This window comes from Mesoplodon bidens, assembly GCF_964165515.1.
Source record: "Mesoplodon bidens genome assembly, chromosome: 4".
NCBI classification, from domain to species: Eukaryota; Metazoa; Chordata; class Mammalia; order Artiodactyla; family Ziphiidae; genus Mesoplodon; species Mesoplodon bidens.
In genome coordinates, this window is record NC_138160.1 from 157,722,914 (window position 1) to 157,795,002 (window position 72,089).

Below are 72,089 nucleotides of genomic sequence, written 5' to 3' on the forward strand. Positions count from 1 at the left end.
GACTTAACTTCACTGTGCATAATATTCACTAGGTCCATCCGTGTTGCTGCACGTGGCAGTATTTCATTCTTTTTGTGGCTGAGTAATAGTCCATTGTGTATATATACCACATCTTATTAAACCAGTCATCTGTTGATGGGCACTTGAGTTGTTTCCATATCTTAGCTATTGTAAATAGTGCTGTTGTGAACATTGGGATGCATGTATCTTTTAGAATTAGAGTTTTCATTTTTCCAGATATATACCCAGGAGTGGGATTGCTGGATCCTATGATAACTCTTTTTTTAGTTTTTTAAGGAACCTCCATACTGTTCTCCATAATGGCTGCACCAATTTACATTCCCACCAACAGTGTAGAAAGGTTCCCTTTTCTCCACACCCTCTCCCGCATTTATTATTTGTAGACCCTTTGATGATGGCCTTTCTGACCAGTGTGAGATGATACCTCATTGTGACAACCGGGCTGTCTTGATAGGACAGAAATAAAGTCTCATGACTGCACATCACACAGCTTCTTGTGGAAAAAAAAATCTTAAATGAGTGTCCTACAGATTGAAGGGTAGGGTGGCCTTGTGTTTTGTTTCCACGTAAAGAGGACAAAGTGAATCCCATGTTGACATCCTAAACTGTCATTGGTTGAATAGATGTGCGGGTGCCATGGCCCCAGCAAACACTGCCATTCAGCTCGTGGGACCGGTCGCTTTCCACGTGCATGGGACTCCCAGGCTGGTTCCAATGTACAAAGAGGCCCCCACTGGGGCCAGGACGCCATGATCCCAAGAGCCCGTGGACCCTCCTTTCACTCTCCTGCTGAGAACAACCCTGCTCCCTCCTCACCCCAGCCTGGTCATCCCCACGTTCCCCTTGGTTGCCTCTTTACATCAGGGAAGAAAGAGGGTGACTATGTCAGGATCCTGTCCTTTAGGCTTTAGACCTTACATACAAATCCAAGGGATGAAATGAAACAAAACAACACAGGAGAAAGCACGCCAGGCAGTGTCTGGCTTACGGTCGCTGCCTGATCAATGGTGGCTGTGATCTACTGAAGGCTTAGATGTAACACACCCTGCCACAGAGACTCCATACCTGTTTTGACGGTGACGTTCTACAGAGTTAGAAATGGAGGAGGAAGATGGGAAGGGTCATTTGCCAAACTGGAAAGTTCTGGGAAGATATTTGCGACTGGATGGCCTTGTCCCTATGCTCAAGTTTAGGCCAGCCTCCAGATGCTACAGGATTGTTTGAGTCCTGGTGGTCACACCCCTCTTTGTAATACTTCTCTATAGCTCAGGGATAGCATTCAACACCCTGGGACTTTGGAACTGCAGCCCAAAGTGACATGGAAAGCAGCGTCTGGGGCATTTCCCCTGAGTCCTGGGATATACTCACTCAATAGCCACTTAATTCCAGGACTCACTGGCCTACCCACTCAGGCCTGATAGGAACACAGTTTGCTGGCCCCAGGCATCCCTGAGCTCCTGCGGCTGCAGGGCTACCCTGACAGGCTCAGGACATGTGGGAGGCATTCAGTAACTATTCATTGACTAGACCAATAAAGGCTCTCAAAGAGCTTGTAGATAAGTGGATGATGGGGAAGCATCAAAGTGTAGGCTCCCATCATTGGTCACATACTATATAGAAAATTTCTAAATCTAAAATTGCGGCACGTCTCTTATGCCAGGGGCTGAGCTACACACGGTGTATATATTACACTGAGGGAGAGGGTTTTCTCCAACCACCGCTATGGGCTTAAAGCACCTTCATCCATGAGCACTGCTCTTTAATAGCAGCCCAAACCCCTCCCCCACCCTCCTCCTTCTCACCACCTCCTCCCTCAATGCAGATTCAAAGTTGGCAAAGGACAGCAAGGTTGTAAACAGAGGCCTCAGGGCACCTTAGCAGCACACACAAGAGCCTGGGGAGCCTGGGAAACCGTGGCCCAGCCTGGGAATCGTCAAAGAAGAGGCAGACTGGAAAAGGAAGAGGAGCCAATGCGAATCCCGAGGTCGGAGGCAGCTTGAAAGTGATTTGCAAGGCTGGCTGGGCTGGGGCTGAAGAAGGCTTGTGTGTGTGTGTGTGTGTGTGTGTGTGTGTAAGAGTCCTGCCTATACTAACTTGGTGGCCAGCCAGTCTGGTGTGCGCTGCCAGGCAGGAGGGGAAAGAGCGCGGGAATTAGTGGCTGCCATGCCTCGGTTTCCATCCCAGCTCTGCCCCTTGTCAGTTGTGGGGCCTTTGGTGATCTGCTGTCTCTCTCAGACCTCGGTTTTCGCATCTGAATAGCAGGGTTCAAGTCTCTACCTTGACGTCATGGAGATAACCTGTCTATTTTAGACACTGGTTCCTGCGCAGCCTTCCTGAGTCTGAAGATGCAACTACCTTTATTGTTATTTATTTATATATTTTTTTCGGTACGCGGGCCTCTCACTGCTGTGGCCTCACCCATTGTGGAGCACAGGCTCCGGACGCGCAGGCTCAGTGGCCATGGCTCACGGGCCCAGCCACTCCGCGGCGTGTGGGACCCTCCCGGACCGGGGTACGAACCCGTGTCCCCTGCATTGGCAGGCAGACTCTCAACCACTGCGCCACCAGGGAAGCCCTACCTTTATTATTATTATTATATTTTTTGTGGTATGCGGGCCTCTCACTGTTCTGGCCTCTCCCGTTGTGGAGCACAGGCTCCAGACGTGCAGGCTCAGCGGCCATGGCTCACGGGCCCAGCCACTCCGCGGCATGTGGGATCTTCCCGGACCGGGGCACGAACCCGTGTCCCCTGCATTGGCAGGCGGACTCTCAACCACTGCGCCACCAGGGAAGCCCTACCTTTATTTATTTTATTTTTTTTTTGCGGTACGCGGGCTTCTCACTGTTGTGGCCTCTCCCGTTGCGGAGCACAGGCTCCAGACGCGCAGGCCCAGATGCCATGGCTCACGGGCACAGCCGCTCCGCGGCATGTGGGATCTTCCCGGACCGGAGCACGAACCCATGTCCCCTGCATCAGCAGGCGGACTCTCAACCACTGCGCCACCAGGGAAGCCCTACCTTTATTATTTTAAAAAACTTTTTTAACAAAAGAAATGTTTTGGAATAGATTTAGATTAACAGAATAGTTGTAAAGACAATACAGAGAGTTCTCTTATACTCTATACCCAGTTTCTCTTATTGTTAGCATCTTACATTTGTCTTAGCCTGTCTTAGCATGGTACAATTGTCACTAGTTTTTTGTCTCAGGGGGTGGTGGTTTCATACCCTTTATTTCCCCACCTTGATTAATTTTCACAGTTAAGTTCAGAAATACTAATGTATTGCTCTGAGTCTTCATTAGCCTGGGCATTAGTCATTGCTAATGAACCAATGTTGACACATAATTATTATTTTATTATTTTATTATTTTATTTATTTTTTTTTTGCGGTACGCAGGCCTCTCACTGTTGTGGCCTCTCCCGTTGTGGAGCACTGGCTCCAGACGCGCAGGCTCAGCGGCCACAACTCACGGGCCCCGCCGCTCCGCAGCATGTGTGATCTTCCCGGACCAGGGCACAGACCCGTATCCCCTGCATCGGCAGGCGGACTCTCAACCACTGCACCACCGGGGAAGCCCGACACATAATTATTAACCCAAACCCACACTTTATTCAGATTTATTCAGATTTCCTTTGTTTTTACTTAATGTCCTTTTTCTGTGTCAGGATCCCATCCAGGACACCACATTACATTTGGTCATCATGTCACCTTAGGCTCCTCTTCATGGTGACAGTTTCTCAGACTTTCCTTATTTATGTGACCTTGACAGTTTTGAGGAGCACTGGGCAGATATTTTGTAGAATGTCCTTCAATTGAGATTTATCGGACATTTTTCTCATGATTACAATGGAATTATAGGCTTTAGGGAGTAAGACCACAGAGGTAAAGTGCCATTCTTATCACATCCTATCAAGGGTACATGCTATCAACATGACTTAGCACTGTCGATGTTGACCTTGATCACGTGGCTAAGGTAGTGATTGTCAGGTTCCTCCACTATGAGGTCTCTTCCCCTCCCCCATTTCTGTACCATCCTAGTTGGAAGGCAGATGTTATGCACAGCTCACACGTGAGGGGGGGAGGGGTCACATCCCACCTCCCTGAGGATGGAGTAGCTATGTAAATATTTTGGAATCCTTTTGTATGTTGTCTCTTCTCCCCATGTATTTATTTATTCAATACTTTATTTGTGTCAGTATTAATTCATAGATATTTATTTTATACTTTAGATGATAAGATAATACTGCTTTATTTTGTTCCTCAAATTATTCCAGCTTTAGCCATTGGGAGTTCTTTCTTTTAACAGATTATCAATATTTTTTAGCAATTCCTTAATTTTTGGCACTATAAAATGTTCCAGGCTTATCTTGTATATGTCTTGTATATGTTCTGTTCCAGGTCCAGATCAGTCGTTTCTCCAAAAAGCCCTCATTCTCTTTAGTAGAGAATGGTGTTAGAAACCAAGATCTGGGTGTTAGATGTGCTCATTGCTGCTGAGGACTCATTGCTTCCAGGCCCTCTCAGCTGACAGAAAAAGGAAATATATGTGTATATACTAACCCATGTATATTTACATCTATAAATATGTCTACATATATACATCTGTATCTATCTTAAACTAAACATAAGCTCTTATTGATGTTTCCAGCTCCAATCCATTATTCCATGGCTTATACTAGCCTTTTCCCTCTGCTTGTCTGTCATCTTCCACTCCAACAGTGAGAAACTTGGCTAACACCACCATCCATTTACTTAATTGGTCAATTTAAGTTTACACATACAGTGGTTTCACCATTGTTAACCTGTACTCACATAGGAGAACTTTATTAACTAGTGGACTGTGCTTACATATAGTTCCTTTTGCCTTTAGTCTTACAGACTCCAGGCATTTCCAGTTACTTAGGTGAGGACCTTGTCCCCCATCCCCTTCTGTGAGGTTATTTCATACAATTATAATACAGTTGGATTATTTAGTCACAGTCTGCATTTCAGCCTAGGATCCCCAAATTCCTAATTTTTTTTTAATTTGCATGCATTAAGTTTCACTATTTCTGTTATAAAGTTCTATAGATTTTGACAAGCAAATTATGTCATGTATTAATCCTTAAAGTATAATACAGAATAGTTTCACCACCCTAAAAATATTCCCTCAAACTCCAGGACCCCTGGGAACCACCGATCTGTTTATTGTTTATATAGCTTGCATTTTCTAGAGTGCCATATAAATGGAATCATACAGTACCTAGAATTTTTAGACTAGTTTCTTTCACTAAGCAATATACTTTTAGGATTCATCCTTGTCTTTGCATGACTTAACAGCTAATTACCTTTTATCACTGAATAATATTCCATTGTATGTATGGATGTACCACAGTTTGCTTATCCATTTATCTACTGAAGGATATTTTAGCTGCTTCCAACTTTTGGAACCAGATGCCCCTGCCTAGGACTTTGAGTGACCCAAAGATGCCAGATCAATTTAGATGAACTCTGACAGCATCAGCAGCACCATCCAGTGACCACCAGCAGTGGTGTCTTTACAATTTCTACAAAAACCTTGGACTCCTGCCACCACTAGTTTCCTTGGCTCACCCATTTTCCATGCCATGGTTCCCCAGTTTTGCCATTAATGGTGTGGGGTTCCAAGAGTTCTTCATTTCCTTGTCTGTTTGAGTTCACAAGTATAGTTTATACCCATCCTTTCCCCACTGATAACCACTAGTTTGTTTTCTATATCTGTGAGTCTACTTTTTTTTTTTTTTAATGTGGTACGCGGGCCTCTCGCGGTTGTGGCCTCTCCTGTTGTGGAGCCCAGGCTCTGGACATGCAGGCTCAGCGGCCATGGCTCATGGGCCTAGCCACTCTGCGGCATGTGGGATCTTCTCGGTCCGGGGCACAAACCCATGTCCCCTACATCGTCAGGCGGACGCATAACCACTGTGCCACCAGGGAAGCCCGAGTCTACTTCTTTTTTGTTATATTCACTTGTTTATTGTATTTTTTAGATTCCACATATAAATGGTATATTACTGTATTTGTCTTTCTCTTTCTGACTTATTTCACTTAGCATAATGCCTTCCAAGTCCATCCATGTTGCTGCAAATGGCAAAATTTCATTCTTTTTATGGCTAAGTAGCATTCCATTGTGTATATATACCACATCTTCTTTATCCATTTATGTGTTGGTGGACACTTAGGTTGCTTCCACATCTTGGCAATTGTAAACAATGCTGCTGTGAACACTGGCGTGCATGTATCTTTTTGAATTAGTGTTTTTGCATTCTTCCGATATATACCCAGGGGTGGAATTGCTGAGTCATATGGTAGTTCTTTTTTAGTTCTTTGAGAAACCTCCACACTGTTTTCCACAGTGGCTGCACCAATTTACATTCCCGCCAACAGTGTACAAGGGTTCCCCTTTCTCTACATCCTTGCCAACATTTGTTATTTGTGTTCTTTTTGATGATAGCCATTCTGACAGGTGTGAGGTGATATCTCATTGTGGTTTTGATTTGCATTTCCCTGGTGATGAGTGATGTTGAGGATCTTTTCATGTGCCTGTTGGCCATCTGCATTTCCTCTTTGGAAAAATGTCTATTCAGTTCTTCTGCCCATTTTTGAATTGGGTCATTTGATTTTTTGATGTTGAGTTGTATGAGTGTTTATATATGTTGAATATTAATCCCTTATTAGTCATATCATTTGCAAATATTTTCTCCCATTCAGTAGGTTTTCTTTTTTGTTTTGTACATGGTTTCCTTTGATGTATGATGTATAATTAGTTGCTTGGGCTTTTTGAGCCTCAGTTTCCCCCTCTGTAAAATGGGCCTGCTGATCCCCACCTCAAAGAGCATATTTGGGGATTCAGTGAGATAACAAAGGCAGGGAACCCATGAGACTGTGGCTGGCACAAAACCTGCACTGGGAAAATGTCAGCTGCCCAGGCCCCTTCAATTGCAGTGCCACGGGGGGGGGGCCTCACGAGAGGCCAGGCCATGGTCCATCCAGCCTAAATCCCGGGACTGGCAATTGTGGGGAAGCTCAGCCTGCTCTTTGACACAACTCAACCCCCTTTCTCCTCTGGAGGAACCACACCCAGAGTGGGGTAGCAGTGGGGTCACCATGACCCAGGACAGAGCACATTGTAAAGTCAACATGAGCTGTGTGTCCCTCGTCACCAGGGCAAGGAATTACAAAGACAAAGCCAGCAGTCTTTTAACCAGGACCTAACCAAGGACAAGGAGTGGTGACCCCAAGAGTTCTGGAGGTGATCAACCTTCTGATGTGTTCTGTCTGAACCCTCTGGGAGCTCTTCTCGCATTTGGGGGAGGCAGATTGTATCAGAGGAAAAAGCAGGAGACAGACCTGTGTCCGAATCCTGACCTTTCTAACTACTGGTTGTGTTGTCTTGGATGAGCTTCTTAACTTCTCTGAGCCTCAGTTTCCTCATCTGTAAAATGGGTATATGAATCTCTACCTCCCAATATTCCATGAGGATCAAAAGGGTTAATGCAGGAGTAGATGCTTGTAAATATCAATTCCCTTCATCGCGCATAACTCTTCCCCCAAGTCCAGGTCTGAGCCTGCCTGCAGAGTTCACTGCCTCCCACCCCCCACTCCCCACCCCACACTGCCAAGACTGCAGCCAGTTCCAGGAGCAAGTGCAATGCTCATTGGGAAGGGTGATATCATCCTGGGCAGGCAGAGTGCTGTCCCAGGAGATAGCACTTGGGTCAGACAAGTCTGGGTCCCCAGAGCTTCACACCCAGCTCCCTCTGTGGACCCAGGAGGGGAAGGGAGTCAGGACGGAGGCTGGTAAACCTGGTCTCCAGCGGAGAAAATGTAAACTGCATCTTCTAAGGAAAAATTGCCATCATTAGTCAAAATATCCCTTTCTATTTTGGTGTCAACAAGTTAGGAACAGCAGGCTCTCGGCCTAAGAAAAATATGCTTGTGCTTCTTCTTTATCACGATTCATCTTTCAGCAAATAATTACTCTCCCTCCAGGCACCTTCATCTCAACCTTCTAATTATACTATTGTTGGGTTTGATGTCAACTGAACAATAAATCAAACTTGGGGCAGAATGTCTGTTGGAAAATGTACTGAGGAGTAAGTTGTGGGGAGCACAGGGCATTAGGGACAGGCACGGAGTGGGGACTTATTCTTTTTCTAAGTTTTGCCTCAGAACATTGAAAAAGCTTTCCTTTTTTCTGTTAATTCTGTTAACTTTGGGATCATGATCTGGGCCATGTAGGGAACTGCATTTGTAATCATTTCCCTCCAAGGTGGCTTGAGAGAATTTAATTAATCAATGAGCTTAAAATACTAGCAAATTTATGACTAACCAGCAATTTCTCATAAACATTTTCCTTAGTGGTAATTGGCTGCCTTCTCTGCAAGAATTTTTGTAGCATTCAAAAGCCAAGGTTTCAGGCTTCCCCGGTGGCGCAGTGGTTGAGAGTCTGCCTGCTGATGCAGGGGACATGGATTCGTGCCCCGGTCCGGGAAGATCCCACGTGCCGCGGAGTGGCTGGGCCCGTGAGCCATGGCCTCTGAGCCTGCGCGTCCGGAGCCTGTGCTCCGCAACGGGAGAGGCCACAACAGTGAGAGGCCCACGTACCGCAAGAAAAAAAAAAAAAATCAGCCAAGTTTTCCATTAGAGAAAGAAAGAGGGCAGTGTTTATTTTAATATTTTATTTTATTTCATTACATTCTGTTTTATTTTATTTTATGTTACAGAAAGAGGGGAGATGAGGGGTTGTGGAAGGAGAAGGGCAAGGCCTGGACTCTCAGGGCATAGAGAGAAAACTCTCATTTCAATGCCATCCAGTATGTTCACTTCCAGGCCCCGCCATCTTGGCCATGGCACTCACTTCTTAGCGGGAAAGACAGGAGCTTGCTCTGATCTGTCACAGTACAACAGTCCATGGCAGAAGGCTTGGGAGGTGAAGAGGGTATGCAGGGCAGAGAGTGACCAGCACTGCATACCCCACAGTGTGCTTTCTTTGACTAATTTTTTCTAAATTCAATCTATGTATGGACTGGACCAAAGTCTAGTATGAGTCAATTTAGTCAGTATTTTCAATTTAGTTTAAAAAATATGACCTGGCACCAACTGGGTACCATGCCCTGTGCTAGGTGAAGGGGGTGAAAATAGAAGGAAGATACAGCCCTGGCCTCAAGGAGCTTCCCTGGAATAGGAGAGACAGCTATGAAAATAGATAATCATGATGTTAGCTGGTGAGTGCTGTGATTTGGGTACGTAAAGGGTATTTAACAAGAGTAGTAACTGACTGGGAAGCAGCCATGGGCACCAAATTGAGCCTGTGTCCTTTAGCCCCAGAAAACAAGGTGACTCAGTGTACCAGTAATAGCACTTTCTTTTTTAAGCCTACAGTTTATTGAACAATTATTATGGAACAGACACCATGCTAATCACTTTCCTGTTAGCTTATTTAGTCCTTACAGAAACCCTATGGGGTAATAGAAAAAAAGAAGAAAATGACTCAACATCATGTCACTAGGGGTGGCAAATTAAAACAACAATAAGATATCACTATACACCCATTAGAATAGCCAAACTCCAGGACACAGACAACACCAAATGCTGATGAGGATGTGGAGCAACAGGAACTCTTATTCATTGCTGGTGGGAATGCAAAATGGCACAGCCACTTTGGAAGGAAAGTTGGTGGTTTTTTACAAGGGTGAACATACTCTTACCATATGATCCAGCAATTGCACTCCTCGGTATTTACTCAAATGAGTTGAAAAATTCTGTCCCCACAAAAATCTACACATGGTGGTTTATAGCAGCTTTATTCATAATTGTCCAAACATGGAAGTGACCAAGATGTCCCTCAGTAGGTAAATAAACTGTGGTACATTCAGACAATGAAAAATTATTCAGCACTGAAAAGAAATAAGCTTTCAAGCCATGAAAAGACATGAGGATCTTAAAATGTTTTTTATAAAGAGAAAGAAGCTAATCTGAAAAGGTTACAAACTGTAGGATTCCAACGATAAGACATTCTGGAAAAGGCAAAACTCTGAAGACGTAAAAAGATCAGTGGTTGTTGGCAGGGATTGTGGGAAGAGGAACAGGTAGAGCACAGAGGATTTTTAGGGCCGTGAAAATACTCCGTATGATACTGTAATGGTGGATACATTATTTGGCCAGACGCTTACAATGTACAACACCAAGAGTGAACCATAATGTAAACTATGGACTCTGGGTGATGATGATGTGTCAGTGCAGGTTCATGGATTGTAACAAATGTCCCACCCTGGTAGGGGATGTCCATAGTTGGGGGAGGCTGTGCATGTGGAGGGGCAGGAGGTGTAAGTATGGAAAATCTCTGTACTTTTTGTCCAGTTTTGCTGTGAACCTAAAACTGCTCTAAAAATAAAGTTTATTAAAAATAAGAAAATGACAAATGATTGCCTTTCATGTGTACTGAGGCTGACTATGTCCTGGGCAATGGGTTATGGGCTTTGGACTTCCTGGAGGTACTGTGGTCACCGTCTCCTTACACTACAGAGCAATCAAGGCTTTCAAGGATTAAGGAAGGAATTTGTCCAAGTTCTCTAGGAGGAGACAAATCCAATCTTCTGACTCAGAGCACAGGCCATTTAACCACTGTGCTAGACTCTTACTTTGAAGTCCAGACATGACCATAATCTCATATTTGGTACAGTCTGTGGCTGGTCCGTACAACACTGGCAGAACTACGTATTTCATTTGTTCGTTCATCCATTCATTTATTGCTTTGCTGGACAGGTGCCTGGCTCCCCTCCGCGGGGACCTGATGTTGTGCATTGTTATGTTCCTTTTCACTGTCTTGAGAAAAGAAGCTTGAAATACCTGTTCTACTCCCCCTGGCTCTGGCCTCAAGGATTAGATATGAAGCACTGGCATTCTAACCAGCCAGCACAAATGACTGACCCATTACACAGGCCATATTGGATCATTTGAAAGTGTGGCAAAGTCCCCTTAATGAAATGGACTGGTGCCAAAGAATACCAGGAAATTTATATATATCTACATATATCATATGAAGCAGCATCTGGCACAGTTGCCAACCCATGAGCCATCAATTCTAAATGAAGTTGCACATTTGCCCCAAAGGCCTGGTCCCAGGCTGAGCCAAAGCGAGGCTGGGGGGAGGAAGCAGAGTAGAGGAAATTCTTCCCCTCTGCCCCACGGTAGCCAATCTTTTGGTCAGAATTTGGCAGATGAAGGCTTTAATTCCCTCTTCATTTTGACTGCAACCAACTGACTGGCACTAGGCTTGTACTTGTAAAATCAGCGTCCCCTGTAAAGACGGTTTAACGCATAAACAAGGCCAAGAAGTCAACTTTGAAGCCCACATAGGGCTCTAGTATGCCTTGGATAGTTGTTTACAGTTACTTGGAGTGTTACCATCTCTCCTCCTTTCCATATCATGTAACTTTTGCTTCCCAGAGTCAATATACCCAGACTGCCCAAGTTCAAATCGGCTCCCTCACCTCCTAGCTGTGTGACCTGGGGAAAATTACTTAACCTCTCAGGACCTCCATTTCCTCATCTGTATAATTGAGAGAGTAATGATCCCCCTAGGGTCATGGTAAGGATTCAAAAATGTAATGAAGGGCCTAAATTATTACCATTACTATGATACTGGGAAGAAACAGATGAAGTGTCTACATGTTTGCTCCTGAGGGCCCCAGAAGAGAAGATGGAAGGCCAGACTTGAAGTAACAGTGTAGAAGCTATGAAATAGCCTGCTGTCCTGGTTGTACACCTGGGCTAACTGGGAGCTCAGCGGGAAGAATTCACAGGGTCTGGATGTAATGGTATTTTGCATGCAACTCTAATGAGTTCCAGAAGGAAGAACCATGGCTGTTCATCTTCCTTTCCCCAAATTCTAGTGAAGTTTCCTGTGCAGAGTAGATGCTCGATAGATACCTGCAATCAAATCGAATTCAATTCTAAGCTTTAGTTTTCTTGTGGCATGGACCACATCGGGTCCATCATTACAAACTTGCAGGACTTTGTACGCAGTAGAGATGAGACCAGCATGTGCTGGCTTGCTGAATGAATGAATGAATCAATGAATCAATCAGACAATCAGTCAATAAGGCAATACAGCTCACCTTCTGTGAGATGGATGTTATGACCTTCAGGAACACAACAGGTAAAGAATACAAGTTAATAGCACATTGCACCCTAGAGAGAAATCGTTTATGTTGGTATTTAACTCATTTACGTGAGCATGTATTTCCCATAATCTAGTGGCCTTCTATCCAACAGCAGGAAGAGGAGAGAGTGGAGTTGAGACATTGGACACGTGTGGGTCCAAATTCAGTCTCTCCCCTTCACAGGATCCCTAACTTTCAGGTGAGTCAGTTTCTTCTCCTGCAAAGCAGGATAATAATAGATATTTCACAGGATTTATCCAAGGATTAAATAAGACCTTTCTCAGCATTTTTACTAAGTGCAATTACTAAGAGGCCCTGGGCTGGCGTTGGGACACAAAGATGGCCAAACACGGGGCATTGCCAAGAAACTCAACCTGTGGGGAGGGAGATGGATGAAGGACTAATTCTCACACCAGCCAGGATGAATGGCTGTTTGTGTTCCATTCTCTGACCCATGAACTTAATAGGAACTTTTAATGAGAAATTTTATGGAAAATATATTACTATATTATATATTCATTTTCTGATACCAGAGAAGATAAAATAGAGAAAGTGTTTCTCTTAGCAATTAAAAAAAAGTAATATACCTTACAAAAGATCCGTACATGGCTGGGGAAATAGGAAATACTAGCGACCTTGAGATTGGGACATCTCAGGTAAACAGGACATCTACACTGGACCTCGCAAGGTGGAGAGTGGGGCAGTGGTGGGGGGGCAGTTTGAACCTAGTCTGGGAAGTGAAAACTGGCAAGAAATGCAGGGAGACGACAGTGGGTCATTGGTGAAGGATGTTCTGTGCACTTGTGGTCACACAGCTGCCAAGCCCTTTGGAAAGAACCAGAAATCTCTGGGTTCAAATCACGGCTCTGCCACTGACAGGCAAAGCTGGACTAGCCTTTTCACATTCTCTGAGCTTCTGGCTTTCTGTGTACAACAGGAGAGGAAGTACTTCCGGTTGTGACAGGGATTACATAAGAAAAACTTGTGGCTGCACCCAGGACAGGGTCTGAGACACAGGAAGTGGGCACTTGGTGTTAGATCCTGTTCCCACTTTTTGCCTCTGTCTGCTCCCATTCTGCAACAAACAGAAATCTTCAAAATTCCCGAGCAGGAGGCTGAGCTGTGGGAGGTGGAGATAGCCACCCCGGCTGGAAGTCAGGAGGGGACATTTTATCGTTCTCCATACACGGGGAATGAGAATCATGAGTCAGGAGCAATGTGGGTTCATCCTTTATGGGGTGCAGCCCTCATTTCCATGCCCCAGCACAAAGTGGGGTGGTGTCCCTCATGCGTGGAGTAAAGGGATGTCATTGGCATCAAGATATCTATGCCCCTTGTATGCTTCCTTTTCAGGATTCTCATGGTCCCCTCCCTTCCCCCATTCTTCATCTCCTAGATCCCAGGCACCTTTCCACCCCACCTCCCTTGCCAAAACCATCAGACATCACTGTCATGTGAACTAGGCAGGCCGCCAGCCGGTCAGCGCTTACACAATCCATGGCGCCTGCTTAAAGTGTCTGAGAGACTCACCACTCCGTCAGGACCTGAGGGCAGAGAGTCATTATCACTCCCTCTTTCTTCTCTTTCAGTTTTTTTTTTTTTTTCGGTCTTGTAAAGATACAGTATGAATTGATATTTTCCTCTGAGTTCCCTCTTCCTCATTCCTTAAAGGGATAAATGAATCTAAAAGTTTAGTATCATTCAGACCACAGTGGATCCCTGACACGACCAAAGGGCCCCATGGAAAGGATCCATCCAGGGGGGCTCCAAGGAGGCTATGTTTCGGGTTGGATTCCCTGAACTAGTGCTGGGTAATATATTTTGTGCAACTGACTGGTAATGCCATCAAAGACTCTTGACAACCATGTGTCCACCCAGGTTACAAACTGAGATTGTTTTCCAGGCCCAGATTTATTCCATCCCATATTGTCTTTGGCAAAGGTGAACAGGATACTATTTGCCCTTCAACTGTTTACATTCCAATAACTTCTAAGAATATAATTTCCTGAGTTTCACACACATTTATGGGTGTGCAGGGGGAGGTGGAGGGAGGTGAGTCAAGCTGGGGAGGGGGTGGGGTTATTAGGAAGCTCCCCCAACTCAGGTTTCTCGGGGTGATGAACATGGATTGATCTGAGAGAGTGAGAAAGACCCACTCACCATTCAGAATTTAGAAGGTTAGAACATATTTTCCATTTCTCCTTTTTTTTTTTAATGATGGCGACATGCAGTAAGGAAGGCAATGTAACATCATCAAAGATTACTCACTGTAGTTGACTCCTTGTGAAACCAGGACACATTGAGAGTGATAAGCAGGTAATATGAATAATTATGTCGGGACAATAGGTGTAAACCTGGGCTGTGCCAGGCAGACAAGGATATAAGATTACCCTGCTGATCTGGCATCTTTATACAGCTGGAGTAAGGAATAGAGTCTTGCATGCAGCTGGACCAGCTGTCACAAAGCTCATGCTCTAAAGTCCAAGCATCATCTTCAGAGATGAACCGTCATTTCCTCCTTATGTACAACTTTCTTGTTCTTCGTTTTCTCCAGCAGCAAATCAGAAAGATGATGAAAGGTGTCAAGCCCAAGCAGATAGCAGTGACAAATGGCAGCCTGAGGATACTTTACCCCAAAAAGCAAAGTCTAGAGAGAACTTTTAGTGCTAAGCTCTATTCAGCTCAGTAGCTCCTTATATTTAAAATGATGACTTTGCCTCATCAAGAAAACAAATTTGTTCAACAGCCAGTGTGATCATCTTCACTGGGCTAGAAACTGGGAAGTAAAGATGAATAAAGCACAGTATCGGACTTCAAGGAGCTTATAGCCTGGAGCAGGAAAGGGATGTGAGAAAAACAAATAACAGCAACGCAGTGAAATTGTTACTGAATGCAAACTTGTGTGCACAGTGAGGCCAAACAAACTGAAACTTCGGAGTTTGGAGCAGAAAAAAGTTTATTGCAGGGATGTGCAAGGATGGCTCATGCCCCCAAACCCCCAGACTCCCCAGAGGGTTTCAGCAAAGCCTTTTTAAAGGCCAGGTGAGGGAGGAGGACCGCAGGGTATGTGATCAGCTGGTGCACAATTCTCTAATTGGTTGATGTTGACGGTGGTGTCACAGGGGTTCACATTATCAGTCCTTAGGCTCCAGGAGGCCTGGGGGCTATGGGCTCATGGTCATCAAGTAGTTAACATCTTCCATTTGGTGGGGGTTTTTCACATCTGTAAAACAACTCAGGAAATGTGCATCAGATACTATTATCTAGGTACTTCAGAAAGGAGTTAAAGCAGAGGATATGGGGGAAGGGTCTGCCCTGGGAAGGCCCCATAGGGTCCTGAGGGGTTACAGAAAGCGTGTAGTCAGTGAGGGGTGGGTGTAACAATGCAGGGAATAGACAGGGGCACATTTATTCTGCCTAACGTGACTGAGGGCTTCCCAGAAGAGGTGACATTGGAGCTGGGCTTTGAGGTCTAGTTAGGCATTCACGAGGCAGAGAATGAACAGAAGGGTTTCCTGGGCAGTGTGAACAGCAAGAAAACCAAGGTGCTTGGGAAGCAGCAGGGCACACAGGGAGGACCCATCATCACCAGCAGGAGGTCCTGCTTTTGAGACAAATTGAGCACACCTTATCTTGTGTCTGAAGGTTTAAAAATAATTAATCAAGCTAAACGCCTATTAAGTAAGCATATTTCTTTTCAAAATATACAAAATGTGAATATATTTGATCTGAAATGTAAAGCAAATGGAAAAAATTAAGCAATAAAAATTATTTTTCTCTATATATATATTATCTGAAATAAATTTTCTTCTAAAAAGTCAAAGTTATCTATTCAAGTTAAAAGGAAAAATATAAATTATAATTGATAAATATCAAACAAAGAGAAATTATTTTTAAAGCAGATTAAAAATATGATTTATTTATTTGTAAGTTTATGCAAGTTTAAAATTGTTTTTTAATTTTATTGAAGTATAGTTGATTTACAATGTTGTGTATACAAGTTTTAAAAGTTGTGGTAGGGCTTCCCTGGTGGCGCAGTGGTTGAGAGTCCGCCTGCCGATGCAGGGGACATGGGTTCGTGCCCCGGTCCAGGAAGATCTCACATGCCACGGAGCGGCTGGGCCCGTGAGCCATGGCTGCTGAGCCTGCTCGTCCGGAGCCTGTGCTCTGCAACGGGAGAGGCCACAACAGTGAGAGGCCCGCATATCGCCAAAAAAAAAAAAAAAAAAAGTTGTGGTAATACACACGTAATATAAAATTTACACTGTTCAGTGGTATTAAGTACATTCATATTGTGTAACCATTACCACGATCAATCCCTATAATTTCCTTCATCTTGCAAAACAGAAACTCTGTCCCCATTAAACAACTCCCCATTGCCCCTTCCCCCCAGCCCCTGGCAACCACTACTATTCTACTTTCTGTCTCTGTGAATTTGACTATTCTAGGGAACTCATATAAGTGGAACCATACAGTATTTGTCCCTTTGTGACTGATGTTTCAGTTACTGTAATGTCAAGCTTCATCATGTGTCAGAATTTCCTTCCATGAAAGGCAGACATTTAAAATATTCTAAACATTTTCACATCTAAACATTTTTCAAAAACGTTTCAATGTCCATGCGACTGCTAAAATAAAGAGTCAGTAGCAGGTTTCATGCATGTTACACCTAGACCTCTATCTGCACAAATTAGAGTGTCAAACCCATTGCTTAATATTGCAAAGTTCTCAGGCTCCAAGTGCAGCTGATACAAAATCAATGTCAACTCATGAGTTTGTTTAGAACCCTGATTTGGAAAGTGAAGAGAGGTCATAAAATAGGAAACCTGGCATTTTGTAAAACCATCCATTCATACTATCTGAGGAGAAAGACTGAGCGAGTTAATGAACTTGTGTTTTCTCTTACCCAAGCCCTCCCATGGTTCACACACTCTGCTCTCTGAAGCAGCATCACTCCAATGCCGATCATGGTACAGCACGCAAATCTTCCCAGCATTTGAATGCGCCTGCATTCTGTTTCAAGGACAGAAAGCAGAAGATGTGGAAACATTTTCCAGGGGCCTGAACGGCGTTAACAGAGAAGTGGCTGTTTAGGGGCAGGGATTGTGCTGTGTGCCCAGTCCACAGATACTAAAACACTGGGTGATATTTAGTTAATGCATTTTTGCGTGTGATTTTGACATGTCGCATCCTCTGAAGTGCAGGGCCCAGAGCAGGGTACCTCTTGCCTGGGTCTGAGAGCATCACTGTCCAGAATAAGCAAGTTCTGTCTTGAGGCATTAGTAGGAGATTCCCTCCTATCTTCATCAGACCCCCATCAGGCACACCAGATAAGTTTACAATGTAAGGGAAATTCCTAGACTATGTGTGGATAACAAAATGTTTTGAGGACAGGCAACCTAGAAGCCAGCTAGGTCTTGCTCCCTAAAAGCCAGATCAATTTTATTCCAATTTCTCCTCTCCCTGGGCCTGTAGAAGTCCGGAGTTTTCTCTCCAGGGGCTCACATTATCACCCCCTTCACCTCCTGGGCATTCATTTCCTTGGGGTTTTCTCTTTGGGTACTGTCTCCATTTGGCACGTCTAAGCCAAAACTTTTGAGTTTCTCCAAAAAAACAAAACAAACAAACAAAAAGTACAGACATTTTTTGACTTTTCACTGACTTTTCCAAGAATCGTGAAACAGTAGAATTTATGAAAAATTCTGTTTGTTTATGGAGCAGGGAGAGAGTGCAGAGGAAATGTTTATATTATAAAAGTGCAAACAACTTTAAATGCAACCGTAGATTTCACAGTTCTTAAAATGTCCTTTGGCCACTTTATTCTGCGGGGGTCTTTCCGTGACCACTGACCAGGGACTCAGTGAGTCCCTGGTGTCCTCAGTGTGATTGACTTGGACTGTTCTTTCCCATTTCTTTCTTCTCTTATCCCTCCACCTCCCCCACTGGAGCAACAAATTCTTTCCTTGTCTTATGTATAACAACTTTCTTCCCTTCCCACACCAACACACACACACACACACACACACACACACACGCCTTTAGAACTTTGAACCAGCTAACATTCTGACTTCTTCCCACAAACAACTTATGATGGTGTTGCTCCCAAACAAAGGCAGTTCCCTCCCTTAGAAGAATTATCATGTCAATGATAGGAATATAATTTTTCAAATTGAAGTATAGTTGTCTTACAAAGTTTCAGATGTACAGCAACATGATTCTGTTATACATGTGTATATACATATATTCTTTTTCAGATTCTTTTCTATTATAGGTTATCACAAGACATTGAATGTAGTTCCCTGTGCTATACAGTAGGTCCTTGTTGCTTATCTATTTTATATGCAGTATTGTGTATCTGTTAATCCCAAATTCCAAATTTATCCCTCCCCCCATTTTCCCCTTTGGTAACCATAAGTTTGTTTTCTATTTCTGTGAGTCTATTTCTGTTTTGTAAATAAGTTCATTTGTATCATATTTTAGATTCCACGTATAAGTGATATCATATTATATTTGTCTTTGTCTGACCTACTTCACGTAGTATGATAATCTCTAGGTCCATCCATGTTGTTGCAAATGGCATTATTTCATTCTTTTTTTTATGGCTGAGTTATATTCCATTGTATATATGTACCACATCTCCTTTATCAATTCATTTGTCGATGGCCGTTAGGCTGCTTCCATGTCTTGGCTATCGTGAACAGTGCTGCTATGAACACAGGGGTGCATGTATCTTTTCAAATTAGAGTTTTCTCTGGATATAAACCCAGGAGTGGGATTGCAGGCTTGTATGGTAACTTTATTTTTAGTTTTTTAAAGAACCTCCATACTGTTCTCCATAGCGGCTGCACCAATTTACAAGGCATATAGCTTTTTTTTTTTTCTGTCGCATCACAGAAAAAGATGAACAGAGATTTTTTTATTGCCTGAACGCTAGTGCTAGAGAAGGCAATAATTATATGGCACTGGCTATGAACTGCAAGCTTTGCTGACTGTTAACTGCTGCTGCTGCCGCTGCCATGAGCCAAACAAGAATCTCTTTGGAGATGTCTCTACTCCAAGCACACAGATTCCAAGTGTAGACGCCCAAGAAGTGATTAAAAATCAAATGCACTTAGTTTTTGTCATTTATTTGGAATAATTTGAGAGTTGTAAATGAATATCACAAGGGAATACAAATAACAAATTGCCATGAACCTATCCTCGGGGATCCTCCACCTCTCCTAATGGGGCCAGGTGTTAATTTGCTGACTGTCAGAGCTGGAAGGGAGCGGAGGCATTATCTAGTCTGGTGATTGATTGTCAAACTTATTTGGTAGCACAGCTCTTTTCTCAACAAGACTCATTAGGATGCCTGATATGTTATACAGATAAAAATGGAAATTCTCTAGCTGAAGCAAGAGTTAGAGATGTGAGACCTTATGCTTATGAATATGACCCCATATTCAGCCCTCATCTTCCGCCCCTGCCCCTGCCATGACCCCAAGCCACCTCAACAGAGTCTAAGCTTATGCAAAAGAAAGGGATACTCTGTGTGCCAGGCTCTGGGGTAGAACCTAGAGCAACAAGTAGGCAACAACTAAAGGCAGATGCAGCACCAGCTTTCATGGAGCAATCAATCCAGTGTCAAAGACCATTTCCCACCTCTGTTACAAGATCTGCAAGGTCTTTTTTTCTGTGTGTGATATGCGGGCCTCTCACTGTTGTGGCCTCTCCCGTTGCGGAGCACAGGCTCCAGACGCACAGGCTCAGCGGCCATGGCTCACGGGTCTGGCCGCTCCGCGGCACGTGAGATCTTCCCGGACCGGGGCATGAACCCATGTTCCCCGCATCGGCTGGTGGATTCTCAACCACTGCGCCACCAGGGAAGCCCCAGGTCTTTTTTTCTAATTGAAGTATAGTTGATTAACAAAGTGGTGTTAATTTCTAGTGTAGAGCAAAGTGACATATATATATATATATATATATATATATATATATATATATATATATATATTCGTTTTTATATTCTTTTCCATTATGGTTTATCCCAGGACATTGAATATGGTTCCCTGTACTATACAGTAGGACCTTGTTGTTTATTCATTTTTTTTTTTTTGGTACGCGGGTCTCTCACCGCTGTGGCCTCTCCCGTTGCGGAGCACAGGCTCCGGACGCGCAGGCTCAGCGGCCATGGCTCACGGGCCCAGCTGCTCCGCGGCATGTGGGATCTTCCCGGACCGGGGCACAAATCTGCATCCCCTGCATTGGCAGGCGGACTCTCAACCACTGCGCCACCAGGGAAGCCCACCCCATGACTTAAAAAAGGTTTTTAGTTTAATAAAATCCTTGAGTTTATTATGGAATAATCAATCACCTCCAAATTTTATTAAGCACAGATTTGTATACCTGATGGGAAAAATAAAATAACTAGAGTAACCCCCCTGAATTATGTTCAGCCCATAATAAAGACTCTTGATGATTTCATGACTATGGGGACAAGTACAGCTTTCTTTGAAATATGCAACTGGGCTTTCAAAGACTCTTAGGGATGTGGGGTGGTCTCATTTAGAAAAGGCAAAGGTAACCCTAGCTCTCATGTTCCAGAGGAGAAAACTAAGGTCCAGAGAGTTAGCAGCAAAGCCAGGACTCGGGTACAAGTTTCAAGCCCAGACCAGGATCTTTGCTCTACAACTTACAGTCTTCTCTCCTCCCTCTCCTGTTTTTATACTAGAAAGGCAAGTTTCCTAAAGGAGGACCTGCTGAAAGGGAGCCAGAATCTACTGGGTTGTCTAATCAAATGCTATATTTTAAAGATGACAAATACTGTAGGGACTTGAACTTCTTCAACTCTGAATATTTCCACCAAATTATTTAATCAAACTGGGAAGGATGGTGATTGATAAAAGCAATACCTGTACCCTGCACCCCTAAACATTGCCAAATGCGAGGAGGTGGGTATCTACTGTTTGACCTGCCAGCCCTCACCTCTCTTTGGGGGTAAGCACAGCCTGATAATTCACAGCCTGACTATAGCCACTACGTCTAGTGAAGGCAACCAATGCAACTTCTACTTTGTTGCCTCCCGGTACAAGTGGGACCCTGACCCAAGCCTGACCAATCAAAATCTCTCTTGGAAGTTTTTTTAATGAATGTCAAGGGGAGGAGGGAAGTGCACTCTTATAAAAATGTGAGCCTGAAGCTGTAGGAAACTTTGAAGCCTCCCTTGGCTGAGAAAGTTAGTCTGCAGTGAGAAATAATGCCTTCTGCTCTCAGAGAGAGGCTGTGAGAGAGTTCTGAAGGTATTCGAGTTTCTGGTTTTATTTATTTCATTAAAAAAGCACATTTTTTAGAGCAGTTTTAAGCTCACAGCAAAATTGAGAGGAAGGTACAAAGGTTTCTTATATACTCCCTGCTGTTACACCTGTCTAGCCTCCTCCATCATGAACATCCCCCATCAATGTGGTACCTACGTGACAATTGATGAGCCTACATTGATAACGTCATAATCACCCAAAGTCCATAGTTTACATTATGGTTCACTCTTGGTGTTGTACGTTCTATGGGTTTGGACAAATGTGTAATGACCTGTATCGGTTGTTAGAAGTTACAGGGTATTTCACTGCCCTAAAATTTCCCTGTGCTCTGGCTATTCATCCCTTCTCCATACCCAACCTCTAGTAACCACTGATCTTTTTATTGTCTCCATAGTTTTGCCTTTTCCAGAATGACATGGTCGGAATCATACAATATGTATCCTATACAGATTGGCTTCTTTTCCTTAGTATTATGCATTTAAGTTTCTTCCATGCCTTTGATGGCTTGATAGCTCATTTCTTTTTAGTGCTGAATAATATTCCATCACCTGCATGTACCACAGTTTATTTATCCATCCACTTACTGAAGGCATCTTGGTTGCTTCCAAGTTTTGGCAATTATGAATAAAGCCACTGTAAACATCTGTATGCAGGTTTTTGTGTGGGTATAATTTTTCAACTCATTTGGGTAAATACCAAGAAGTGTGATTGCTAGATCATATGGTAAAAGGATGTTTAGGTTTTTTTGTTTGTTTGATCAATTTAAATTTTTTTTTATTTAAAAAGCTTTTTAAACATCTTTATCGGAGTATAATTGCTTTACAATGGTGTGCTAGTTTCTGCTTTATAACCAAGTGAATTAGCTATATATATACATAGATCCCCATATCTCCTCCCTCTTGCATCTCCCTCCCACCCTCCCTATCCCACTCCTCTAGGTGGTCACAAAGCACTGAGCTGATCTCCCTGTGCTATGCAGCTGCTTCCCACTAGCTATCTATTTTACCTTTGGTAGTGTGTACATGTCCATGCCACTCTCTCACTTCGTCACAGCTTAACCTTCCTCCTCCCCGTGTCCTTAAGTCCATTCTCTACATCTGCGTCTTTATTCCTGTTCTGTCCCTAGGTTCTTTAGAACCATTTTTTTTTTTTAGATTCCATATATAGGTGATAGCATATGGTATTTGTTTTTCTCTTTCTGACTTACTTCACTCTGTATGACAGACTCTAGGTCTGTCCACCTCACTACAAATAACTCAGTTCCGTTTCTTTTTATGGCGAGTAATATTTCATTGTATATATGTGCCACATCTTCTTTATCCATTCATCTGTCGATGGACACTTAGGTTGCTCCCATGTCCTGGCAATTGTAAATAGAGCTGCAATGAATATTGTGGTACATGACTCTTTTTGAATTCTGGTTTTCTCAGGGTATATGCCCAGTAGTGGGATTGCTGGGTTGTATGGTAGTTCTATTTTTAGTTTTTTAAGAAACTTCCAGACTGTTCTCCATAGTGGTTATATCAATTTACATTCCCATCAGCAGTGCAAGAAGGTTTCCTTTTCTCCACACCCTCTCCAGCATTTGTTGTTTGTAGATTTTTTGATGATGGCCATTCTGACTGGTGTGAGGTGATACCTCATTGCAGTTTTGACTTGCATTTATCTACTGATTGGTGATGTTGAGCATCATTTCATGTGTTTGTTGGCAATCTGTATATCTTCTTTAGAGAAATGTCTATTTAGGTCTTCTGCCCATTTTTGGATTGGGTTGTTTGTTTTTTTTTGATATTGAGCTGCATGAGCTCCTTGTAAATTTTGAAGATTAATCCTTTGTCAGTATGTTTAGTTTTGAACGAAAATGACAAACTATCTTCCAGAGTGGCTGTACCATTTTGCAATCTCACCAACAATGAATAAGAGTTCCCATTGCTCCACATCCTTGTCAACACTTGGTGTTGTCAGTGTTCTGGATTTTGGCTGTACTAATGGGTATGTAGTGGTTTCTCATTGTTGTCTTAATTTGCATTTCCCAGATGACATATGATGTGGAGCATCTTTTCACATGTGTATTTGCGATCTGTATGTCTTCTTTGATGAGGTGTCTGTGAAGATCCTTGGACCATTCTTAAACCAGGTCATTTGTTTTCTTATTGTTGAGTTTTAAGGGGGTTTTTTTGGTATATTTTGGAAAACAGTCCTTTTTCAGATGTGTATTTTGCAAGCATTTTCTCTCAGTCTGTGGTTTGTCTTCTCATTGACATTGTCTTTTGTAGAGCAAAAGTTTTTAATTTTAATGAAGTCCAGCTTATCAAGTATTTCTTTCATGGACTGTGCCTTTAGTATTATATCTAAAAGGTCATTGTCATATCCAAGGTATCTAGGCTTCCTCCTATGTTATCTTCAAGGAGTTTTATAGTTTTGCATTTTACGCTTGGGTCTATGATCCATTTTGAGTTAACTTTTGTGAAGGGTGTGAGACCTGTGTCTAGATTCCTTTTTTTTTCTTTTTGTATGTGGATGTCTAGTTGTTCCAGCATCATGTGTGGAAAAGACTATCATATTGCCTTTGCTCCTTTGTCAAAGATCTGTTGACTATAGTATGTGGGTCTATTTCTGGGCCTCTAATCTGTTCTATTGATCTATTTTTCTATTCTTTCACCAATACCATACTGTCTTGATTATAGTGGCTCTATAGTAAGTCTTTAAGTCAAGTAGTGTCAGTCCTCTGACTTTGTTCTTCTCCTTTAATATTGTGATGACTATTCTTGGTTTTTTGCCTCTCTACAGAACTTTAGAATCAGTTTGTCAACATCCACAAAACAATTGCTGGAATTTTGATTGGAATTGTGATGAATCTACAGAAAAGTTGGGAAGAACTGCCATCTTGACAATATTGATTCTTCCTACTCATGAATGTGAAATATCTTTCCATTTATTTAGTTCTTCCTTGACTTTATTCATCAGAGTTTTGTAGTTTTCCTCATATGGATCTTGTATATATTTTATTAGATTTATATCTAAGTATTTGTTTGGTGCTAATATAAATAGTATTGTGTTTTAAATTTCAAATTCCACTTGTTCCTGATGGTATATAGGAAAGTGATTGACTCTTGTATGTTAACCTTGTATTCTGCAACCTTGTTATAATTGCATTATTTGTTCCAAGAGTCTTTTTGTCAACTCTTTCAGATTTTCTACAAAGATGATTATGTCATCTGTGAAGAAAGACAGTTTTATTTCTTCCTTCCCAATCTGTATACCTTTTCTTTCCTTTTCTTGTCCTACTGCATTCACTAGAACTTCCAGTACAATGTTGAAGAGGAGTGGAGAGAAGGGACATTCTTGCTTTGTTCTTAATCTTAGCAGGTAAGTTTCTAGTTTCTCACCATTAGGTAAAATGTTAAATATAAGATTTTTTGTAGATGTTTTAAAATCAAGTTGAGGAAGTTTTCCTCTATTCCTAGTTTACTTGATTTTATTTTCTCTGGGGCTCTGTTGTAAGCCTGGTCTTCTATAGTTACAGGAAATTTCCCATAAATTCTCAACCAAACCTAAGCTAGTAACTCTGTGGCTCCATCCCATGCAAAAAAAGTATCCTGACTAGCACACATTCCAGTAAATGCTAATGCTACCTCTTTCTCCTTTCAACTACATGTGCTGAGCACCTACCGCGCACCAGGCACAGCACTGGACATTTTCTTATGTGGAATTTTCTCTTAGAAATAGCTTTGCAAGGTTGGAATTATTTATTTGTCCTCTACAGGGAGAAACAGAGGTTCCAAGTGGTTACATACTTCTCACACTCGCTGTATTAGCGTCCTGTGGCTGCTATAACAATTACCACAAGGTGGTGACTATAAAACATCAGACATTTGTTCTTTCACAGTTCTGGAGGGCAGATGTCTGAAGTCAAGACATTGGTGGGGCCATGCTCCCTCTGGAGGCTGTATGGGAGATTCTTTTTCTTGCCTCTACCAGCTTCTGGTGGTCGCCCACATTCCTTGGCTTGAGGCCACATCACTCCAGTATCTGCCTCCTCATCTTCTGTCTGTGTCAAATCTCTCTCTGCGTCTCTCTTATAAGAACACTCATAATTGGGTTTAGGATTCACCCAGATAATCCAAATGATCTCGTCACCTCAAAATTCTTAACTTAATTATATCTGTACACACCCTTTTCACAAATAAGATCACATCAACAGGTTCCAGGATTAGGATGTAGACACATCTTTTAGGGGGCCACTGTTCAACCAGTTACACTCAGAGTTAGCAGTCAACTGCTTTAGTAGTTAGCAGAACAGGCCCTAAACCCAGCCTGCTCAATTCCCTGACCACGGCCCTTTCCAGTTAATTACCACAGATTCCAACAGGAAAGAGGGACTTAGAATCACAGAATTGGGGGTTACCCGGACCTCTTTTTAGAATCTCTTCTCCCTTAATTTACAATTGGTGAAATTGAGACCCAGACACAGTGAGTAATTTGCACTAAATCTCATGGTCCATTCTTTGCCAGAACCATCTATAATCTCAGCATGCCATCTGAAAAAAATTAATACAACATCCAGAAGTTTCTGAAATCTCTTTCTTCAAGGGGCTAGCTTATTAGCTCCTTCTAGAGGCTCCCAGGATTTCATCATTATCATTTACTTTTGGTGGTGGGAGAAGAGTCCTTCTGCAGAGAACTGTAGTGAAGTATCCACCTCTGTGCTTGATGGATTCCCGGTTACACTTTATTAAAGGCCATGAAAATTTCCAGCATTTGTCACAAGAAAATATCTTCCAACAAACACCAGCTCATTAAAGACTGACTGTTAGGATTATGGATTGGTCTTGTTTTGCTCCTACCTCGTCATCTCCAACCCTAGCACCCAATCAAACTGTGGCAATCAAAACCCCATACAAGTTTCCTAATAGATTCAAAGCAGGTGAGGACAGCACGCTCCACTGCAGTAGCACCCAGAGTACGTGAAATATATCAAAACCCACTCCCACAGTGCAGACTTGCTTCCCCACTTAGAAAACTGGACAAGAAGCAGAGCTCAATGAACCATCTCTTTCTGTGCAAACCATTACCAGCTAAATGATATATTTTTTTTTATGTGTTGAGATCATACAATAATGAAAAGCAGTCTGGTTGAAGTGTTGGTGGTTATACAGGGCCTGGTGCAGAAATCTTGATCAAAGTCTCTTGGCATCTGAAGTCATCAGTAATTCGACAGTCTATTTGGGTAAAAAGAACTCCTTTCTGGCTGTCTGACTTCAGGCCCACCCCGGAGAGGGGCACAACTCAAGCCAACAAGGCTGCTGGCAAATCAAGACACCTCTTCTGAAGAGGTGATACAGAACATGCGTTGGTGGCGGCAGCTGGGTGGTGCGATCAGGTTTCACTGGGGGAGCTGTGTGTACATTGCACATGCTATTTGCATGTATGTCGTCTGTTCTGACCATGCTGGTGCATCCTTTACAGAACCCTGAGCAGTGCCCTTTTACTTGGATGAAACTGCAAAAAGTTCTCACAAGGAGCCATTACCCCTGCAGGAAAGGAGGGGTGAGAGCTTAAGCAATGGGAGAGTCGAAGCTAAGGGTCAGTCTGGTTAATTAAGATTTCATAAAATATTTCCTGATACCCACTTGTGCCAGGCCTAGGTTGGTTCCTGGGGCCAGAAAGGTGAATATTTACAACCTTGCCCTTTAAGGGTTCACGGTCTAGTTGAAAAGATAGAATATCAAAGTACAATTACATTCAGTATAGTCCGTATTGTGAAAGGGAAGACCCAGGGCTATGAGGACACCGTGAGGGCCCTGACTTGGTGTTGGGAAGACAGAGAAAACTGTCAGAAAACTGACAATATCCAAGCAGAAGCATAACTGGGAAGACAGGGAGAGGAAAATTAAACCATGTGCTCTTCCCAAGCATAGCCTCCAAAGTGGCCTCTTTTATAATGTTTAAAGGTAATATTTATGGACAGAATTATTATTAAGACTAAGATGAAAAGATATTAGCAAAAGAGTGTAACATGTGATTGACATACCAGTGGTCAAACTGTGATATACACATAAAAGGTAGTAGAAGGGTGAAACATGTTTTTTCTTTACTTTTTCACCAATCAATGGTACAGCTATACCCCCTCAGCTCTGTCCCCAGAAATGTACCCTCTGAATTCAGAATCTGGTCATGGGTTTGTTACCCAAATGAAAATGTCAGTAGGTGAAGAGGAGTGGAGGTAGGGAATAAAAGAGGAGAGAATAGATTGGGCTGAGGGACTAGCATGTGCAAAGGCATTGGGGTGGGAAGGCACAAGATAGGCTTGGTGAATTCTTAACACATCGGTTTGACTGAAATGAAGACGTTGTTTAAGGGAATCCTGAGAAAAAACTGTTTGAAAGAGAGATTGGAGTCAGTTGTAGTGGTCCTTCAGTATCAAGCCAAAGAATTTATTTAGGTTGCATTTTCTTTAGCAAGAAATGAGAAACCTGAGCAAGGGGGTGATGGACTCTAAGTTGCATTTTATGAACTTGATAGTGAATTCAACCCTGTTCTAGGTTCTGGGAGAGGCACAAAATTTAAACACATGATTATATTCCTGAAGGAGATAATAATTTGGCTTGGGAGTCATAAGGCATATATACAGCAACAACTAAAGAGTGATTATAAGTTTATATTAACAAGCATGTCCTGGTCCGTCTTGTAGTAGCAGTAGGTCCCAAGTCTTCAAGTCATTTTCCCTTCCTGAGCTTCAGTTTCCATATCTTTAAAATGGGCATTTCCCCCCCTACCTCACAGAGTCATTATAGGAAATACAAGGGATAATCCATGTAAAGGCATTTGATAGTGCCTGCCAAATTATAGATTCAGGAAGAATGGAGCTTCTCTACTAGAAGGAAATTTTATCATCTTTGATTGGTCAAGCAATTATTTTCCAGGCATAGGATAGATATCTTCTTACAAAGAGCTTTAAGTAAGGTTTTAGATAGCTTTTTTCCCCTCCAAGTTTGAGATATTAGGGTAAACAAAGAGAGGAAATACTATGTAAAACGGAAGAATTTTGGAGATGGAGATGGAAGACTGTGACCCTCTTTGATCCGGAAAAGTGAGCTCCAATTAAGCTTATAATTCTTGCCTTCTAGGCAGCCTTGGATTCTGTAGCTAGAAAACATCCCTTCAGCAGTTAGTCCAAATTGAATTCTGGTATATGCAGGAGATCCAGTGGGCCGAGAGATAGAAACTGGAGACCCCTCAACTCTTCAAGGACAAATCCCAATGTGAACCACCTGGAAAGAAATCCTTGCCTAAGCCATCTAAACCCACTAGCTTTCAGAGTCTGATCTCTGTTTATTTTCTCATTGCACCAGAAAGGAACCAACTCCTGAGATGGATAAAAACAAACCTTTGTCCAGCTCATTGTTGACACAGTCTGTGTAACTTTGTATGTATTAATGACAGTGTTGCTGTTTATGGGGATCCACCTGAGAAGTTTTGTGAACACTCTGAGGATCCAAGGGCATCCTAGTCAATTAAATGTGTAGGCATTTGTTGGAGGCTAACATTGTCTTAGGCATCATGCTGGGGCTAGGGCCTGGGGAGTTGGAGATGAAGGGTCTAAAATTGAGTAATTTTGTCTTTGCCTAAAATAAATGAACCAATGGAGGGTAAAGGTGGAAATATAAATATAAACAAGTGGGCTTCCCTGGTGGCGCGGTGGTTGAGAGTCCGCCTGCCGAAGCAGGGGACACGGGCTCGTGCCCCAGTCCAGGAGGATCCCACATGCCGCGGAGCGGCTGGGCCCGTGGGCCATGGCCACTGAGCCTGCGCATCCGGAGCCTGTGCTCCACAATGGGAGAGGCCGCAGCAGTGAGAGCCCCGTGTACTGCAAAAAAAATAAAAATAAAAATAAAAAAATAAACAAGTAGTTATAATGCAAGGCAGAATGTTGAGAAAGGAGCTAAAATTCTACAAATTTAATTTAATTTTACTTAATTTTATTATTTTATTTGTGTGAAGTGTGCTAAGTATAATTTTAGAACCCAAATCAGAGCACACAGTTGATAGCTATACTCACTTTGGTTCGGAGAAGCAGTGTGAATAACAAATTATTGTTGGAATTTCTAAGCACATACCTTAGGTAGATGGGCACAATTGAACAAAATATTTTAAATTGAGACAGTCCCATAGATGTATTATAAATAAAATGGAGATAGGTAAGGTAAGGCAGATATAGAGAAATTTATTCAACAAAAGTTTTCTTTTGGAGAGTACTGCATTCATTTGGAAGAAGTATCTTGATATCTTGTGGGAGTGAACATTATACCTTATCGGAATCTCACAGAAAACTCTGCAGGAGTGGAAGAAATGCATGATGGGCAATGCTTTTCTGTGGAAACTGGCCAAGATGTACCTGCAGTTGAGGGAAGACACACAGGAATCTAGAAAATTCAGAAAGACATGGTAATGGGGATTTGATCTATTTGGATCTCAAGAGCTGGAGCGAGCCTGGCTGGCATCTAACCTGCGGATGTAAGCATGCATGATGTGAACATTAGAAAAAGAGACTGAGTCCAACTGAGAAATAGCATTTCCTCTTCAGGAGGCAAAATAAACACAAATTATTCAAATTTATCCTCTAGAATGCAGTTGGCTCACCAGCCAACCCCACGTTACATGAGCTCTTCCTGAAAATGTTTGCATTTGAGTGTCCCGGAGCAGAGTTCTTATTTAAGCCCATGACTTTCTAATTCTCAGAATTAATTTTAAGGAAATAACTAAGGATGCTCAAAAACTCAGCCATATGGCTATTCGTCACAGCATTGTTTGTAAAAAGAGAAAGTTAGAAGCAATCTAGGTGACCAACATTGGGAGAATGGTTAAATTATGACGCATGCATAAAATGAAATATTGTGTGGTCATTGGCAATCATAATGTGGGCTATATTTATTGACATGGGGAAATGCCCACAATATAATATTACAGAAAAAAATAACCATTCAAAAATGTAACCATGCTTGCAGTTTTTTGAATGGTTATTTTTTCTGTAATATTATATTGTGGGCATTTTCCCATGTCAGTAAATTTGTACAAAAACAAATGTAGTGTACATACATTATCCTACATAGAGAAAGGCTGGGGAGGACCTACGTGGTGAAGTGAACAGTGATCACTTCAGGCTGGGGGTGTGGGAGTGCTTTTTTACCTCATCATTTCCTGCATCATCTACATGGTTTTGACAATGTATATTCTATAATCATATAAATTCATAAAGCTATATCCACTTTAGGACTAAAAATCAAAGCAAAAGCTTATGTATCATAATGCTATTTTTTTTTTTTTTTTTTTTTTTTTGCGGTATGTGGGCCTCTCACTGTTGTGGCCTCTCCCGCTGCGGAGCACAGGCTCCGGACGCACAGGCCCAGCGGCCATGGCTCACGGGCCCAGCCGCTCTGTGGCACATGGGATCCTCCCAGACCGGGGCACGAACCCGCTTCCCCTGCATCGGCAGGCGGACTCTCAACCACTGCGCCACCAGGGGAGCCCCCATAATGCTATTTTTTGTTAGATATTTAAAAGCACATATTTATATACATAGAAAGATGTCTGGAATAAAGCTCTAGGAGTTAAAAATCGTTATCTTGGAGTGGGTGGGATTATGGATGGTTTATAATTTATTATTTTGGCTTAACTCTATTTTGAAAATGTTCTACAAAGGAAAAGGGTTGTGGGGGAGAAAACTGACAGTGGAGAACATCCAAGGTTCTCCTGTGGGTAGGTCAGTCCTCTCTCAGCCCTCCTATGGCCAAAATTCTCCTAGGCAGAGAGACGATATTGAATAGTTACCAAATTCAGGTTAAGCGATGGGAAGAGAAGGGGAAGAAAATGAGTATTTTGAGCAGAGGGCCTGGGTTTTGAATCCTGATTCTGCCACTTTCTAGTTCTATGAGTTAGGGCAAATTACTTAACCTCTCTGTGCCTCAGTTTTCTCATCTGTAAAATGGGCACAACGATCATTTCCACAGAGCTCTGAGAGGCTCAGGGAAAGGTGAACCAGCCCCAGTCTGTATTCTTTCATTTCACAGAGGAGGCTGTGAGCACTCAGTGAGGCTAAGACACTTGTCCGAGGTCACACAGGAATGGATAGCAGAGCTGAAATTCCAAATGACTCTGAGTAGAGTGCTCCCTCACCCTCCTCAGAGATGAGGGGCCCACCAGTCATTCTTTTTTTTTAAAAAATTTATTTATTTATTTTTGGCTGCATTGGGTCTTCGTTGCTGCAAGCGGGCTTTCTCTAGTTGCGACGAGCAGGGGCTACTCTTCGTTGTGGTGCGCGGGTTTCTCATTGCGGTGGCTTCTCTTGTTGCAGGGCATGAGCTCTAGAGCACAGGCTCAGTAGTTGTGGCGCACGGGTCTAGTTCCTCCGCGGCATATGGGATCTTCCTGGACCAGGGCTCAAACCCGTGTCCCCTGCATTGGCAGGCGGATTCTTAACCACTGCGCCGCCAGGGAAGCCCCCACCAGTCATTCTTGACTATATTTTTATTATGAGAAACAGATTCCACCGAGGTAAGCAGAAAATAATGGGAAAACCTCTCTCCCAGGGGCATTTAGCACAGCGTACAGATTTGCTCTCCGATGGTTTTATGCTCCTTCTGCCTCCTGTCCTCGCTTTCTCTCTCTGCTTCGTTTCCTAGGGGAGAGGTGGAGAATGAGCTCTCTTAAGTTGGTGTGAATTTGGCTACAATAAAAGAAGGGAAAAAAGGGAGAAAATAAACAAACAAAAAACATGAGATGCTGTTTGGGAGGAGATGCATGCTATGAAGTGTCTGGTCCAGGCATGGAGCAGCGGGTGCAGTAAGAAATAGCAAAGCTGGCAGCTCCTGGAGGAGCTGGTCACTCTCAGCTCGCTGTAACGCAGAGGCAGAACAGAAACATCTGGTGTTATGTTTACCCAGCACCTTTCTCCCCAGCCCTCCCGGGACACGGAGCAATGCCTCACTCACCCCTGGGGCTGCACCTTTGTTGGGGGGAGAGAAGAAGCTTGAGGGAGGCCAAAGGGTGGTTTTTAGTTTCATTCTAATTTTCTAAATTGAAATCTAGAAATGGATGAGAACTGGCTCAAGTGGACCCAGAAACAGTGGATAAACCTGAACCCACACAGTGCTGGCGTTGGTGGTTGAATCTTAGCCCCAGGTGATGTTATTCCACATACAGAGGGCGAAAATCTCCACTCTAAGTGGGAGAAGATGGTAGCAGCCATAACAGTGGTGGGGAACGGAAGAACACAGCCCCTTAGAGACAAACCCGGCTGGTTGCAGCCCCGACTCCACCTCCCAGCCCTGGGCCCTTTGCCAGGCATGGTTAAGAGCTTGGATTCTGGAGTGATAACAGGGCTGACACGCTTGTTCCACCACTTAGCAGCTAAGATCTGTCTAAGCTTCAGAGTCTTCAGCTGTAAAATGAGGCTGTTAATAATAGTACCTCCTTTACCCTGGTGCAGCGACTGGGGAATGGGTTCATGCATGTAAAACTACTGCACTGTCCTAGATGCTCAAAACTCATCCTGGTTATCATTATTCACTTAAATTCTCTGTGGCTCATTTTTCTTATCTCTGAAAAGGCACTCTTACCAACTGCCCCTCAAGCCATACTAAGGCTTTTATGAGACAACAGCCGTGCAGCTGCTTCGTAAACACATTGCTCCTCTGTCCACCAGACTTATCTCCAGAAATCTCTCACAAACAACTGTGGGTGGTAGTCTGGGAAAGCCCCTGGCACACAGTAGGTATTTCATTAAAAAAGTAACAGTAAGTTCTTGGCTTGTGTCTGTTCAGGCCAAATGGCAGAGACTTGAATAGCTTTCTATAAACAGGCAAACTGGTGATTTCATGCAGAACAAGCAAGCAAATGTCTCTGATTGTTTCCTCAGCAATAGCATTTAGGGCCAAAATATTATCTAGATGATAAACCTGACTACCCACCACAGGGTACCCAGCACAGGAAGAAAAGGTGGTCCCAGGGCCAGGTCTCTGGGCAGCCATGATGGGGCCACATGGCATCCTATGGACCCCAGCACCAGCTGGCAGCTGCCTGAGAAACTGACAGCAGCTTCTGTGGGCTGTGAGGACACCACCTGGTGTGATCAGTCTTTCAAAGGGACTCAAATAGAGTTCCCCTAGGTGTTGACCTCTTGTGCTCTCCAGATCGCCACCTGGGGAAAGCCACTTCTGGCAGCAGGTAGATCTTTTCCAGAGGCCTTCCCATCTCTACCTGGGGGCCATCTGACCATGGCATGGCGGTCGGGGGTGGGGGTTGTTGAGGGAGGAGGAGGGGAGTATCTCTGTCTGGGACAGTCCAGCATAAATAACAAACCTTCATTCATCTCCTGTCATTCCCAGGCACTGAGCAGGGCTCTCAGAATAATAAAAACAATGATAACTAAATCATTTTTACTGTCTGCCAGGTAGTCCTTTTAATCGCTATAATCATCCCAAGTGATGGGATGGGCTGAGTGAGCTCTGTTTTCAAGATGGGGAAACAAGCCCAGACAGACCTCCCCTAGAGCAGAGGGACCCACCTCCAGGATCAAGGCGAAGTTTCTGAGCATGACATTCAAGGCCCCTGCCTACTCTTCCAGCCTCATTTGTCCTTTCAGGGATTCTGTGTCTGCCGAACAACTGGCTCTTTCTATGAACCCCTGGCTCTCTCCCTGTCTGCCTTTGTGCATTAGCTCTCCCAGTCTGTCTGGAATGGTCCCCATCCTCCCCCACCTCCCCTTGGGCTCCAACTTGTCTTTCAATAAGAATTAGCATGTGAGAGCATCTCTAGAGACCAGATATGCCATCTACAAAGCAAACCTGGGAGTTAGGCATTATCATGCCCACTTTAAGGAACAGGAAACTGAGGCATAGAATAGCCAAGCAACTAGCAACAAGGTCACGGAGCCAGGAAGAGGCAGACTTGAGATTCAAATCTTTGGCGTTGGACTTTGGATGGAGCCTAATATCTTCTCCACACTATGGTGCTTCTCGGCTCAGGGATCTCCTTCTCTGGGAAGCCCTCCTTGACCTCTCTGTTGGGTTAGGCCCAGGAATGGGCCGGAGCCTGCCCTTACCAATCTATGAAAGCCAATTATTAAATTGTCAGGAATTTTGCAAGCTAGTTGTTAAACACAGCAATTATTAAAGATTCAATTATAAACACATAATTAAGTAAATTATATTAAAAACAAAGGTCATAAATACTCAAAACTTGTCACTTCCTAATTATTTTATTACACTTTACTAATATCTATACTCTGAAGATTATTTACATCCAGTGCATCTGTGTGGTGGCGATGCTATGTAATGCGGCACTGCTGTGCAACTCTCAGTGACATCACAATCGTAGCTTTGAGATCAGCCAAGTTGGAATATTTACACCATGGAAATTGGCAAATGCTACCTATCAGGGCTTAGTTTATTGCTGTGTTGATTGACTAGATTTAACAAAGTGATGGAGAAAATCTCAACAGTGCAGCTTCTACTTGCTGCATTGCATTGTGAATAGCCCCCCCAAATGGAAGAAAATATTCTTTCGATATTTGAAAACTAGTATTCAACTTTGCAAAGAAGTTGCTAACAACATTGATAAACAAGTGGGGTTCCAACATAGTCCTTGTTGTTTGACTTTCATCTTCATTGTTAATGTCAATGAAAATATCATGTCAGAATTACACTCAAAGAATGGCTGTTCAGCACTCAGCAAGCACACCAGCTGTGTTTCTTTCCATAGTAGCCCTAACTCCAGGGCTCTGAAACTTTCCCACCTATGTTTGCCTCTTCCAGACTCCTATTGAGAGCAGGGGTTGAGTCTTTCTCTTTATAGAATCCTCAGTTCTTGGGGTAGGTGCTTAATTATTGTTGAGTAAATAAATTCATGCATTCATGGCTGCATGAATAAAGAAAACCCTATCCCCAACGAAATCCCCTATCCCTAACAAAATGAATTCTCAAGATATCCATTTATGCATATTTTATTCCTCTACTTATCATATATTGTTGAGTACCTACTAGGTGTCAGTCATGTTAATACTAACGTTCATGGGTTGGGCACATCGTAATGAAGAACACTACAATGGAAAAGATAAAAAATTTCTAGACTCAAGGACCTTTTGTGTCTCGTGTTCAAAACAGCACCCAGATTCATGAATTACTTAAAGGAGAGCGAAGTCATCCACCTTGCCATATTCCCTCATCTCCAAGGATCCCAAATGAGCCTCAGGAAGAACTGATTGAACTTCCATTCAAGGACGATGTCATGCCCGGGGCTGAGGAACTGGAAGTCATTTGTGTTTTGATTCCCCATAGATGTCTTTGAATTCGATCTTCCCCAATGACAAGAGGGAGGCGATTTTCCTGGGAGTGAAGAGCTGGTTTCTCGGTTCTAAACCATCACTATCACCATGTACCTGGGAGTGTCGCCTTACGTCTGCCGAGGCAGAGAGAAGAAACAGATCAAAATAACGTACAAAACCAGGCTTAGAGGATCAGAAGATGCCAACCCATGTTCCTTTCAACAGAGGCCCACAGTAAGCCCCCACGTCTCTTTTCCCTTTGCTAGTTTCATGCAACTCAAACGTCAAGACCATCTTAGCAGATAAACAATATAGTGTGTATCCTATTAGAGTATTAATACAAAGATAGGTGGTCTAAAACTCACTAGGCAAATAACTAGTCACCAAATGAATAAGAGAAAAGAACAGCCATTAACTCACTAAGTCACCTGTCAAAGGCGGCTGTATTTATATTTGGTTTGTGGTGGGAGGAGCACTTTCCCATAGCCAAGCAGGCATGATATTGGTTGCAGCAGCCCTGAGACGTCCCCCAATATATGTCTCTTTTCCTTAAAAAGAAGAGATGAGGAGGGGAAAAAATAATCAGTTGCTTCAACTTGAAAGTCAGAGCTAAAGGAGGCATTAGGAAAAGACTTTCCTGTGGCTCAGAGCCCTGATTACCATAATTAAAGTTCAAGGTGTGGTGCTATTTGCTCAGCATGCTCTGACACATGAAAGAAAATGATTCAGGCAAGGAAAATAATTACACATTAATTTGTGTTTGGCAACTGTGTTTTACCCCTTTGGCCCACAGAGCAAGATAAAAGGGGATATTGTTGAAAATGTTTTATCTGTCTTCAATGGGGTTGTCATGGGCTGCATTTGGAGACAGGACTCTTTGGTTGGGCATTTTCCTGGCATTGCGGGGCTGCCTTTTGTGCCCCATTGCTGGGGCCGGCCAGGAGGAGCAGAGGAAAGGTAGGTTATTAGCTGTTTACTGCCCTGAATCCTTTGTATTGGAGGGTTTCCCATGGATTTGGCCAAGTGACAGGAGAAGTGACCCTGCCCAGGGCAAAACTCCAGTCCCCATCCTGGGGGCACTCACCCCATATCATGCTATCTGTTGCATTTTGCTGTGGAATGAAGAGGCAGACCAGCCAAGACCACAAACCTGGCCGTCTATGGAGAGAGGCGGCAGAGAGCCATGGGCAAGCTGCACAGCAGGCAGCTGTGCCAGGAGGAAACGCATGCCCCATGTAGCCAAATCTTCCAGACCTTCAAAAGAAAAGTAAGGAAATCTGGATTTTTAAAAATGAAATCTCCCAGTTTTTGCACGTTGGCTTGGTTAAAAACAAATAAAGCATGTCTATGGGCAGCACCTGACCTACTGGTGGCCAGTTTGGGCCTCTGAAATGCAGCCCAGGGCTTAAACACTAGCTTCTGGAGTCAGAAAGATCTAGGCTCTGAGCTCAGTTTCATGGCTTCCCAGCTGGGTGATGGTGGACAGGTTACTTAATCTACGTCTCAATTTCCTATTTGTAAACTGGAGACAGTAACAATTATACCTCCCTCCAAGAGTTATTGTGGGGATTAAATGAGATAATGCAGGCAAGGGGCAAGTTCCTTGCACAGTCCCTGGCAAACAGTAAGCACTGAATAGATGTCAGTGACTATCACTATTTATAACTGAACCATGGAAGAATGAAAAAATATATCATCGCCCCAGGCTTTCTGTCGATTAGGACGTCTGGGACACCTTGGCTACTCCATAGATAATTAGATAATTGCTGAATGAATGAATGAAGGGATGGATGGATTAAGAGGCCAGCTAGGGGCCAGAATGAACAATCCATCTGCCATCTTCTCTTCCTGGTGCTGTCCCTAGTCGTGTTTGTGCCCATCGCCTCCCTTTTTGGACCTCAACTTCTTCATCTGTAAAATGGGCTGGATGTCCTTCTCTCACCAGCTCCGAGGATGCTTACCTGCCTCCTGGTAAGATCTTTCAAGAACTCTCAGAACAAGTTAGGACGGGCCAGCAGGGACTTTACCGCCCGGCTCTGGGAGGGGAGGCAGCCTGCCACTGGGACTCTTCATAACTGAAGGGAGACTGGTCCTCCATCATCCTACCCCACATCTGCTCTTTACTTGTCTCTCTTCTGCTTTTTGTCCTAGGAGGCTGACTTAGAAAACTAGCTCCCTCGCCCTCTGCTTTTCAGTATAATTTGGGCAGTAGGGAGCCCATCTGGAGATCAGGGGAAGTAGAGGAAGGAGGCGGGGTATGTATCCTCCACACCCGAACCCCGCCCTGGTGAAGGGGCTCCTCTACATAACTCTCTCTGTTCAGATCCCTGGAACTGCTACCTCCTTTCATCCCTTTGGGTCTGGGGGAGTAGCTCCCCAGGCATCTCACCTTGCCCACACCCTTGATTTTCAATGACCATCAGGGCCTGGGGTGAGTGTGCTTGCTGTTTCCTGCCCAGACCCTGATGGATACAAGCAGATACCTCTCCACCATCCAATCCGTGAAAACTGTCTTCTAAGGAAGAAGACTTCCAAGTACCCAATAGAGGACACAAGCTTGGGGATCAGACAGGCGGGAGCTCAAATCCCTGTTAGCCGCTTATTGGCTCTGTGAACCTGGACAGGTTCTGTCATGACGCGGAACCTGCTTCCTCATCTGTGCAGCGAGGTGCACGATGCATCTTCCAGGGCTGAGGGGCTGAGGAGGACCGTCAGGACAGCCCCGCATGGTGTTAGCCAATCACATTCGCTCAGGGCGGCTCTTTCTCTTCTTCTTTCTTCTGTCTCCTTTTTTCCTTCGTAGAGGCAAGAGTTTTTGTTTTAATTTTTTTCAACTTTGTACTTTTGTTAGACTGTGCCTGATGGAAATCGTTCCCACTGGGGGAGTGCCCAGGGGCTCTAACCTCCCAACAATCACGAATGGTCACTATGGTGGAAGGGCATTATAGCCCCAAATCAGAGTGCAAAGACAAAAATTGAATATTGTTAAAATTCTTCTCGAAAATCCTTTAAAAATATTTACCCATAAATTTTGATATATTTGGTGAGGAATGTATCCTCTGCACCCTGGGTATATACACATTCTATAATGTATAAGGCAATGTACAGTATATTCAGGACTATATATGCAAAATATCATTTTATGCTGTTTCAATTAAAGAAAGAGAGCACACGTAGCTGATTTTGTTGAGTCAAAGGTACCTAAGATAACAGCCATACTGATTTTACGAATAAAGACATTGAGGCTCTGGGGTTGGGGGGAAGAAAAGACACTGAGGCTCAGAGAAGCCAAACAATTTGTTTAAGCTAATAAGTGGCAGAGTCAAAATTCAAATCCAGGTGTGTCTGACTCCAAAACCTGTTTTTACCTCGTGCCATAATGTCTGGATTTATGTGAGTTGGAATAAACACACCCTCAAAACCGGCATCATCAAAATGACTTTCAGTATTTTATATTGGAAATGGCTTCACATACTGGGCTGGCTGCCTGTTTCACTCCCAGTCTCTCTTTTTTTTTTTAACATCTTTATTGGAGTATAATTGCTTTACAATGGTGCATTAGTTTCTGCTTTATAACAAAGTGAATCGGTTATACATATACATATGTCCCCATATCTCTTCCCTCTTGCGTCTCCCTCCCTCCCATCCTCCCTATCCCACCCCTCTAGGTGGTCACAAAGCACCCAGCTGATCTCCCTGTGCTATGCAGCTGCTCCCCACTAGCTATCTATTTTACTTTTGGTAGTGTGTATATGTCCATGCCACTCTCTCACTTTGTCACACACTCCCAGTCTCTTGATTTCGTGTGGCCTCAGCCCCACTGAGTGGTGAGACCAGGACCCTGGGCCCCCGCCTGGGCGTGGGGGAGGAGTAGGGGGATGGGGGATGGTAGTGGGGCATGGCACTCACTCTTCCCTGTCGACCAGGAGAGACAGCAAAGGATGGAGACCTCCACTGATGGGCAAACCAGGTAGAGATTTTTTTTTTTTTCTTTTGGCCACTGATGAACAGTGATAATTGTTGGGAGATTAAGATTCTCAGATGAAAGATAACTACCAAAGTGCCAGGTACAGAGAGGGATGGAGGGAGAGAGTCTGGACTTCTCCCGGTGGCTCCAGGGCTGATTTGGCCCTGAACTTGGGCAAGTCATTTGACTTTTCTCATCTGTAAAATTAGCCTAATGATGGCTTCTCTTCCAAACCACTTGGATTCTCAGATGAAAGCATCCATAAAAGTGCACAGGATTGCTATTAATTGCACCATTATTATTTTTATTATTAAGGGATGAAGTCCACTAAACTTTAACTATGTTTTGACTCTCCCCTGACTGGCAGGATGAGCTGTTGACTATCAGATGACAAGCCTGTCTGACATCGCCCTTTGTAGGGAGGCGGGCAGACGGGCGCTCCCTACAGCAAGGCCGTCGCCCAGGCAGGTGCAGTCTGAGCTGGGCGCGCCCAGCTACCTCTGCTTCCACCCTTAGATATAACTGCATCCAACCATCTGTGGGCAACGTGCTCAACGATTGGAAAGAGCCAGGAGCCAGAAGTGGCTGGGTTCCAGGCCTCAGCTGTGTGATTTTATGGGCACGTCATGGACACCCTTTGCCCGTGAGCTTCTGCAGTTTGGATAATGGGAACCAGCAGCATCCCGCCCACCTCCAGGCCAGGTTCAGAGGAGGCAACGATGTGCAGGCTTTAATGCCATTATCAGGTCAAGCGTGACCATTGTCCCAACTCTAAAACATCAGCGTTGGGGAATTCCCTGGCGGTCCAGTGGTTAGGAGTCCGTGCTTTCACTGCAGAGGGCACGGGTTCCATCCCTGGCTGGGGAACTAAGATCCTACTACAAGGTATGTAGTGTGCTCCCCCCCAAAAAAAAACAACACAAAAACAAAGAAACCCCCCCCCAAAAAAAACACAAACAACAACAAAATCAGCCTGCTGCTTTGACAAGAAATCAGTATAGGAGAGATACTTGAGCTCAGACCCCATTTCTACCCCTTACTGCTGCTGGAAGACACAGATAATACTATCTACCTTCTAAGCTGGTGAGAAGGAAATAATTTGGATAAATCCTTAAGCCAGCGCCTGGTGCAAAGCACATGCTCGACCACTGACAGGTATGATTATCAGAGAGGAAGCACTTGACAAAGAGCAAAAATGAAATTTTCCCGTAATTTAAAGGGCAATGCACATCTTTCTGGATTTATGAAGGATGCATATTGTAAAAATATTAAAATAACTTTACCTTCCTTTTTTTTACACAGAAACCGAGATTACAGAAGTGATAGACAGCCTGGGAGAAGATGGTGATTGGCACGAAGAAGAGCCTCAACTCACCCACAGCCCTACCCCCCAGGGCCCCCCTGGGAAGACTTTGATGGGCGTGTATATCTCCTACCTCCTGACACTGTTGTCCCACACAACTTTAGGGAGGTAATGTTGCAGATCTTAAGGTCAAAAGGGGATATTTAGTTGCAAAGAGCCCTAGATTCAAAGACTTGAGTCTATTATCTGTGCCATATTTTCTTCTTTCATGCTGCGTTTTCTGCTTTAGACAAATAAGGCACGTGACTGGATCAGAGTCTCTGAAAGTGTGGAGCATGGACACATTTTAATTTTCTAATCACTATGTGTTTATTAGACATACATGAACTGGAACAGACGAACATATTAGAAGAATCTACATCCAGCAAATCAAATCCATGATTTCATGAATAAATATTAATTATATATATATATATATATATATTTATATATATATATAATGTATTTCAATACATTCATTTAAATTAAAAAATGAGTTGATTTCAAGCAAACTACAAATAAACAGCAGTGCAGGTGGCATTCAGATATGGCAGGCTCTCTCAGGATGCTACTGCGCCTGAGAGCTGGAAAATACTGGACCAGACCATCTCGAGATTATTTCCTGCTCTAAGGCTCTCTGAAGGGACTGGTAGAATCAGTCACCTGGCTTCTTGCAGGCCTTTCCACCCAACTCTGACAGTGTTCAAAACAACCCCAAGTTTTTCAATGAACGGTCCATGTGATCTAAACATTTCTCTCCACACCGTAGCTGAAACGTGCCACATAGTGGGAGATCCATGACTGGTGCAAGAGGGAATGAGTATGGTCTAGGAAGTCTTTTCAAACCCTTTCAGATCCTACAAGCATTTACTGAGCACTTGCTATATGCCAGTTGACATGCCAAGTCCTCACTCATAATCTGGCTCTTTTAATCCTGTTGCCACCCTGTGAAATTTTACCTGCACCTTTGTCATTAGTGGGGCCTCTGGCCAGTCATTTAGTTACTAGGCCCATTTTATCTTCAGTAAAATGGAGATAATGAAATCTGTCCTGTGCACCTCATTGGATTAGCATCAGGATCAAAAGAGATTGTGTATGGGAAGTGTCTTGGAAAATACAAAGTCCTGTCCAAAGAGAAGAAGAAAAAGAAAAAAAAATACATCAGAAAACCTCTTTCCTCTCCCTTTGCTTCTCTTTTTTTTTTTTTTTTTTTTGCGGCACGCGGGCCTCTCACTGTTGTGGCCTCTCCCGTTGCGGAGCACAGGCTCCGGACGCGCAGGCCCAGCGGCCATGGCTCACGGGCCTAGCCGCTCCGCGGCATGTGGGATCTTGCCGGACCGGAGCACGAACCCGTGTCCCCTGCATCGGCAGGCAGACTCTCAACCACTGCGCCACCAGGGAAGCCCGCTTCTCTTTCTTTAACAAAATTCACTCTGTGCCTTTAGATTATCTGTGAGGACCTATGACGTCATTTAAGTTGTCAGAGGTCTTCTTTCTCCAGCCCCTTTCAGATTTAATCACTGGTTCCTACGACCAATCAGTGGGTGTTTTAAGTTCTAAGTCCTAAATTCTGCTAAACTCCAGTTTGAATTCTACTCTGTAACTTATGAGCAGTGCCCCTCTGGGACTCTCCTCCTAAGGATAAATCAGGGGATAATGGCAGTTGTTGCCTAGCGGTCTGTTGGGAAGATGCGACGGGCTGAAATGAAAGCAGTGGGCAGTGTTTGGCTCGCAGCATGTGATAAATGTGTGCTGTCATTGTTATCATCTACTCTGTGAGGTCTGATTGTTATTATTCCCATTTAAGAGACAAAGAAACTGAAGCTCAGAGAGGTGAAGCTGCGTGTTCAAGGCTGCACAATGAGGAAGCAGCAGAGCAGAGATTTGAACCCACCTGTGATTCAGGTCTTGCTTGTTTGCGGTGTGTCGTGAGGCTTCTCCATGGGAAGGGAGAAGGTGTTCTCATGAGAGAGAGGAAGAGAGAAAGAGAGAGAGAGAGAGAGGTTCTCTTGGTCTGGATCACATACAATTCTCTTTCTTTCATATGGTGCTTCCTGATTTCAATAGCCTTTTCATTCATCTTCTCATAAAACGTGGCTGATGTGATCACTGCCAAACCTGGATCATACTTGAGGCTCCTATCTCTAGAGGCTCAATTCTGCCTAAAATGCCTTCAGTTTCATAATCTGCAGACTGAAAATCAGGAGCCATCACTCTACCCATCATTCATGCATCCCCCGACAGCAGATGTTACAGAATATCTGAAATGAGCCTGTCCGAGAAAACTTATTTTATTTGGTTTCTGCACAGAAATATTTCACCTGCTTGTAAATCATGCCTTCCCCTCTCCAGCCCGCCATGAGTTCTAAGCTAACCGTCTGTGCTGGTCTGTGATCCCCACTGTCTTTAAGAGTGTCAGGGTTGACTGGGGCCCAGGTCACTGCTGCTGGGCATGGCTGAGAGCTGGTCTGGAGAGGACAGTCAGTGAGACCTGTGAGCCTGAGCTCCTTCTTGGAGACATGGGTTTGAATCCTGTACACTGATCACAAGCTGATCAGCTGCACTCAGCTTTTCTCAGCCGAAGTTTCTTTATCCATGAAATCGTCTTCGTCTCGGAAGGTTTTGGTGAAGATGAAATGAGATAATCCATGTAAAACATATACTCACTTAGCTAACAGTAAGTGCTCAGTAAGTACTAAAAATTATCCCTCGAGCTTCCCCTCAAGTGGAGAGATTGAACTCCTTTGCTGATACCCAGCCTGAAATCCAGTCCAGTCGTGTCTGTGGCTATTTCCTGGGCAATTGGAATTTTCCTGACCAGCACATGAGTCCCTACGGTGGCCGCAACCTGCAAATGGGCCTCTGCATAGATCCCTGTAGGATTTTCCCCGACAATTATTACCTCATTTTCTTGTTTTCAAGGTTTTTGTTTATTTATTTCAAATTCTGAACCTGTCTGAAATCAGAACAGGTCTTAAAATCTCTACGCACAGTTAACATAGTGGTAACTCTTTTTTATTTCCTTTCCTCCAGAAAAGCTGTTGAACCGTCAGTGACAACTTGAAGTGAGCAAAAACACAAAGTTCCCATTTCCTGGATCACTTCCAACCTTGTGTCTGTTGGATGTGGTTGTCTGGCATTCAAAACTCGGTTGCCCTGGAGCCTGGAATCTTTGGTGGAAGGAGACTTTGGGGAATGAGCTGGTGACACAGCACCCTCTGGTGTCCAAGTGGCTTCTCTGGTGGCCAGGACATGCAAGGGGCTGCATGAAGGCAGCAAAGGGGGGTTTGAGAACATCTGCCCAGCTTTTCTTCCTCCCCAAGGAGGAGGGGGAAGGCAGTGTAAGAGGTCTCATGTCTACCTCATATGGAACAGTGGGGAAGTGGGGATCAGATTGACCTTCCATGAGCCAATAAGTTAGCATCCACAACCCAAATGGTGAATGCTGACTTGGTGTAACTGTTCTGGAGAAGGGCCCAGGGAACCCCCAGTTTCTCTTCGCTCTTTCTTTGCTAAAGCAAAACCCGATTCTGCTTTCCAGAGAAGGCTTGAATTCCAAGGTCTCTGCTCTGCCCTGAACCTTCCAGGGATTGGGAAAGAAGGGATGCCACGGGTCCAGAGAAGGGCCCCTTTGAGACAAGAGAAGAGGGACTGGTGTACATTTCCAGGCTCCCCTGCACCCATTCCTGCTCTTTGATCTCTTGACGCTAGGGTTCACCCTGTGTCAGACTGGGCAGCTTCAGCTGTTTGACTCTGCTGCTGACCCCAGTCATTGGGGCTCCGCTTTTAGTCCAAGGGCCAGAGTCCAGCATCCAGCCCTGGACATCGGTTGGACTTCCATTCCTGAGTTTGCTAGTCAGGTCTCATCACAGATGTCTGGAAGGAAGTAGCATTGCATGACCACCCAGCCCGATCCAGGACAGAATGAGGGTCGAAGTTTCAAAAGAAAATGAGATGGGACCTCCAGCCTCAGCCACTCCCATAGAGCCAAACCCACACTGTGCCCGAGCAGATCTTACCATCAAGAAGTGGACAGTTAACCCTTAGAATATTTCATTGAGTGCTCTGATAATTTACCTGCTGTTTCTTTGGGTTTAATGTACAAGAAAGACCCCCTGAACGTGAATAGCATCTCTAGAGTATTATACACATTTTCAGGCAATGTTTCTCAAACTGTAGTCTCCTAACAATATTAGCATCAGCTGCGAGCTTTCTAGGACTTTCTAGGGATGCAAGTTCTTGCCCCCTGCCCTCACCCAAATGAATCAGGAATTCTGGGGATGGAGCCCAGCAATCCCTGTTTCCTCAAGCCTCCCAGGTGGGCCTGATGCATCTGGAGTCTGAGAACCATTATTTTAAGGGAAAATGGAGAGAGGACCCATTATGAGCCATGTCTCTTGCTTGACACTTTTTTGTATACATTTATGTTTGTCTAGTCATTTTGGGTAGTTTGTTTGGAATCGTCTGAGATGATGCTGAGCCTGGAAGTGGAAGAGTCATCAAATAGCTTTAGTGCTCCAGGATTAAAAGCCACCATGTTGTTTGAAATGAGTTTCCAGGACTTGTGACACCCATAATATTTAAACATAAAGACACGTTACCAAGTAAAATATAAAGGACGCTCTTGGAGTTGCTGCCATTTTGAATTATGTGCACTTGCTTCCATTCATTTTTGGACAATAAAAATTGTACCATACCTGTTTGAGAAATATTGTTCTGAGTTTGCAGCCCAATCTCTCCTTTTCCACCAGGTTTGCCATCTTCAGAGAATCCCCTTTGTATAATTTTGACACAGTGGGGTATGGCAAAATATCAACAGGACTTCCCTGGTGGCGCAGTGGTTAAGAATCCGCCTGCCAATGCAGGAGACACGAGTTCGAGCCCTGGTCCAGGAGGATCCCACATGCCGCGGAGCAACTAAGCCCGTGCATCACAACTACTGAGCCTGAGCTCTAGATCCCGCGTGCCACAACTACCGAAGCCTGCGTGCCTAGAGCTCCGCAACGAGAGAAGCCACCGCAATGAGAAGCCCGTGCACCGCAACGAAGAGTAGCTCCCACTCGCCACAACTAGAGAAAGCCCACGTGCAGCAACGAAGACCCAGTGCAACCAAAAATAAATAAATAAAATAAATTTATAAATCAACAGTCATATCTCTAGAAGAGGAGCTGACTGAGGCAGTCTCCTGCTGGAAACATCAGTGGCTCCTCTCTGCTGGGAGGAGAGGTCTACATGCTGTAGTCTGGCTTTCAGGGTCTTCACAAATTGGCCCTTGACCAGCCTGCCTAGCCCTGAGTCCTGCATTCTCCCTCACAGGTTTCTCTAAGTTCAGCCAAACGATCCACTCTTCCCTAAATGCTCTACCTTTGCTCCACGCCCTTTCTCCACTGCCCCTCAATTCATTGTTCCCTCCCCAACTTGGTGAGCTCCTCTGTATCCACCAAGGGCCCAGCTCAGAAGCCAGTTCCTCTAGGAGATCTACTTAATTCCCCCAGGCAGAGCTAGCACCATCTTTATCCCCATTCAAGGCATCAGACTCACTTGCATGCACTGACATTTCAGGAAGTATCATGTTGGAATATAGTTCTGTATCTGTATCTCTGTCTCTCCCGTAACACTGTGTTTTTGCTCTTCAATAACTGGAGCTTCTGTTATTCACCATGATCAGTGACTGGCACATAATAAATGCTCAATAAAATGTTTTGAATGACTGAATGAGCCAAAAGTAAGGAAATGACCCAGAAAGCATTTAATGGCAGAGTTGACCATTGATATACCTAACCAGGCAGGTTATCTGCCACTACCACCACCAGGACCAGCCCTCAATTGATTACACATTAGAAGTTCCAGCTGGAGAGGGGTCCTCCAAACTGTGCTCTCATCACCACCCCCATCCTGATGCAACTATCAAAGAGGGGCCTCCCCAACTTCCTCACTTTGAGAATCACTCTGAGTTAAGAGAGATATTACTGATGAGACTCCACTGATCTATGAATAGTGTGGAGGCCCCCCCCCAAAATGTTGAAGACTATTGTTTTCAAGTTTCTCTTTAGAATAAAAAAGCATAAGAATGTAAAAGGATATTGATATATCTAACAGTCATGAGATGCTTACTCATGACAAGATTCTGATGCAAACTGGTACATTTCTCCTGCTAACTCTCCCAGGCTCTTTTCTTCTCTTGACATTATGCTCACTTGGCAGCATGATCATTAAAGAATATCTACTCCAAGAAAATGAAATTAGTCAAAATGTGATGGACACAGTAGTCCAGTGAAAGGAAAACTTCTGTCTTTAGGGAGTTGTATCTCTTTGAGGTTTGTTGAATTTTCATTTTTGCTTTTTTAAAAAAAAAAAGATGTATGTATTATTTATTTATTTTTGGCTGCATCGGGTCTTAGTTGCAGCCCATGGGATCTCCATTGCAGTGGGTGGGTTTCTCTCTAGTTGTGGGGTGTGGTTTTTCTCTCTCTAGTTGTGGGGCGCAGGCTCAGTAGTTGTGGCACGCAGGCTTAGTTGCCCAATGGCATGTGGGATCTTAGGTCCCTGAACAGGGATGGAACCCCCATCCCCTGCGTTGGAAGGAGAATTCTTAACCACTGGACCACCACGGGATTTTCTTTTTTTTTAAAGGCAAGATATACAATTTCCTTTTGTTTTCATCTTACTTACATACGTAGTTGATAACATACCCAGAAGGTTGACTTAATTTATGGAATGGATTCACATCTGTAGTTACAATTTCCATAAAATGAAAAGCTTATCAGTTTGCATCTGTAAAATACAGAACAGACGCCTTCATGGGGTTGTAAAGCTGAAATGAAGAGCCAGGTACTTCTTATATTTTCCATGAATAAATGAAAATCCAAAGAGGATTCAGAGACAATTTGAATCAGTGAAGCATAAATAGGTGCCTTTTATTACATACTCACTTTGTGCCAAGAACTTTCAAAAGATGACCTTATTTAATCCTCACGGCAACCCTGTGGGGTAGGTATTTTAAATCCTCACTTTATAGACATAAGGGGAAACTGAAGCTCAGAGAGGTTAAGTAACTTGCCTAAGGTCACACAACTACTGTTTCAGACTTGCATTTCTTTGTGGAGTTATTTGATTCAAAAGCCATGTTTCCTAATTATTATGAATTTGGCCAGGTACAGCCTGCAGTAACTGAAGCCATGAGCATTATTTAAAGGCACAGCTGGGTTCCAGCTCCAGCCAATCGTTGCCATATCTTCAAATTCCTCCATAGAAACTGGGAAGCCTGAGTTTTATGGAACAATTCTAAAATGTTGGTAATTACTTAAAAACAGTTTACAACTCCATGCAGGCTCATATGACACATCTGGCCTATAGTATTCCTGTAGGACTGGCTGAGGTCTTTGTTGTAACTGTTTCTCTGTTCAACTTCTCTCTCCCGGATCTTCCTTCCCTCCCTGACAGTGTTGATTTTGAGAGCACTTCCGAATGAACTTCTGTAATTGAGTCTCTATCTTTGAGTCTATTTCTCTGGAACTTAACCTATTACACATAAGAAGGGGGGAAAACAACTGTGAATATCTGAGCATTTTACCCCAAAGAGACCGAAATAGCTGAGGTTCTAAATTATTGACTCACACTGAGTTTTCCAGATTAAACTAAATTGATGGCCCATCTTTCTCTTCTTGTGCCCACTGATATGCAGAAAAGTGGAGGTGCATGAGGAAGATTCAGTCAGTGTGGGTAAAGAAGCTCCACACATACATGCTCACAAGTATGTGTAAATTGGCAACTCTGCTCTCTGTGCTTTTAAAACAGTCTTAACCTAAAATGGCTGTGAACAGCGGGTGTGTTGGTAAATGTTTGATGATGGACAATCTGGAGGGGAAAAAAAGCACTCTGATTTAGAGCATGGCCGATTTCCATGGAGCAAATACTCCCACCATGGTTGATTCCAAGTGATCTCTGTGAGGTCCCTAAGTTCTGGTTGGGAAGAAATCCACACAACGAGTTCTTGTGAGCAGGTGTGAGCCTGCTCCAACACCTCACTGGTTGTGGGTTTCTTACAAGTCAGCAGCAGTCTCACTGCTTGGCTGTGTAATACACATCAATTCCACCGGCGTTCCATGAGCACCTGCTACATTCCAAGATGGTGTGCTCCATCCTGAGAGATGCTTAGAGAAGAAGAGCTTAGCTCTAATACACAGCTGCATGGAAACTTCACAGGGATTCTGCAGAGTAAATGCCTGCCCTGTGGGAAAGATGGATAAGACCATTACCTTTTATCTCCTTTTATCCTGGGACTTACATTCCAGAGACAGTCACATCTATGGTTCCTGGTCCTCTGGTCCTCCATCTACTCATTTGTTACCTTACTCATCATAAGCCAATCTGGGTTTTATAAGCACAAATACCTATGGGACCCAGATAAAACACTGTAGCATCTCTGGATGATGTTATCTCCCTGCAGAGAGGATTTTTAGTGCTTCTAGAAGGCAGTCAGAGTAGGAGCAAATCACCTTTTTCCATTCAGGGAGTGAGCTTTTGGAAGGTGGGTTTCAGTGTTCCTTTGGTACCATCTATTTCTGTTTGCCCTTATTCCTAGAATCTCACCCTTGCAGAATCCCAACTGAAAGACCTAAGTATTCTCCAAAGCCCCTCCTTCTTAACAGGTCCTGAATTCTATTTTAATTTTAATCCCCCCATATCTGTGACACTCCTAGAAGCACCATCCTGTTCCCCTTTGCAGAGAAGGGCACCACCAAACATTGGGCTCCCTTCTGTGTATTTTCTTTGGCCCCTGAAGTCCTGGCTGCCTTGACAGCCCTGGACTCTACCTTTTGGTTCTCTGGCCTGTGAAACTAGTGAAAGCTCTGCTCAGCCCCTCTGCCTTCTAGCTGTTCCAGGACTCCTCAGCCTCCATCTGCACAGCTTAGGAACTGACGCACGCCTTGAACTTGTCGGCTTCATTCTGAAGCATTTTCTTTCCCGCTGGAACCGTAGCTCCTCAAGCCCTGGCATCCTTAGCCGCTCTTCAGTGTTATCCCACAGATAGGTTTTTAAGTCCAGATTTTTAGTCATTCGTTCTAGGGTTGGTCTGAATCAAGCCAGTCCATCATGGCTAGAAGTGAACGATGTAACCCCTGAATTTTGTGTTGGCAACGGAGCTAATTTTTGAAATATATTGTGTGATCCAACTCTCAAGAGCCAAACAAAATATATCTTTAGGCCAGTGTGGGCCCACAGGCTGTCAATTTGTGACCTCTGGTGTTTTGGAATGCAAGTGAGTGAAAGTTATGCTCTACAAGGAAGACTCAGCTCTGATTTGGGTTTGTAAGTAGAGTTCAGGGAAACAAAGCAGATTGAACTCTCCTTTGGTCAGCTACCAGAGTACAGACATCGGAATCCAGCTTTTTCTTTTTCTTTTTTTTTTTCCACCCCAAGTCGGTTTCCCATTCTTGGCTTCCCGAAAGGGAAAGGTGTTTGTGTGAGGTCTATGGAGTCAGATACACATGGGTTTGAATCCTGACTCTGCTACCTATTTGCTGTGTGACTCTGCCTAAGTCACTTAACCTGTTTTGTAAGTTATTAATATTCCCCTCATAGGATTCAAATTGTGGGGATTAAATGAGATGATGATGTGATCATGCCAGTTAAGTGGTACATATTCAATATGTGTCCTTTTAAAGCCAGGTCCCACCTCCCACAAATCCTTTCCTCTTTGGCCTCTCTTTCTCTCGTCCCTGTTCAGACCTGCAGATCCTTTTATCTGTTGTGTTTTCAACCCTGGGTCCTTTGGTCTTTCCAAAAGGAGACAGAGAGGCAGCCCTGTCTACTCCCCACGCTTATTTACTGTGATATGTCCACCATAGGAGTCAGCCAGCTCCAGCCCACGGACCATCAAAGCGGCATAATTCCACGCTGGGCTGGTGATATTTATTTCTGAGGAAAATTTGGGCTTAGTGGGAGGGAGGGGTTAAGAATTAATCCCCCATAAAATGTAAAAAACACAAAGAAGGGAAAACAAAAAAGTCATCCAGTGTCATTCTAGACTCATCAGATGTCCAACTTTCCCCAGCTTTGGAGAAAAGAGAATGTACTGATAATTAATGAAGGCTTCTAGATGTCACAAGTGCAAGAAAATATGGGGTGTCAGGCTGCTTCCAATGACACAATGCTAGCCATCTATTTTATTGTTGTTGTGTAGTTGTTTGAAACCAACAAAACACTGTGAGGTAGGTGATAAAGTGTTGGGAAATGCCCTCTCCCCATTTCTTCTGGGACTCAGCAAAGCAAAGAGCTGGAAAGTATTTTAGAAACGCTTTCCATCAACGCCAGTCATTAACCGATTTTGCAAAGGACCCTGAAAGTGAACATGCCTCATGCCTCATGCCTCATGCCACATGCCTCAGGCCCTTACAAAGCAAGAGTGAACAGAGGACCAAAGAGGAAGGAGCACATTTAAGACCAGCAGCCTACACAGTTCAAGAGCCTTGGGCAATGGCTGAGGTCTTCACTTGACCCATGTAGCCATAATCCAAAGTTCTAGATTTTTATTCAAAATGGTGTTCAGAGACAAGAATACAAGGAGAAAAAATAATAGATTCTTTTGAAAGCCTGCCTGTTAATTTTTATTAACTCTGGAGAAGAGATTGTTAATTTGGTAGAAGGTGAAACTACCCTTTGCCAAGTATTGTTAAAAACTCGTAGAGTGCTTGCAAAAGTTCTGGGAGGTCAGTGTGACTTATCTCATCTGGTGCAAGTAACGACAGAATTCAGACCCGATTCTTTCTTTTGCTCCCACCCCAGCCCCTGCCCAGCTAGAAGAAAACACTCCAAGAAGCCACTTCGTGTGAATATGTCTAGATCCAAAAGCTCACATGTAGCTATGTGCGCAAATTCTCTTTGAGCTTTCATCGGGGAGGAATTATATAATAATATCACATGATTTTGCAAGAAGTTCACCAGGGCTGTTTCGGAGGCTGTCAGCCAAGACACTGTTCAGACAGGGAGGCGTCAGAGCTGCCACTACAAAGTGGATGTTAATTACCTAAAACAATGTGTGTAATAGGCAAAGAAAAAAACAGGACCTGCTCTCTCAGCCCAAACCACTCATCTATTACAGCGCCAACTGCACAGTTATTTTGCCCGGAGGAGTTGTAATTAGCTGGCTTGCAAATTAATAAGACCTTAAAAAAAAAACAAAAAGACTACAAGGAGAAAAAGAATGGTGGGAAACTTTATATCTCTGATTCTCCAGGAATACATTTAGCCTGCAATTACCTCATTAAACGTCCAAAATTCACTTAATATATGCTGTGTACATTCTGCCCGATTGGAGTAGTTGGGCATAGCCCAGACCCATAAAGGCGGGCCGTCAGAGAAGGAAATCTGGGGGAGCAGCCTATCAGCCTGTTTCTATCTTAAACCCAGATTGTTTGTCTGGTTTGAGTTTGCAGATGCTAATAACCGTGCTTGATTATGCCAGAGAAATGAAAACATATGCAGGTGAACCAAATGCTCTGTCATGCTGGTGCTTAAAAAGCCAGGGACCAGGCATGACTCAGTCCTGGTAACAATGGATAATACCAAACCTAGGACACTGTAATTAGCTCTTTAATCCTATTGGTCTTTAATAACAAAATGGACTTGATGAATGGTTGGTCGGTTTTGCTTGGTTGAAGGATGCTTTCTCTCCCAACAATGAAAAACCTTTTTTTCCCCTTCTTCTTTCTGTTTTTCCCGTTGGCAAAGGAAGTTTCAAGATGAAAGGAGTCCTTAACTAGCTAGAGGACTGATGTTAGAGCATGCTTAATCAATCAGTGGAGTCACCCCAAATCTCCTCAATTCCAACTTCAAGGCTTCCACACACAGGGTACATCCATGACTACCATTATAATAAACAAATTGTAATGACCATTAATTCAGTATTCACTCTGTTTTGGCCATACAAATTATTTTAATCTTCATTTCAACTTTGCAAAGGGAGTATGATGCGTCTCATATAAAAAACAAGGCATTTGAAGCTCAGGTTTTGAGGTTTTCTCAGGATCCCAAGTGAGAGGATTTGAATCTAGGTGCTCTGTCCTCAGCGTTCTTTGCCCCATGTTCCCTGACCACAGGAATCTCTCATGAGTATTAAGATTAGTCCTACACAAGGGCCAAGGAGTCATGATCAAATTCTCTGAGCTAGTTTGCTTTCATCAGTTTTCCCAGTGAAGATCAGTCTGGTAGACATCAGCCAAGAGAGCAAGCTTCGGCTGACCTACCTACAGAGTCCCCAGTTTTCCAAAAAATAGTACCCCCATTTACTGGCTGACTTATGACAATACACCAATAGAACTTCATTCATTTAGCTTATAACTTTCAACCTGGGTAAAATGAAAACCCCAGTGAATGGACCAAATGTGACATAAGAATCACTGATAAGAATGGAAGATGGATGGGAAGAGGCCAAGTGGGCCATGGAAAGGAAAGGGCTGGAAACAGGAAGATGGAGGTACTTCAGACCAGTATTGTCCACTTGATAATTTTTAGAGGGTCAGCCTCGTGCAGCAAGGGAGAACATGAACCAATACCTAGTTTAAGATGAGCATGCTAGATGGGAGGGAGTGGGGTGGGGGGAAGAGATAAGTGCTGTTTCTTTGTAAGCTCCATGAGGGTAGGTCTCTGTCTGTTTTTCTCAGTGATCTAACTCCAGCACCTAAAACAGTACCTGGCACATGACGGATGCTCAAAATAGGTGTCCAGTGAATGAATGGATGCCCTCCTCTCTTCTCCCAGTGAAATCTTGCTACTCCATGAAAAACAGCAAATGTGTCTGTAATTGTCAGATTAAAACACTTCATGCTTTTGTACATGCTAACTTTTCTGTTAGGAATGCCTTTCTCACTTTTTCCCCCTAATAAATTCTTATTCAGCCTTCAGACCTCAGCCCAGCATGGCTCCATAGCCTGTGACGATCCCCTAGGAGAAGGAAGTGCTCCCTCTCTGTGTTCTCACAGCTCTTTGCACATGTATCCCTTGTCCATGGATAGCACTCTTTTTTTTAAATGACCCTCTGTTTGAACCTCTACTTCTCTCATAAGAAATGGATGCAAGAAATAGATTCAATGATTATTTAGCTCAATTTAATAGAACTATCAAACCTAGTACCTACAAACTAGACTCCGAGCTCCTGGAGGAAAGGACTGTGACATAATTAAATAAAGTTGTCCAGGTCTTTCAGTTAGAATGCCGTCAACTGCAAGTAACAATGATCTTGAACCCACACTGCCGTAAGCAATGAGGATAATTACTGTTTTTCAAAAACAGAAGTCCTGCCTGTCAGAGGAGAGGCTTCAGGGCTGGTTGATTCAGTGACTTAATGATGTCATCGAGTTCCCAGGTTCTTTCTGTTCTGCCATCCTCAGACCAATAGTAAGATGCCTATGGCATTTCTAAGCCTCATAGGATGTAACAACATTCACAGGAAGATAGAAGACTGCTTTCTTCCACGACTCTCTCTTATGAATAAAGAACTTTTCCGAGTAGTGCCTTAACTGACATTTACTCACATCTCATGAACTCGAACTAGGTCTGAAGAGCTTTCCTTATCCAATCACCAGTAAGGGAAGTGGAATCATTCTTGGATCTATCAGCTCCTTCCCCAACAACTGGAGTGAAATCAGCTCTCCCTGATGAACAAGGCTGCATGGGGTTGCACAGATATTTGGGCATAAACTGGGTTTTAGGAAGAAAGGAAAGGGAACTGGACACTGAGGAGACAGCCTTAGACATGCAAAACATTTATAGAATGTCTACCAAAGGGAATATTTAAGGGAATGAAGGAATAGTCAGTAAAACTTTAGTGCTCAATGTAGACAAAATTCTGACATAAAAGTTGGAGGCAATTTTATCTCTGTTTCAGGTAATGTCAGAGTGGCGCTGGTTAAGAGAGTATGTTTTCAATTCAACCACTGATTAGACTAACTGGTGAGGTAAGTAACTGATTCAGTAATTGCTAAGGTCACATGACTTGTACTTTCTTAGATTCAATCCCGATCCAATGACACTGGGTTGGACCTGTCAGGTTAAAAGACAGAGGTCCAAAGAGATCAAATGATGTGCCCAAGGCCACATCACTTCAATGTATTTATTGTCAGCATTGCATTTTCTTCAACCTTTTATTATGGGGAATAGTTTTTCAAAAATATTTTTTACATAATCATAGGTACACTTATAGCATTACTCATATTTGTTATGGGATGAAAAAAAAACATTAACAGTTGACATCAGAAATACTCTTAAAGAAATAACATGCTTTTCTTAAGAAAAAATACACTTAGTTAAAAGTAAAAGACAAGGTACACACACACACACACACACACGCACAAATCCTGACTTCTTTTCATTTGATGTAAGCAGGAATTTGGGAGTGACAGGCGGGTGGGGAGAGGGGAAGGGATAATCAGCAGTGGAGGTGGAATTTTTAAGAACAGAGGTGTAGAGTATTCATCTTTAAGATATGGTAGGTGCTTAACTGAAATCACTGTTTCTGTATTGAAATCTTCTATTGGGTTGGCCAAAAAAGTTTGTTCGGGTTTTTCCGTAGCATCTTATGGAAAACCCGAACAAACTTTTTGGCCAATGGCCAATCCAATATATACACAGAGGTCTTGTGTGTATAGAGGGGACTATATTTTAAGACCTGGGGCAAAAGTTTTCAGAACAGAAGATACAGAAAAAGTGTATACCGTTTTACCTATACACTGATCAATGGTGTCAAGGTATAGTTCTTAATTATACTTTTAGGTCTGTGACTCCACAAGACAAAAGGAGTTCCCTCTTTCCTTGAGTTGCCCCTGGAACATCCTGAAGGATCAGAGGAGGGAGGTGATGGGACGATAGCTTGTAAATAGGGGCTGAGAAACTTAATCCAACAAGCAGAGAAGTTCAAGGTTGATCAAGGAGAGGAGACCAAGACTTTTGCCCCTCACTTAACATCTTCTCACCACACTATTTTGAGAATAACAGCAAAGCATAATATTTGACTATAGAAAGATTTAAAGTGTCTGTATATTAAATATATCATTAACAGAATTTTTTAAACCAAGAATTTGGGAAAATATTTGTAACACAGATGGCAGGGAGTTAGTATATTTAACATAGAAAAAGCTCTTTCAGGTCAATAAGAAGGTAAATCACCCCAACAGAGAAACTGGGAAAAGACATGACTAGGAGCTCTCCAACAAAAAATTACTTATATGGATTAATGTATCATCAATGACATTCCCAAACTCATAGACTCAAAACACATAAAGAAAGGCAGGAAGAAACTAACAGGAACCCCAGGAGAAAGGAGAGCATTAACCAAGCTTTCTTTCTTTGAGAGTTAAACAAGCATCAAAAAACAAATGGAAAAAGAAAAAGGATTATTTAGCTCAATTTAGTGGGTATGTATTGAACTCAGTACCTACAAAGAATATGCATTCTTCTCAAGTTTTGCAATGACAGTTGCAGAAAATGACCAATCTAAATCATAAAGAAAAATCTCAAAAAGAAACCCTCTTTAAAGTTAAAAAATTTACAGAAATATCCTTTGACCCCAATAATAGAGATTCGAAACAAAATAATTATCCTAAAACCACAATATAAGTGTATTTATGAGAGATGAAAAACAATCTAAACAACTTTTAAAAATGGAGAAAATTAAAAGTGTAATTATGGACCATTTAGACAATAACACTGAAAAACTATCAAATCTTAAGAGATGTAGTCAAACTTTAACTTAAAGAAAAGACAGCCTTGGCTTCTTGAATGACTGCAAGTAAATGAGCCGAATATCCTGCCAAAAAACAAACTTAAAAAAAATACTAAAGTCTTAAAAAAGAAGCCATTGCTAAAAACAAAAGTATAAATTAATCAATTAGATATAAAGGAAACAAATACCCAGTAGAACTGGTAAATCTGAGAACCAGTTCTTTGAAAGACCAAATAAAGAGACAGAGTTTTGGAAATTCGAATTATTTTTTAAAAGGAGGGGCTTGCCTGGTGGCGCAGTGGTTGAGAGTCCGCCTGCCGACGCAGGGGACACGGGTTCATGCCCCGGTCCGGGAAGATCCCACATGCCGCGGAGCAGCTGGGCCCGTGAGCCATGGCCGCTGAGCCTGCGCGTCTGGAGCCTGTGCTCCGCAACGGGAGAGGCCACAACAGTGAGGGGCCCGCGTGCCGCAAAAATAAATAAATAAATAAAATAAAAATAAAAATATGCCAATTTCAAGACAAATTTATGGTGTCAAAAGTGGTTATCTTGGGGGAAAAGGAGCTGTTAGCAGCAGGGATGGGTGTGGGGTGTCTAGGGTGCTAATAATATTCTCTTTCTTGATCTAGTACACGAGGGTATTCACTTCGTGAAAATTCATTGAGAACCCTTTTTGCCCGTAGTTTATACTTCAATATAGAATATTAAAAATAATGTCTTCCACTGGATACAGAGATCTTCTACAGGCAGCAGAAGTAGGTACTGATAGCAGTTGACAGCAGTGCTCCAGACCCCAGCAGGTATATTTGCATCTCAGCTCTCAGCTTCGGTGCCTCCAATTGAATCTCCATATAAATTCAGAGTTGGGCTTTACTAGGGGAGCCTCTGAAATGTGGAGAATATTCACTGACCACCACCCTCACCCCTGTTTATTCTTCTCATTAAGAGCACCCTGTTTTTCCCACAGCCCTGATCACGGTGGATAGATGATACTGTTCTATATTGGTTTCATACTCCATGGTCATAAGGATGATTTTTTCTCACTGCCATATCACCAGTGCTTAGAAAAGCAGCTGGCACTTAGTAGGTGCACAGTAAATGGGCATTTTATTCCCACTCTCCCCCATTCCCCTCTTCTTAAAAGAAACAAAAGAGAAATTCCATTTTTAAATTCTTTTTTTAAAAATGTAATCATTCCAAATGCCCTTGAAGATGGATTTTTTTGGACCTGACTCCTGGGTAGGCAGATAGTCACAGGGCAGAGAGGACAGGTTTGGAAATTGAGAAACCCAGGTCAAGTCCCAGTTTTACTTCTGTGTGACCTTGGATAAGTTTCCATATCTCTCTTGGGTTTGGCTTTCTCAGACTTAGAATGGAGAATGATACTATCCAACTCACAGGCATGGGCTCGTATCATTCATCACCTAAATTTTTTTTTTTTTTGCGGTACGCGGGGCTCTCACTGTTGTGGCCCCTCCCGTTGCAGAGCACAGGCTCCGGGCGCACAGGCTCAGCAGCCATGGCTCACAGGCCTAGCCGCTCCACGGTATGTGGGATCTTTCCGGACCGGAGCACGAACCCGTGTCCCCTGCATCGGCAGGCGGACTCTCAAACACTGTGCCACCAGGGAAGCCCCATCACCTAAATTTCTAAATTGGGACATCTGTGAGAGTGAAAGGGGGCTCCATTAATAATGCTACAAGTATAAATGGGGACAGTCCTGGGCCGGGGGACCCAGGATGTACACTTGACATACTACCAAGCCTGTTGGGTGTTTGGAATGAGCTAGGGAGCTGGGCATGGAGTAGGGGCTCAGTCAGTGGTAGTTTTCTTCCCAGTGCATCTCTGCTGGCTGTACTTCTGTAGCACGACTCTAGAGCAGTGGTTCTAGGGAAGCCTATGAAACGTGAGCCACATTTTTATGAGAAATGGACTTAGCACTAGAAAATCGGTTCTATTGTGAAGGCAACACGAGCTGTCGATAACGAGAGGTTGCTTGGCTGGCTGTTTCTGCTCCTTTGGGGACCTGTGTAAAATGTCACCTCCCCTGAATATTCCCTCACCACCACCCTCACCTTCTGTCTATTCTTCTCATTCAGAGCACCTGTTTTTCCCAGAGGTTCTCAACCTTGGCTGCCCTTTGGAATCACACAGAAGCTAAAAATAAACACAGATGCTGATGTACCTCATCTCAGGAGCAGCCTGAGCATCAAGGTTTTTCAAACGCTCCGGGTGATTGTAGTGAGGAGTAGGTGGGAATCCTGCTCCAGTGCAAGTGGTTCTGATCCCCCTACACTCCTCAGTCACCCCTCCCTTTTTTATTGTGGTAAAATATACATAACATAACATTTACCATGTTAACCATTATTAAGCGTACAGTTCAGTGGCATCATATACATTCACATTGTCGTGCAACAATCACCACCATCCATCTCCAGAACTTTCTCACCTTCTCAAACTGAAACTCTGTACCCATTAAACACTAACTCCTCCTTTCCCACTTCTCTCAGCCCCTGATAGCCTCTATTCCACTCTGCATCTATGATTTTTTTTTTTTTTTTTTTTTTTTTTTTTTTGTGGTACGCGGGCCTCTCACTGTTGTGGCATCTCCCGTTGCAGAGCACAGGCTCCGGACGCGCAGGCTCAGCAGCCATGGCTCACAGGCCCAGCCGCTCCGTGGCATGGGGGATCTTCCCGGACCGGGGCACGAACCCGTGTCCCCTGCATCGGCAGGCGGACTCTCAACCACTGAGCCACCAGGGAAGCCCTGCCTCTATGAATTTGACTATTCTAGGTACCTTAAATAAGTAGAATCATGTAGTCTTTGTCCTTTTGTGTCTGGCTTAGCATGTTGTCTTTGAGGTTTATCCGTGTCGTGGCATGTGTCAGAATTTCCTTCCTTTTTACAACCAAATAATATTCCATTGTATGTATATAGCACACTTTGTGTATCCATTCATCTGTCGATGGACACTTGGGTTGTCTCCACCTTTTGGCTCTTGTGAATAATGCAAGTATTCGTTCATGTCCCTGCTTTGAATTCTTTTGGGTAAATAGAAGTGGAAGTGCTGATTCTTTGTCCTTCTTTTTTTAATTACCATCTCTCTTCTCCCACAACAGATGTAGTTTTGTTTAACAAAAATCATTTACTCCCAACCTGGATCATCCGAAATCTACATAAAGACTGGGCTGAAGAAAACCTGCAGAAAAGAAAGGACTAATATTTAAGTTAATGGCCTCTGAGCAGAGCAAAAATCGATCACAGTTTCACAACATCCCTGAGCCTGGAGTGTGGAGTGTTCGGTGCCTATAGTGAAGGCTTTGGCTGATAAAGCACAGGTGCTGCAATGTCAAAAAGCTTGGGCTCATTTTCAGCTGATTCTGACATGAGATCATGGTTTCCTGTCCGAGCTCATAGCTGGGAGGTCTCCAAGATATTGTTCCCCTGGAGCCCAGCCCTCCTGAGACTGGGAGCTTGTGACAGGACTGGAAGGAAGTGGCTCGGACTTTGCCTTCTCCACGACATAAGTAATAAACTGTGGACGTTGCAGGGGGCCTCCTGGGACCCTCTCTACCTCTTGATGATTCTTGGATCTCCAGACTCAGGAGGGGCCTTCCTTCTCCCTTTATAGGAGCAGTACCTCTCATCAGGGGCCTAGAGGCTGTGGGAGTGACACGCATTGCCTTCTTGGAGTTCACTGCTGATATTTGCTCCCAAGAGGGATGTAATGTCCCGAGCGCAGAGACTGAGTTTATTACTGCATTAGGCAGTGATGATCTTCAAGTATGGTAAAAATTAGTCAACCTTGACATTGGAAGCCATGATTAAACCGATTCCAAACTTTCTATGACAGCACCAGTCATCCTTGAAACACAAGAGGAAAGCACCAGGAAGTGAAACAAGACCCAGGGGAGAACTGTTTCTAAACCGGGTTATTCATTTCAGGAACTCCCAGCCCGTATCGAGTAAATGGTCATGTCCTTCTTACAAGGAGGGTTTCCTGAGAACCAACCACAGAACGGGCTCTGTCCTGAGAGGCAGGATAGCTCCAGCATTCAGAGCATAGGTTTGGATTGACATGCCTTGAGTTGTTAGCAGACATCTCCTCCCTCAGAGCCTTGCAAGGGATGGCAGTTGGCTGAGAAGAAGAGTCCACTCAATATTAGCTGCAATAATGTCTCTACTACTGGCTGCACAAACGTGAGCTCTGGTCCCCACAACAGCCTGTGAAGTCCTGGAACCGTCCCATTTTACAGATGAGCAAGCAGGGGCTCAGGGAAGTGAAGTAACTTGCTGAATCTGTTCCCTACCGCCACCATAACAAACTGTCACACACTTAGTGGTGCAAACACAACGTGCATATATTCTCCGACATTTCTACAGGCCAGAAGTCTGAAAAGCATTTCACTTGATGCAAATCAAGGCCAATGATGGCCAGGCCACCATCCCACTGGAGGCTCTAAAGAATAATCCATTTATTTGCCCTTTCTTGCGCCTGGAGGCTGTCCTCATTCCTTGGCTCACGCCTCCCCCATCACATCATCTTTTCTGCCTCTGCTTCCCTCGTCTCCTTCTTCCTCTCCTGTAGTCTAGATTCCTTCTGTCTCCCTCTTACAAGGACCCTTGTGATTACATTTAGGCCCATCTGATAATCTAGGGTAATCTCCCCATCCCAAGATCTTGTACTTAACCACAACTCCAAAGTCCCCTTTGCCATGTAAGTTACCATTCACAGGTTCCAGGGATTAGGACATGGACATCTTGGGTACCATTATTCAGCTACCACAGTGCCCAGAGCCACATAGTCAGTGAGTGACAGAGCTGGGACTCACACACTGGTGTGTCTGATTGCAAAACCCAAAATCTTTCTCTCAAAAAATCTTTTGGGCTTCCCTGGTGGCGCAGTGGTTGAGAGTCCGCCTGCCGATGCAGGGGACACGGGTTCGTGCCCCGGTCTGGGAAGATCCCACATGCCGCAGAGCGGCTGGGCCCGTGAGCCATGGCTGCTGAGCCTGCGCGTCCGGAGCCTGTGCTCCGCAAGGGGAGAGGCCACAACAGTGAGAGGCCCGCCTACCGCAAAAAAAAAAAAAAAAAAAATCTTTTAATTACATAAGACATCAAAACATTTTTCTTTTAAAACTCAAAACGTTACAGCTAAAGCTAGTGCCTCTTTTGACAACCCTTCCCCCAATGCAATCTTGCCTCCTTCCCATCTCCAGAGATGTATTTGCTCCACTGGTTACCAGTTTAAGAGGCTGCCCACCAGAACATCTCTCATTCGTTTGCACACATAGCTATCTACCCACAATAAACAAATGGCATTTTTATGTGTGTGTATATTATATGGTATCCTGCCATTCTGCTCTTTCTACAACTTAGTCTTCCATCTCATAATATATCTTGGGGTTCCATATGGTGCTACGGATGCTATGGATGGCCCTCATCCTTTTTAACAGCTGCGTAGTATTCCATTTAACAGACATACCATTATTTTTATATCCCTATTTCCATTTTTCCCAATTTTCCACTGTACAAACATTCTTGTTTATGCCTCCTGGACCACATGTGGGGATACTTCTCTAGGGTGGATACGGAGAATTGGAATTGGTGGGTGTTGGATTTTAAACTTTATTAGTGCTTCAAAATTGCCCTCCAATAAAACTCAGGCTTTCCCTGTTACATTAGATTCGTGTGCAAGTGAAAAAACATCCTAGGAAAACATTCTCCTGCCCAGACTTAAGTATCCATCATGGTGTCTCACCTGGTAAGCTTCTGAAGGAGCCTCCTTCACCTACTGGTATAGTTCCCACCTTGCCATTCCAAAACAGATTGGTCCAGGGAAACTTAGTGGGCAGGAATGAATGCTTGGGGGTGTTTTCTTCAATTAACCATCTTCTTGTCTTCAAATTGTGCCTCATTAGAATAGGAGCCAGGAGACTGGGATTCTAGAATCCCCTCTGTCAGGGTTTCTTTGTGTCTCATACAGATAAAACATTTTTCTATATTTAGCTTTTTTTCAATACGTTATAAAAATCCAACAGAATTATTTTTCACATTTGACTGGGTGTCCTGCATTTCTATTTGCTCCATCTGCCAACTCTAAATTCAGTTGGCTTTCTTATTTGGAAGGCAAATAAGTCTAGAGGTTTCAAACACAACTGCATTCAGATAACAGCCCTATTAGTTTACTAGGGCTGCTGTAACAAATAACACAGAATGGGTGACTTAAACACTAGAAATCTATTTTCTCACAATTCTGGAGACTAGAAGTTTGAGATCAAGGTGTTGGCAGGGCTGGTTTCTTCTGAGACCTCTCTCCTTAGCTTGTAGACCTTCTCCCTGTGTCCTCACATGGTCTTCCCTCTATACCTGTCACTGTCTTAATATCCTCTTCTTATAAGGACACCAGTTTTATTGGACTAGGGCCAACTCATACTCATTTTAACTTAATTTCCTCTTGAAAGACCCTGTCTCCAAATAAGTCACATTCTGAGGGTTAGGACTTCAGCATATGAATTCAGCCCTAACACCAGCTCTGGCACTTATCTGCTGAATTCATTCATTCTACAGCCGTTGATACTGAATAAAACCTACACAGCATCAGACAGTGGCCAGGCAGTGGGGAGAAACAAGTGAATGAGACAGACACATCCCCACTATTATGGACCTTACATTTTTGATGAAGACAGACAATCACCAAATATTACATAAACAGGAAAACAAGATATAAAAATAAGTGCTATGCTGAGAATTGAAGTGTACAGATGAAATAGAGAATGCCTGGAGGCTACTTTAGCTAAGTTGGTCAGAGGAGGCCTTAGGAGGTGACATGTAAGCTGAGTCCTGAACATTCCAAGATCAGGGAATAGAGCATTTCCGGCAGAGGGAATAGCTGCACAAAGGCCCTGAGATGGGAATGAGCTTAAGGTGTTGAAACAGCAGCATTTCCTGCTCTGAAATCCTATGAGACTGTAAAAACACTTTTTATTATGGAATTTTTCAAACACATACAGAGTAAACTGAATAATACAATGAACCCACATATGCCCATCATCCACCTTCAACAAGGATCAACATTCTGTCATTCTTTTTGCACCTTTGCTTCCCCAGTCCCCCAAATCCCTACTCAATCATTGCTTTTATAGTTTTTTTAAGGTAAAATTTACATACATTGAAATACATGACTATTAACTGTAGGATTTTGACAGAATGACACAATCGTGTAACTCACATCTCCATGCAACGTAGAATCTTGCCATTCACCCGAGAAAGTTCCCTCATAGACATTCCCAATCAATCCCTCTCCCTCCAGAGATGGGGGAGAGGAATATTCTGAATTTTCCCAACATGCATTAGATTTGCCTCTTCTTGAAGCTCATATAAATGGAATCATGCAGCATGTGCTCTTTTGTCTCTGATTTTTTTCTTCTCAACACATCTGTAAGATTCATCCATGTGGTTGTTCATATTAGTATTTGTTCCTTTTAATTGCTGAGTCTTATTCCTTTATGCAAATATGCTGCAGTTGATTTATTCATTCCCCTAGTGATAGACAGTTGGATTGCTTCCAGTTTGGGACTATTATGAATAAAGCTGCTATAAACTGTCATGTCCAAATCATTTCATGGATATATGTGTTCATTTCTCTTGGGTAAATGCTGGTTTATATGACTGATGTACGTTTAACTTTATGAGATACTGTTAAATTTTTTTCTGCAGTGGTTGTACTTTTTACCCTCCCACCAGGAATGGGTCTTGGTAACTCCTTGTCCTCACCAACACTTGGTATTCTCACTCTTTTAAAATTTCAGCCATTCTAGTAAGTATGTGGTAGTATCTCAATGTGATTTTATTTCACACTTTCTTAATAAACAATGATGCTGATTATGTTTGTACGCTTATTGGCCATTGAGATATCTTCTTTTTTGAAGTGTATTTTGCCTATGTTTTAAACTTGGCTATTGTGTCTCATTATTAGCAAGTTTTAGGAGTTCTTTATGTATTTTGGACTGAAGTTCCATGTCAGGTATATGTTTTGCAAATATTTCCCCCTGTCTGTATCTTGCCTTTTCATTTTAGAAATATGTACACTTAAAAAATTATTTTGAAGACACTTTATTTTTATAGCTGTTTTAGATCCATAACAAAATTGAGCAGAAGGTACAGAGATTTCCCATATATCCTCTGCCTCATCGTATGCACATCCTCTACCATTATCAACATCTTGCGCCAAAGGGTACCTTTGTTTCAAGGATGAACCTACATTGACACATCATTACCACCCAACCTCCATAGTTTACATTAGGGTCCCCTCTCAGTATTGTACATTCTATGGATTTGGACAAATGTATAATGACATCTTTGTTCTTTTTAATGACGTCTTCTGAGGAGTAGAAATTAATTCTGATGAAGTCTAATTTATCAATTTTTTCTTATATGTTTGTTGCTATCTATATCCCATCTAAGAATCCTTCACAGTATATCCGCTTCTGCTTCAGACACAGGCTGTTACCTGGTGAAGTAAACCATTTCATTCTAGATAGTTCTGTACCCTCTGTGTGTCTGAACAATGTAAGCCAAGACTCATCCCACCTCTCCCAGAATTTATCTGAATTGTCAGTACTGGACAAATTTCCCATAATAGGGAGTAAATAGGAAAAAAATCCTTGTTCACCTGGAAGATTCAGTGTTTAGGAGACTCCAATCTGAGGAGTCAAGAATAAATATCCATCTAAGGAAGAAGCAGGAAAAAATATATATATTTTGGAAAATCAATATAGATTTTCATGTAGTTGAAAAGGGAACATTCTGAGATCGAAAATGGCTGTTGTGAGACATTAAATAGGAAGAGTCAAATTTCTAAAAATCCAGCAGAAGTCATAAACAGCTCATTTGCTGCATTAGAAAACATAGCCAATACATAGAGGACTTGTGATGAATATGATGATCCCAACAAACAAATAACATGGAGCAAAAAGTCATTCTGTCACCAAAAGAAACTCTGTTAGTATTTTGATATATTTATATTCATTGATGTAAATACAAACATATCCCCTAGTTTCTTCATTGGCCTGTGTGTACAAAGGAAGCCACATTAACTCAAATATTGCTGTCTTTTGCCACCATCTGCCAGTCTTCCCCCTGCAAGGCTTTGCTGAGTTATCTCCGGGGTCCCCCACGGAGAGTCTCACGCAGGCTCTCCCTAGTGCCCTCACGTGGTGCTTTTCCATGCCCACTGCGCTGTGCCCTGTCTAGGGGCCATCTCAAAGACAGTGCCCACTCCAGGCATTCATGTAATTTATCAAACGCTGACTCAGCAGTAGCTTAATGTAAACAACTGTGGCAGTGCCCTCTTTACCCTGTGTTGTAATGCCCTGGGATATAAAGAATACCCTGGCCCTAAAATGTGTAGAGCCGGCCTTCTATATTCCTGGGTTCCGCATCCAAGGATTCAACCAATGGATTTTCCAGAAGCAGTTGGTCGAATTTGCCAATGCAGAACCCGTGAATACAGAGGGCCGACTGTACAACACCATTTAATATAAGGGACTTGAGCATCCAAGGATTTGGGTATCCACGGGGCTTGGGGGAAGCAGTCTTGGAACCAATCCCCCTTGGATACCGAGAGATGACTGTACTTGCTGTTCCCTATACCTGGCAAACTCCTAACCCAATGAGACCCGGTTCATATGTCACATTTATGGGAAATCTTCTCTTCATCTCTCATTCACACAATTAGGAGAAAAATCAAGTTGCCCAGACTGTAGAGACAAACACATCCGGCCTTAGTCTTCTCTCCCGTTCAGCAGCTTGTGACCGGGACCATCTCCCTTGTCTGGAAACAGAGCCCACTGGGGGACGTTCCTCAGAGGCAGGTTGGCAGGTTAATGAGATGCTGTGGGAAGAGGGTAGCAGCACCCTGGGCCAGAGTAAGCAGCTATCAGAGAGTATTGAAAAGGACGTTCGAGCAGTTTAAGGACCTTAAACTGATGACATATGGACCAGATGCAGTGTTGGGACCACACAGTGTTTACTTTAAAAATGGAATTAGTTAACATCCTAAAACATGGGAGGTTTAAACCTTCAAGCAATGTGCCCCCCCAGGCAACACCACTAGCACCACCAAAAGTGGATTCTGGCTCCTCCTGAGAACTCCTTTTAAAGCGATGGCACCCTGAGCCTGTACCCTTTTAAGACCCTGATCATTACAGTCCCCTTTCAATGGGGTCTGGGTACCATGCTCCACCTACATAGTAGGTAGCTTCCTTTATTCCTGACACTTGGGGGCCCCTGACCCACTAGGTGCCCAGTCCCAAGATACAGCTCTGCACAGACACTGTTCCCGCCCTGGGGAGGTTCATTCGATGGACCTTTAGTCTCCTGTCTTCTGCCCTCCCACTGCACCCTGTATTCCTCACCCTATCTGCATCCCCTCTTCCAGGCCCTGAGCACCTCCAAGACAGAGATGATAAGCCTCTGTTTGTGAACTGACTGAAGTCTTCAAATTTTAAAAAATTCATCTCTTCCCCAGTGATCAGTCTCAGGAAAGACCAAAACACACAAGAATTGCATGAGCATGAAAATGATTCTTAAGAACACATGATAAAACAGGGTCAAGGTCGAAAAAGATGATGCCGTTCCCCCAGTGCCATCTTCTACCCAGGCCACCCCACACTCCTGGTTGGCCAGGCTCTTCATTTACAGTGGCCATGGCTCCTGATCTAAATATTCACTACTTCCTCTAACCAGTGTAATTATTACTCATGGAGACAATAGGACATTATATTTGGATTAGAACAGCCCTGGTAATTCCAGAGGTGCAGATCTTGTTACTATTTTTTTTTTCAGGGCAATAAACAGCACCCATCAGAGATTAGCACAGGTTTAAAAGCCTGGCAAAATCCATTGTTTGTGTGAAACAATAAAACTCATTTACAGCACATGCTACCTGGTGATATGGGGAAAAATGGTTATCTTAGCAATTCTCATAATAATAACTTAGAAACAGCCTGAAACCTGGTCAGTAGGAGAATTGATAATGCAACTGTAATGTTTATGCAGTGGCTTACTACCATCCATGACAATGAATTAACTAAAGCTACCAAAAACCATGCTCAATGTGAAAAGCAAACAGCATCAAGATGTAAATACTATGGTGTCATTTATATAAAGTTTAAAAACAGCAAAACTCAAAGCTGTATAGTTTTAGGGACCTAGCTGTCTACGGTACACAAGCCTGGGGATGATACATAGCCTGGCCACCTTGAGAAGGTGGGAATTTGTCCAATCAGGGCGGGGTACACAGGGAGAGCCAATCATGTCTGAAGTGGTTTATTTCTCTAAAAGAATACTTGAAGCAAATTAAAGCAAAACTTTGGATTTGACAGTGCTAGATGGTGGCTAATAAATGTCTATTACATTATTGCCTACACCATAATGCATGCTTAAATTCTTCAAAATAAATAAAAAGAAACTTTAATTCATCACCTGCTATGTATCAGATTATGTTATATGTATCACTCACCTTTAATTAAAATAACTTGTGTGGAAGTTATTTCTATCTGTATTTTACAGATGAAGAAACAGGGTTTTTTTGTGTGTGTGTGGTACGTGGGCCTCTAGCTGTTGTGGCCTCTCCCGTTGCGGAACACAGGCTCTGGACATGCAGGCTCAGCGGCCATGGCTCACGGGCCTAGTCGCTCCGTGGCATGTGGGATCCTCCCGGACCGGGACACGAACCTGTGTCCCCTGCAGCGGCAGGCAGACTCTCAACCACTGCGCCACCAGGGAAGCCCGAAACTGAGGTTTTGAGTCATTCTGTGACTTGCCAAGGCCAACACGGCTGGTAGCTGGGTTTCCAGACTGCGTTTAATTCCAAAATGCACATTCTTTCCACTACAGCCACAAACCTTCAAGATGGACTGCTTTCTTGAGCATGTTTCCCATGGTAAACTCTCCTCCTCTTCCTTCTTCTTCATCACCCACCCCCATAACCCCCTGCCCCATAACCCCCTGCCTCCCAGAAACAGGTACTGCCTTTCCTTCAATATCCCTATCATTTGCCTGGCAGGGCCGGCCCCAGTTCAGCCCCACAGTGACCAGGATGTGCCTCTGGCTTAAGAGCAAAGAGTCTCAATACGTCTGGGCTGTTTCCAGATCCTCTGGGGCAGGCTGTCAGGATTCCCTGTCTCTTGGGCACTGGGATGCTTTGTCTGAAACCCATGGGTTATTGGTAAGGTCATTGACCTTACTCAACCCTGGTCATGGATTCTCTCTCTTTTTTCTCAAATCCTCTTGGGAACAGGGCAACAAATTCCTCTGTCCTTGTCCCATCTGTCGCAGTCCTAGTTTAGATCGCATCCTCCCTCACCAGGCTATGTCCTTATCCATCTTGTCTCTGGTCTTACCGTCTCCAGTCCAATACCCATGGTGACTAGAATGATCATTCAGTCACTCAACAAACTTTTACTGAGGACACATTGTGTGTCTTGAGTTTCACAGGTTGGGAAGATATACAGTCAGTCCCTGCGAATAACTTAAAGCATAATAGATCTAAAATGTATCTTGGAAGGTCATGATACTTTCTTGCTTAAAAATGCTCAGTGATTTCCCGGGCCCACTGACCAGACACTGTTGGAGGTTCCTGGGAATAGATATTTGGTAAGCTCCCTAGATGACTCAAACACTACAGTTTGAGAATGTTGGCCTAGGAATAAAGTCCAAGGCTCTTGGATTGGATTTGACAAAAAAAAAAAAAAAGCAGAGCCCACTTAGGGGCTTTTCCAGGAAGACAGCTGTGACGTCACCATGACTATCATTTACATTCCACACCATCTGATTTGCATCACGCTGAGGTGGCTGCTGTGGCAATGATGACCTGTGACCCCCAGCCTGCTGGGTCACTCCAGCACCACGTGCTGTGCACTAATGAAATGGAATTCTTTTAAGATAAAATGTCACAAAAATCATTCTAGGTCAATACTCTGATTGGCTGATTCCAGTGTCAAGATGTCTGAATGAATGACCTACCTGAGATCCCTCTGAATGGGCTCTGCTCGCTCACACCTCTGAGTCCCCCGCAGATGCTTATCCTTCTGCCTAAAATGCTTATCCTCTTCCTTTGTTTTCCTGGGAGCCTTCTATTCTTTATCAAAGTTGTCTCCTCTGAGCAGCATTCCTTGCTCTCCCCTCCCTTCTTTTTACCCCCATAACATATTAGGACTTTCTTTTTTGTCATCTGAATTACAGGCTGCAGTAAGAAAGACACTGCGTTCATCTTTATCCTGGAATTTCACTGGTTCCAGCCCCATCTGCTCATTCAAGCATTTGAATCCCTGCAGGGGATCATGGAATATTTGGGCATATTCTATTCTACTAGACTCTTGGTCAAACTCTTCTTTACAGTTTCAAAGCTCCCCTGAACAATATTCATACAACTTGTCCCTCCTTATTTGAGAAAAAGATGGCCGCAAACACTTGTAAGACTATTGATAATTATTCTCAAGAAAGCCACAGTGAGATACATGTACACATTTTCCAGAAAAATAAATGCACATGTGTGCAATAAGCATAATGTCTGATGCTTGCAAAGTCCTCATGAGAATTGTTTGCTTAAAAACATGCAGTTAACCCAAATGTCCCTCCATTAATAAATGGATAAGCAAAAGCGGGTCTATCCCTACCATGGAATATTATTCAGCCATAAAAAGGAATGAAGTACTGACTCATGCTGCAACCTGGATGGACCTTGAATACATGATGCTGTGAAAGAAGCCAGTCACAAAAGGCCATATATTGTATGATTCCTCCATAAAGACAGAAAGCAGATTCATGGTTGCTAGGGTCTGGTGGGGAGGGGGAATGGGGAGTGACCATCTAATAGGTACAGGATTTCTGCTTGGGGTGATGAAAATGTTCTCAAATTAGGTAGTGATGCTGTTTGCACAACCCTGTGAATATATGAAATACCACTAAATTGTATATTGTACAAGGGTGAATTTTATGGTATGTGAATTATATCTCAGTTTAAAAAATCATTCAGCTCCTAAATTGCTACTAAAGTATAGAGAGACAGCTGCTGATTAAGTGTGCCTGAAATGTAGGAATGGCCCCCAAATTAGATGTCTTTGCTGCCAGCCATGCCTGTCCCAGGAAAGGGTACAAGAAGGTACGGAACACCTCCCTGTTTTGAAGAAGACTCTTGGTTGTGGGAAAAAAGACCAGGTTCAGACTCCGCCCCCTACCCCCCCACCCCCCACCCCGGGCCAAAGTGTAAGGGGCTCAGATAAGTTCAGCAATATGAAAAAGAAGAAATCTCAAAAGCAGAGGAATAGAATTAGAGTGACCACATGTCCCATTGGCCCGGGACAGACTCATTTTACACCTGCTTTCCCAGCATAACTACTAAGATTGTCCCCTGCTGTTCTCTAAATTATAGGTTTGGATGATACAATATTTGGTCACCCCACCTAAACCTGTGGGGGAAACAGTTGTGTGTTAGGTAATGTCTCATTGAGTATAAAATAAAGGGCAATGGAGTCATTCGCTGACTATCTCTGAGTCTCTGTTTTGAAACTTCTGTTGTCAGTGCTTATATCATAAGAACCAAAAGTAGGCAAAGCCTAGAAAGGGAGCCTCCTTCATCTTAGCAAGCACCTGATACAAGTCTCCAAGGAGTGGGAGTGGGAGAGTAGTCTTACCTGCACAGCAAACTAATGCTGCTCCTATATTCCGTCGACTACTGCCCCTATGAGAAAGGCTGCTTCGCTGGTGTCCCTCGATGTGCACCAACTTCTGGCCTGTCGGGATGACAATTCCCATTACCTCCTCCAGCCACTCATGCTCTCAGCCCTCATGGTGCCATAAGGGTGCAGCAGCCCTCTGTTCAGAGGCTTCCTGGAGACATCCATGCTGTGGTGTTTAGAAAGATGATTCTCTGTATTCCTACACTATTCCCTGGATTGGGACCAGTGCAGCTACCGGCTGCCTCTCACTAGCCAGAACAATGAAGACTGTCTGTTCTTCAAGCCCCGTAGTAAAATCTGCTTTCTCCCCAAGGCTTCCTCCTCCCTTACAAGAATCTTCTCTTGGGGGACTTCCCTGGTGGCGCAGTGGTTGGGAGTCTGCCTGCTGATACAAGGGACGTGGGTTCGTGCCCCGGGCTGGGAGGACCCCACATGCCACGGAGCGGCTGGGCCCGTGAGCCATGGCCGCTGAGCCTGTGCGTCTGGAGGCTGTGC